The sequence below is a fragment of the Vigna umbellata genome, chromosome 1 (genome assembly GCF_029865625.1).
Source record: "Vigna umbellata cultivar VRB3 chromosome 1, Vumbellata_1.0, whole genome shotgun sequence".
NCBI lineage: Eukaryota > Viridiplantae > Streptophyta > Magnoliopsida > Fabales > Fabaceae > Vigna > Vigna umbellata.
This window is the reverse complement of record NC_142165.1, coordinates 64,550,709-64,616,058: the sequence shown is the minus strand read 5'-3', so window position 1 is coordinate 64,616,058 and position 65,350 is coordinate 64,550,709. Positions and strand designations below refer to the sequence as shown.

The 65,350-nt window shown below is 40.6% G+C and overlaps 1 long non-coding RNA gene and 1 pseudogene across 1 annotated transcript; both read left to right on the top strand.

Moving 5' to 3' along the window:
- Window positions 1-8,444: 8,444 nt before the first annotated feature.
- Window positions 8,445-44,165, top strand: LOC148206059 (uncharacterized). Its single transcript, XR_015783428.1, has 3 exons — window positions 8,445-8,835; window positions 19,489-19,868; window positions 44,030-44,165. It is a non-coding gene; the product is annotated as an uncharacterized LOC148206059 (long non-coding RNA).
- Window positions 44,166-44,472: 307 nt separating this feature from the next.
- LOC124820180 (uncharacterized) lies at window positions 44,473-50,302 on the top strand (annotated as a pseudogene).
- Window positions 50,303-65,350: the final 15,048 nt, after the last annotated feature.

Genomic DNA, 65,350 nt, shown 5'->3' with positions numbered 1-65,350 from the left:
TCTTTTGACCGTGGGCCATTGCCTCAAACAGCCATCGTCTTCATCCCTTACCTTCTTCATTTTCAAGACCTCACCATCAACAGCTACTGCCAGGTCCACTTCGATCACCATTCTGTCTGGATTCAAGTGGAAGAAGAAAGGGACCCTGATTTTTGAACGTTAATGGCAAAAATGAAAAGATTCATTTGAACCTCTAATGGGTTTCTGAACAAAAAAAAAGGGGCTTTGGGCCTAGCGTCTACTGCCTCCTTTCTGTCTGTTAAGGTGCAATTCCATTTCACACCCACTTTAATTTGGGGCTTAAGCCTCTGCAAACAAAAAAAACAAAGAGAAATAAAAGAGAAAAAAGAAATGGGCCTCGGTATTGGGCCAACATTCACCAGCGGCACCCCAAATTCCATCCTCACACCTGGACAGATACAAAATTTTTAAGAAAAATTATGTTGACCCAAACTAAGGAGCCTCAAGTTTATTCTGCACTTCGTTGGGTTTGTTTCTCTTGCGTTTATTTTTATTTTTTTATTTTTTTTATTTTTTTTATTATTATGCTTTGTTTCTTTATTTTTATTTGTTTGGTTATTAACTTTTATTATGTAACCCATTTGTATGATAGCCCCCACCCCTCCTTTGTTTTCTTTGTATCTATTGGATTTTTTTTGTTTTGTTTTACATAAAAAAAATAAAAAATATATATAAAAAAATAAACAAAACAAAGTCGTGTGAGTGCTTGTGCGATCGTACGCATGAGCCTAGTGCTCATTACGCAAACAATAAGAAAAAAGTCGTGTGAGTACTCGTGCGATCGTACGCATAAGCCTAGTGCTCATTACGCAAAAATCTAAATATTTTATAAAAATACCAAAAATATTTTAAAGGTTAAGCACATGTGTGATCGCATGCATCGTCCTTGTGCGAAAAACCTTTTCTGTTTATTATATAAAAATACCAAAAAAATATAAAATCTTCAAAAAACCAAAAACAGCAACACTTTCAAGCAAACAAACAATCTTTCTGGCCAGAACTACATGATCCTTGATTCTCCATCAAAAGTGGAGGTACGTAGGAGCAAGGCTAGTCCTTGTCAGGTTCACTCTCCCAAAAATCCAAATTTATCCATAATCAAAATTCTCAAACAATTCCTTAAACAAACTTTTCAAACAATTTCCAAAGAGAACTACGTAACCCTGATTTCTCATTCTGAATGAGAATACGTAGGAACGAGGTCAATCCTTGTCGGGCCCAAAAAACTAAAAAATACATTTTGTTTCTTTAGAATTTTATTTTAGGGGAAAGTTAAACATTTTGAAAACCACATCATATTCGCGTATTTAGTTAAAGGTACTGCCTTAGGGCAGATGTTGTAGGGTGCTAATACCTTCCCTACACGTAACCGACTCCCGAACCAATAATCTCAGTTTCGCAGACCATGCCTTATCATTTTATGGTTTTTTCGTAGTTTTCCAGAATAAACTATGGTGGCGACTCCAAATCTCTTTTTCAAAACCGTTTTATTTTTGGATCGTCGTCCCGTCGCGATTCCGGTTGCGACAGATGGCGACTCCGCTGGGGACGCTAGAGAGTCAGGCCATTTAATTAGATATGCGAATTCGATGTGGTTTTTCATTATGTTTTCCTTCCCTTTTTCTTTATCTATGTTTGATATTTGAAGTAATTACGTGTGGATTATGTTAATTGTTTTATATTGAACCCTAGGATAGACAAACATGTTTATATCTGCTTGGATTTTTTCTGGTTTGTATTGCGGGTGAGGGTTTGGGTTTTGCATTATAATCTCCCTCCACACACTTTATGCATATCATGAGTGGGGCCCTATACCCGGGTCTGAGCGCAACTTAGAATTAGAGGGGTTGTGTAGCAGTGTCACTCTGGGATGTACTTCCTGTTTGGCTATCGTGAGAACCCCAACTAGAGTCTGTTCTCTTCATTTGTGTCTCCGCATCTAGTTGATTACTCTGACTGTTGTGGAGAGACGGTGAAAAGAGCCATAGCTCTGGTGGCCTTGATTTAAGCATTCGGGAGCTATCCTTGTGAGTGCATATATTTGGCCTTAGAACTTTAGTCATTCAACCTCTGATAAGGCACGAAAGGGAGACTACTTTGTTTTAGTTTATCTGTCATTTCTTATTTTACAATAAATGTGTCATGTTTCTTCTGATAAAAAAATATATATATATAAAAAAAAATTAATTTTGTTCTCGGAATCATTCTAAGAAAAATTTAGAATTTCTTAAAAATATTTTTGGGACATGAAAAATCTTTGAAAAAAATTATTTAAATTGTACATATTTTGGGGCAATATAGATCATTGTTTCGAATTTCTGAACATTATTTTTCATACAAATTGTTGTTATCTTTCAAAAAACAAAAAAATTTGCTTTGAACGTGTAATATTTTCCTCTCAAATAAGAATTAATTAATTTTTCTCACATGTATATAAATTTATTTTTCTTAAATTTAAAAATAAAAAAAATTAAAATAAAAAAAACTTAAATCATTTTTTTAAGCTTTGAGAATAGTTATTGGGTCCGTTAGACTCAATTGACGTGCACGTTGTAACATCCCAAAATATAGTAATTACCATAGATCAGAATTAATTACAATTAACAGTACAGTAAACAGTCTTTAGAATTAAACAGAGATCAAGGGTTCAAAGCCGAACGGCTGCAGTACAAAATAACGAGCGTTTCAGAGTAACTGGAAATAAATCAGAACGAACGGTTTTACAACATAACTAACCGAACGTCCCAAAAACTATACAGATAAACCAAAGACTAAAACTTAACGAGTGCGCTAAGGCTCGGCTTTAACCTCTACTTCTAACAGGTTGGCGTCCTCCAAATTTTCTTCTTCTAGCACATCTTCAAGAGGTGCCTCTCCATCTGCTCACATCCACAACGGATGATCATCGCATTGACAAGACGGACGTACATATACAGTAGACAACACAAGGAATTGCAAGGGTAAGCTTAGGTAATTTAATTCAATACAATCAATATCATTTTAAAACATAGTAAATCAATCATACCATTCATACATCGTTAAATACATATATCCACACATACAGTAACTCATGCAAATTCTCATAATTAAAGACTGTCCGGACTGTATGATCCATGTAACCGCAGGCGTTCGTGCACCCGGGTGACGTAATAGCTGGAATTCGCATCAGCTGCCACCCGAGGTTAACCCTTATCAGCCCAAAGTACTATGTAGGACTAGTGTCTCCTGCCATTCCCACGCATGAACTACTCTCCTCTACATGAGGATGAGCAATCACGGAATATCAGGATGAACAGCCATCAGCGATTTTACCATGGTCATACTACACTACCTCTCATATTCACATCATGGAGACGTTCCTCCTTGGAACGCTCATTCACAATCCAGTCCAATAAATCCATTCACACTATCATTCGCACATTGTTAAACATTCCTCTTATTCAGATTTCCATTCTATGTTCCACTCTCTTAATTTAAACCAAGTTTATCGTTTAATAGATCCAGACGAATGTATTACAATACACTGATATCACGTTTCTGAACAAAAGAAACGAACCATTACCCATTTACGGACGTTAATACAAAGGAGTAATGTAACTGAGATTGAGTCTAAAATATCAGAATAATACTTAGGAAAATTCTAAGTATAAGGACTTGAGGTTAAATGAAAAGGACCATCACAGTTTAAATGAATCCAAATAAATAACTAGAGTATTAATAAATTCGGAAACAAGCACTGCCAGTCAAAGACCGAACGTTAATTAATAAATTGAACGAACGCTGTTGAAGTTCGCTCACGAAGCAATTATAAGGACGAGCGTTCAGTAGAAACCGAACCCTCCTTAGGACGAACGCCAGGTCAATGACCGAGCACCAAATAGAACGAACGCACATTTGAACGAACGTTCAGTATCAGACCGAACGCTAACTAGGACGAACGCTCAATCTAAGATCGAGAGTTCATTTGGACGAACGCTTAATATAATACTAAGCGCTGCTTATGACGAACGCTGGTAAACAAGACGCTGCTTATGACGAACGCTGGTAAACAAGACCAAGCGTCCTAACTACACTTCACTTTATTTTCAATTGTTGGACACGTTAGGCTAAGCCGAACGCTCACCTAACTCTTGACACCAATAACGCTCGTTCTTAATCAGAGTTCTTTCCAAATGAAAGAATCCTTATTCTAAGTGATGTTCCAGGGAAACCGAACGGTATAAGACCGTTCGATGACGAGCGTACATGATCGATCAGAGAAGATAAAAATTTCCAGATTTTTCAACTCGATAACTTCACAGATTTTCATATGATTCATAACTTTAAAGTTTCATTTCCATCATAAATTTCATACATTACAGAATTCATATTATTCCATCATCAATAATGAATTTTCCAGTTCCAAACAAATCATTCCAAATCATACAGAAATTCAATCATATTCCAAACCATACATCACACTTTCTGCATAAGATTCAACAATATTCATCATCTCATCAACCCGAATTATCCATTTTCAAGTGCAGACATACCAGCATCAACATACAGTTTCAAACATTATCATTCATATACAGCCAGTGCAACAAGCTCTTTCATACATAATCAAACATCAAATATTTCATGTATTTCAGACATCCAGTACACTTCATTACTGTCATGAACATCAAACCAGTATTAAATTAAATTACTAAAGCTTCCCTTACCTGGTTCAGCAGTGAACTTCCAAATGCTAGGGTTTCACTCTTGCTCTCACAGCTTTCTATCCAGAAGTTTACTCAACAACTTCCACTTAATCAGTCACAGAATTCTAACTTGTTCGGTTCAAATGAAAGCTTACAACACCGTGAATGATCCTACGGTTTCTGAAATGGAAGCAAAGATGCTGGTGGTAAGTGATCTTAGAGAGAAGATGAAAAGAGTTTAGAGAGAAGTTGGAGGAGATGAAAGGGTGAATTCGGAGGAAGAAGATGAGTGAGTGCAGGTGAAAGGGTTTTTCTGAAACTTAAGTTTTGTTAATTTCTTGTTCGTTTGAACGAACGTGTCTCAAGCCGACACCTGCACACCAACCTCTGATCAGGAAGCTTCTTCCGCAACACGTGGCGTGCTTGCATGCAAGGATTTGTGCCTTTTTAATGCACTGAGTGCGTGTGACGTGGAGCGGTTTCAGAGAATTATGGGGCTTGGTTTCAGTGCACTGCAGAGGGGTTTATCAGCTTTTGAAAGTGGGTTTTTAATGAGAATAAGCGTTGATTGTGGTGCGGATTAATTATGATGACAGGGAATTACTACTACTAATTATTTAGGGTTTCACATTCCCCCTAACTACAAAAATTTTCGTCCTCGAAAATTTAGAACTTACCCGTGAACAAGTGTGGATACAAGTCCTTCATTGTACCCTCAACTTCCCACGTTGAATCACCAGTTCTAGCATCCCACACTACCTTCACCCAACGAATGTCCTTTCCTTTGTGCAGCCTGGTGCGAACGTCTTCAATACGTACTGGTTGCAATTCTAATGTTCAGTCTGGGCGCAATTGGATGTCCTCCAACTCCAACACGTGAGAAGGATTAGCTACGTACTTTCTGAGTTGGGAAACGTGGAAAACAGGATGGAGGTTTGAGAGTTGAGGAGGCAAAGCAAGTTCATAAGCTACTGGTCCATTCTTCTTCAGAATTTTATACGGCCCTATGAACTTGGGAGACAGCTTCTTTGGACGAACGGTTTGGCCTACTTCAGTGATCAGGTTGAGTCTAAGAAAATACATGATCTCTTGAGCTCATCCAGTTAGCACATTCTCTCCTTCCTGGAACCAACAAAGTGGTGTACGGCACTTACGTCCTCGAAAATTTAAGGGATACTAAAGGGTATACGGAGTTACTTTGTCTTTGCTTGTAAATCTTCAACTTCTCTCGTAGTGTTGTCATCCTTCTCGCTCCATACCACTCTCACCCATCTGATGGATTTTCTCTTGAAACACTTGGTTGGGGTATCTCCTATGCGTACTGGTTGGATCTATACAATTCGGTATCCCTAAATATGAACATCTTCTAGTTCTAGCACATTAGACGAGTCTCCATTATACTTCCAGATTGGTGATGCGTGAAAGCTAGACGATGACTCGCTAATTGAGGAGGCAATGATATCTTCATACTCAACTCGCCAGATTCTATTTAAGATTTGATAATACTAATGAATTTGAGAAACAGCTTTTAAGGCAAACGGCTCTACCTACTCTCGCGCATCCTTAGTGAATATTCAAGGCTGACTGGTTCCAACTATACCGAACGGAAAATTTGGGTAAGGCTGAATGGTTATGGAAAGAGAGTGAGCTACAGAAGAACTCTGAAGTAAGTAAACGGTTGATAACATTTGAATAAGGAAGTAATGGCTTTGATAGGTTGATCGATCGGTAACCTAAATACCGAACGAGAAAAATCACTATTAAGAAAAATCACAAGTCTTTCAAGAGGAAAAATAATTAATATGGGAGTTGGTTTCTATTGTAGTCGAGTGTGAAACAATGAAACAGAAGAAACAGCAAGACAGAGAAGAGAAACATCGAAAGAAAAATATGAATATCGTGGAATAGAATTATTAATGAAAAACAAGACAAGGTGAACTATATATATTTGTATACTTAATCCAAATAAAGGACATAAATAACGAGTGTTAAAGAAAACGAACGAAACCGAGCAGCCAAAAGACCTGAACGTTCGTCCATGACCGAACGCTTAGAAGAAGGAGAACGTTTGTCAGATGAAAAACCAAACGATTAATCACAAGAAACGCAATGAATAAAATATAAGACTGATTCTAAATGACAGTTACTGTTTGAAGAAGGGAATATAAGGAATTCCCGAGTAGTTTAAAGGAAGTATCAAACATTTTAGATTTAGGCAGAGAATGGATTTTCTTGGTTATTGGAGAAAAATAGACTTCACCTCTGACCCCAATTCGAAAAAAAAAACGAGCATAATTTCAGGTCTTCATGTTTTTGGGTTGTCCTATCCGCCTGGCCGTTCGTCTGAAGTAATAAGTTGAACGAATCCTAAACTGGTCACCCAACTTACTCTTAGATGATTGCACAGATCCAAGAGATGAAATGAAAATCCCCACCTGGATTGCTACTAAATTGTATTCTAAACACTCCAACCACTTCCCGGCTGTCCTGTGAAATCAATCCTTATCATTAACTTCTCAGACTGATAACTATAAAACGAAAATTCTTGTTCAATCTACTCTTAGTAAATCTAATAGTATCTTAGATGTATTACCGATCGGTTCTACCGAACGTTTCATTCTCTACTAACGTTCGTATCCTTACTTATAATATTACTTCCTGAAATTCTCAACGAGACCCAAATTTCGGTTTATCACTGCTTGCACCCGTCTTAGTGTTTGCACATTGTTTATCCAGTAATTCCTACTTCGAACAATTCTACACACGAATCTTCTTATCCTTAACACTCCTAGCACTGCTCTCAAATGTTTCATTTTGATTCATCCTTCTTGTATTCTAGTAAAACGTGCGTACTACATAACTAAACGTTCCACTCACTTAATTGATCCTTGGGTTTCATCCACTCTGCAAAAGCTACTTTGTAAAAAGTTACTGATGTTAATCTAACACCTAGCATAATTGGGAAAGAGACTCAAATTTCCGCTGAGTAGATGGCCGTGAAGCCGCTTCAGGAAGACTCACCAGTCCAATCATTTATCACTGTTCAGTTACCTTATTGCTACTGACCGTCTAATTTAAAAGAAACCGAACGTTGGTACACCATTCTCGTGAAGAATTCTCCTAAGTTAGTCAATTCTAGAAATTTACACTCTCACTAAATACGCATCTATCTCACAGTCGGATATTAAAACTAATCCAATTGTTGGGGTATACACTATCAGACCAAACTGCTCCCTCATCACAATAACTAAACAGCGTACAGCAAGACATTTCATACCGCAAGAAAGTGCAGGTGATAAGCATACCTGAACTTGTTGCTTCAGTGTACGTTAAGACATAGACTCATCCCTCTTATGCTCGGCCACCTCTTCCTGGTTGATCTCTTCCAGCATTTGGTGGCCCAAACTCTGCTCGTCCTCCCTTGCTGCACTCGTTCTTGACATGTCCGCTTCCCCCACATTGAAGGCAGCATTTTGCTTCCACCAGTTGGGGACACGACGATCGGAAATGTGGTCCTCCACACTTAAAACACTTCACTGCCCTTTGCTGTCCAGACCGGTTGACAGCAACTAACGATTGTGCTCGAGACCCATTAGGAGTAGATAGTAATCCAGTACGAGCGTAAGGCGTCCTCCTTGTCCTCCTTGAATTAGTAATATTCCTTGAAGATTTGGGTCCTCTCATTACTTGCTGTTGTTGCTTCATATGTTGTTCCACTTCTGTCACGTTCTTCTCTAATATATTAACTTTCTCCACCTCTGTAAGACCCGTAACTTTTATGGTGGGGGACATAGTGGGGCATGGTGGTCACCCACCTTTGACTATCATAAGGCAATTATTGTTGGTGCATTATTACGGGAAGCTTTGCACAAAGTGGGGGAGGCATTTTTGGCATGATAGGGAGAGAGAGTGTGAGCAGCTCACGGGGAAGGAACCCATTCTTTCTCTCTTTAAAAACTTCATCCCAAAATTCTCTCGCTTCTCTCTAAGATTCCAGCACCTTGTAGGAATTTTATCCTGATGCTACCATGGTCTCCGCAAAGTAGAGGACTTCATTTCAACCGAACGTTTTCGTCCTTCCGATCGGGGCAGAATTCTTGGCCGAAGGATGGTTGTGCTTGGAGAAAACCAGGTAAGGGGAAGCTAGATCTGTGTATGTAAATTGTAGGAATAATAGGTTTGATATCATATTATGATTATTTGATGAAAAAGGGTTATGTTTAGAGTATCATTCCTTGCTACTAATCTGTATGAGTATGGTAGAATTATACTGTTGCAAATCTGGGAAAGAGGGGTGGAACAATGGAGTTTTCTGGGTTTTCTGGACTCTGGCGCGATTCTGCAGAATTTCTGCAGAATGCGCGTTCGTCCAATTTTGGGAGTCAAAATTGGACGTTCGTCCCAACAGTGCTCGACCAAAGAGTGGTCGGCCAACTTCAGAACGTTCGTCTCAATTGCTGAGCGTTCGGTTCTGAACGAACGTCGGCGTTCGTTCGTCATAATATATGGGACGCTCGTCCAAGTGGTATTTAAACAGTGAATTATGAGCGTTCGTCCTCAACTTAGTATCTTCGTGGAGTAATCTTGAACGTTCGGCCTTGGTCTCTAGACGAACGTCCGTAGGTTATAAAGAGCTTCGGTCTTTGAGGATGTTTGATCTTATGCGCTCGTCCAAAGCGTCCAATGATTTAGCGTTCGGCCTAAGTGATGGATCTTAGCGTTCGGCTCAGTAACTGAGCGTTCGGCCTTGTGATAATTATGAGCGTTCGGCTTTTGGGGTATAACGAGCGTTCGGTTTTTGAGTATAAGTGAACGTTCGGTTTTTGGATATAAGGGAGCGTTCGGTTTTAAGTGTTCGGTGTGGATCTTGGACGTTCGTCCTTGGTTTCAGTGAGCGTTCGTCCTTGGTTTCAGTGAGCGTTCGTCCTTGGTTTCAGTGAGCGTTCGTCCTTGGTTTCAGTGAGCGTTCGTCCTTGGTTTCAGTGAGCGTTCGTCCTTGGTGTCAGTGAGCGTTCGTCCTTGGTTTCAGTGAGCGTTCGTCCTTGGTTTTTGGGAGCGTTCGTCCTTGGTTTTGGGAGCGTTCGTCCGTGACGTTGGTCCTTTAATTTGTGAACGTTCGTTCTTTAATTGGTGAACGTTAGTCCTTGAATTTGTGAACGTTCGTCCTTTGTGAACGTTCGTCCTTGGAGCTCGGTTAGGTTTGGTGTTTATCGGCAGCGTTCGGCCTTTTATGAGGATTGATTTCAGAACGTTCGTTCAGACAGCATCAGAGTAGGAAATAGCATTCGGTAATAATGCATGAATCCGTGGGAGTATTTTGAAGCAACTATTGAGAATTGTTGGTTATTTTCCTTGATCCAATATTGGTTTAGTTATACATATTATTGAGAATATGTATGACTTCGTGATTGAGCACGTTTATTCTAGTTATACATATTATTGAGAATATGTATGACTTCGTGATTGAGCACGTTTATTCGGTTGGAGGTGGTACATACACTATGTTATTTACTTGTAACTTCGTCGGTCTTTTTAGCATTTTTGCTAGTCTCACGCGTGAGACGGAGATTCGAGTGTCACCTTCTTCTGCGCGAGGAGGTGAATGTCTCGCCCACTGACTTCGGCTTGTGTTGAGTATAGTGCATCGTTACGCGTAGTATCGATGTTTTTACTCGTTAGTCCTTGAGGAGTCGGGGAGATAGGTCTGAAGTCGCGATGGATGACGGCTCGGGTCGCCTGTTATTGAGAGCAGGTTATGACGACGAATTACAAGTAAACGACATCAGTTTATGAAAGACTAGTCTGCAGAGTCATGTGAGTCGATTTATCATGGGGATTGTTATAGTATATGTAGTGGGTTTATATTGTGATAATTCTGGTTATTCATCTTGCATGTTGTGGCTGTGGTTTCTAACCGTGATGGTCGTACGGATACGGGAGAGATGGTAGTGCAGATAAAGTTAGATTTGGAATACTTCTTCGAGAGAGACGGGGAGTAAAACTTGTTGGGTCTATAGGTAGTAACGAGCATTCTTACTAGTGACGTTCGGTCTTGGTGTTATTTATTTTTAGGTAGCGAACGTTATTAGGTAACAGTTGATCTTGATGTTAGTGGATCTGAGGTAGCTAGCGTCCGATCTTAATTTGGTAACCTGAGGTTTAGTTTGATTACGTTCGGTCAGTACTGAGGTGTTCAGCAGAGTACTCTAGGCGTTTAAACCAGACTCAAGTGTTCCTTATTATAGTGTTTTGTCTCGTAGTGATGGTTCTTAGGGAATGATCTTTATTGGTGAGGTTGCTCTGAGGTTGTAATCATTTACGGGGAGTGACCGGCCTTGATATTCGTTGAGGTAACGATCGATTAAGAAGTAGTGATTAGTCGTGATGATGCATGATTCAGGAAGTGATCATTCTCAGGTAGTGTTAGGGGCGGATGATGCTTGTTTCAGATAAGGATTGTTAACAATTAGCGGTTGTACATAGGGAACATCCGGTCTCGATGTGGTTACCCTCAGATAGTGTTAAATCCAGTAAAGTGATCAATTAAGTGTTCGCCCAAATGGTACTTAATCTGTGGTGCGCGAGATTTGATCTTTGAGCAATCGTTCGAATAGTGTTTGAAATAATAGTAATTGTTCTAGTAGAGTGCACTGTCTTAACGTGAAGTCTAAGTACTTGATCTTAATCAGCGTTTGATCTTTTGGTATTCGACCTAATGGTATTCGGTATAATAGCGGTTGATGTTTAGTTTTGAGCTTAATTGATCAATCTTAATGTTCGTGTAAACAGTATCTGATGTAATATAAGTTCGTTGTTTTATCGTTTGATTCAGTAATGATATGATATCTGGGTATGTATTGAGGTTGAGGGTACTGTAGTAGGATGTCTTGATCTGTGGTTGATTGTGGACATATTGAGGGGACTAAGAATGAAATTACAAGTGGGGCACTTTCCATTGATTTGCTCATCAACGTATCGTCCGGACGAGAGTTTATTGTGTACTGGGTTAATTATTAGGTACTATGGAATGAGTGTCCAACAGGAATTGTGGTACGTTGGTTTGAGGATGTTTGACTTAATTATTATATGATATTTGTATCGAAATAACTATGCAAGTTTTATAAATGATGTGTTTCAGGTTAGCTCACCCTTACTTTGCTTGTTTGTGCATGTGAATGCGATGATCGTATAATGTGTGATGTTATACGGGAGCAGTTGAAGGATTGTCACGTGATCCTGTGCAAATGAAGGAAGAGATGGAAGATCGAATTAGAAGGATTCAATGTTATCTTTGCAGTTGCGTCTGAGCTTAAAACTGATGTATAGATTTTAGTTGTTGTTCGGGATGTTATGTATTATTACAACATTTAAGTTTTGAAAATATTTTTTTAATTTTGGGTGAATTTTTGGGATGTTACAACCTCCCCAGGGAGACACTCCTCATTGAACTTAGATGGATGATGTTGAAGGAAACTCTCCAAGCTCCACTCGGTCCTTTTATTCCCAGAGGAAATGGATGCTCCTGAAATATTCTCAGTGATTTCTAGGATCTTCACCAGCTGTTCTTGGATCGCTTCAGAATTGGCACGTACGGCTTCCAAACTTTGTAAAACGTTGGTAATCTGCTGCACTAATGCAGCGTTCTGTTGTTGAAGTACTCCTATTACTGATTTCAATAGCCTATTGTGGGCAGATGCATCACGTTCGGTTGGTTGAGGTTGGGAAGGAGGTATTGGTGCCATTAGTTCTCTAAGAAGCAGAGAAAACAATTATTAGCAAATTTTAAGAAGTTTGAATCATTCATCAAACGGACGTTGAGCACACAGCAAAAACATAGTATGCTCATAACCTACAGTATTCCTTTAAGGAACAAAACTGCTCTGATACCACTAATTGTAACATCCCAAAATATAGTAATTACCATAGATCAGAATTAATTACAATTAACAGTACAGTAAACAGTCTTTAGAATTAAACAGAGATCAAGGGTTCAAAGCCGAACGGCTGCAGTACAAAATAACGAGCGTTTCAGAGTAACTGGAAATAAATCAGAACGAACGGTTTTACAACATAACTAACCGAACGTCCCAAAAACTATACAGATAAACCAAAGACTAAAACTTAACGAGTGCGCTAAGGCTCGGCTTTAACCTCTACTTCTAACAGGTTGGCGTCCTCCAAATTTTCTTCTTCTAGCACATCTTCAAGAGGTGCCTCTCCATCTGCTCACATCCACAACGGATGATCATCGCATTGACAAGACGGACGTACATATACAGTAGACAACACAAGGAATTGCAAGGGTAAGCTTAGGTAATTTAATTCAATACAATCAATATCATTTTAAAACATAGTAAATCAATCATACCATTCATACATCGTTAAATACATATATCCACACATACAGTAACTCATGCAAATTCTCATAATTAAAGACTGTCCGGACTGTATGATCCATGTAACTGCAGGCGTTCGTGCACCCGGGTGACGTAATAGCTGGAATTCGCATCAGCTGCCACCCGAGGTTAACCCTTATCAGCCCAAAGTACTATGTAGGACTAGTGTCTCCTGCCATTCCCACGCATGAACTACTCTCCTCTACATGAGGATGAGCAATCACGGAATATCAGGATGAACAGCCATCAGCGATTTTACCATGGTCATACTACACTACCTCTCATATTCACATCATGGAGACGTTCCTCCTTGGAACGCTCATTCACAATCCAGTCCAATAAATCCATTCACACTATCATTCGCACATTGTTAAACATTCCTCTTATTCAGATTTCCATTCTATGTTCCACTCTCTTAATTTAAACCAAGTTTATCGTTTAATAGATCCAGACGAATGTATTACAATACACTGATATCACGTTTCTGAACAAAAGAAACGAACCATTACCCATTTACGGACGTTAATACAAAGGAGTAATGTAACTGAGATTGAGTCTAAAATATCAGAATAATACTTAGGAAAATTCTAAGTATAAGGACTTGAGGTTAAATGAAAAGGACCATCACAGTTTAAATGAATCCAAATAAATAACTAGAGTATTAATAAATTCGGAAACAAGCACTGCCAGTCAAAGACCGAACGTTAATTAATAAATTGAACGAACGCTGTTGAAGTTCGCTCACGAAGCAATTATAAGGACGAGCGTTCAGTAGAAACCGAACCCTCCTTAGGACGAACGCCAGGTCAATGACCGAGCACCAAATAGAACGAACGCACATTTGAACGAACGTTCAGTATCAGACCGAACGCTAACTAGGACGAACGCTCAATCTAAGATCGAGAGTTCATTTGGACGAACGCTTAATATAATACTAAGCGCTGCTTATGACGAACGCTGGTAAACAAGACCAAGCGTCCTAACTACACTTCACTTTATTTTCAATTGTTGGACACGTTAGGCTAAGCCGAACGCTCACCTAACTCTTGACACCAATAACGCTCGTTCTTAATCAGAGTTCTTTCCAAATGAAAGAATCCTTATTCTAAGTGATGTTCCAGGGAAACCGAACGGTATAAGACCGTTCGATGACGAGCGTACATGATCGATCAGAGAAGATAAAAATTTCCAGATTTTTCAACTCGATAACTTCACAGATTTTCATATGATTCATAACTTTAAAGTTTCATTTCCATCATAAATTTCATACATTACAGAATTCATATTATTCCATCATCAATAATGAATTTTCCAGTTCCAAACAAATCATTCCAAATCATACAGAAATTCAATCATATTCCAAACCATACATCACACTTTCTGCATAAGATTCAACAATATTCATCATCTCATCAACCCGAATTATCCATTTTCAAGTGCAGACATACCAGCATCAACATATAGTTTCAAACATTATCATTCATATACAGCCAGTGCAACAAGCTCTTTCATACATAATCAAACATCAAATATTTCATGTATTTCAGACATCCAGTACACTTCATTACTGTCATGAACATCAAACCAGTATTAAATTAAATTACTAAAGCTTCCCTTACCTGGTTCAGCAGTGAACTTCCAAATGCTAGGGTTTCACTCTTGCTCTCACAGCTTTCTATCCAGAAGTTTACTCAACAACTTCCACTTAATCAGTCACAGAATTCTAACTTGTTCGGTTCAAATGAAAGCTTACAACACCGTGAATGATCCTACGGTTTCTGAAATGGAAGCAAAGATGCTGGTGGTAAGTGATCTTAGAGAGAAGATGAAAAGAGTTTAGAGAGAAGTTGGAGGAGATGAAAGGGTGAATTCGGAGGAAGAAGATGAGTGAGTGCAGGTGAAAGGGTTTTTCTGAAACTTAAGTTTTGTTAATTTCTTGTTCGTTTGAACGAACGTGTCTCAAGCCGACACCTGCACACCAACCTCTGATCAGGAAGCTTCTTCCGCAACACGTGGCGTGCTTGCATGCAAGGATTTGTGCGTTTTTAATGCACTGAGTGCGTGTGACGTGGAGCGGTTTCAGAGAATTATGGGGCTTGGTTTCAGTGCACTGCAGAGGGGTTTATCAGCTTTTGAAAGTGGGTTTTTAATGAGAATAAGCGTTGATTGTGGTGCGGATTAATTATGATGACAGGGAATTACTACTACTAATTATTTAGGGTTTCACACACGTTTTTGCTTGAGTCGGATTTCATAAAACCAAATAAAAATCATAAACAAAAAGAAATTCGAATTCATATTGTTCAATATTGTTTTTCATAGCTCATGTTTTCGTTGGTCCTCATTTCCACCATAGGCTTACCTTGAGCCCATTTTTTAATATAAATAATCCATTGAAACTTTTTCACTTCAGATCTCATTTTTTATTTCGAACATACATTATTTTCTTGGTTTAATCCTTTTCGACATCCCTATTTATGTACGAATGTCTCAATTGGGTCCTCGTTTTTTAAAGTGTATCAAAATGGTCCCTAATTTTGAAAATTGATATCAATTGAGTCCTTTCCGTTAAGTTGGCTGGACGGCGTTAAAAAAATTGATGAGTGGATGCTGAGATAACGAACGAACGCTCGTCCACCAGCGAACGAACGCTCGTCCACCAGAGAACGAACGCTCGTCGACCTCTTACTGCTGGACGACCGTTCGTTCCACACTGGACGATCGTTCGTTCGGTGGTCGACGAGCGTTCGTTCGGTGGTCGACGAGCGTTCGTTCGCTGATGGACGAGCGTTCGTTCGCTGATGGACGAGCGTTCGTTCGTTGGTGGACGAGCGTTCGTTCGTCATCTCACTATCCACTCATCAATTTTTTTAACGCCGTCCAGCCAACTTAACGGAAAGGACTCAATTGATATCAATTTTCAAAATTAGGGACCATTTTGATACACTTTAAAAAACAAGGACCCAATTGAGACATTCGTACATAAATAGGGATGTTGAAAAGGATTAAACCTATTTTCTTTTAAGCCCATTGCTTCATTTGTTTCATACGAACAATTATTAAAAATGTAAGACTTTGGAAATTTAACATTGTAACCTACCTGTCAAATCACAATTAATGCGATAAAACCCTGCTCAGACCATTAAAAATCCACTCACTAACTCTGACGCGCAACTGCCAAGTGTCAAATTGGAACATTCTGAAATCAGTAATGGAAGACAGGTGTCCGTATGAGAGAGTGTGTCCGTTTGACATTGGGAAGAAAATTGATTTTTCTGAAACACTTCTTCCTACTCTCTGCATGCACCCTTCTTCTTCCTAAAAACTGACTTCTCATTTCTCTCCACCTTCTCTCTAGAAAGCCTCCATCTTCTCTCTACTGTAACTCATTTTTCTTTCCTCCGATCACGTTTCAGAAACCGTAGAACCGTTCCCGGTGTCTTAAGCTTCGTTTTGAACCGACCACTTCAACGATCTGATACTCGTAAGTCCTCTATTTTTTTAACCGTTCATTCTGTGTAAGGACCACATTTTCTTGGTGGTGGGGACACGGTGGTCACCCACCTTTTGCATTATTGGAGTGCAATAATGAGGGAAGGAGAGAAAAGGAGAGGGGGGGGGGGGCATTTTACGGGGGAGGCTTGGCAAAAAGAAGCTCTGTTTATTGGCATGTGAGAGGGAGAGAGGGAGAGCAGCAGAGGGAGGGAACCCTTCTCCCGTTTCCAGCCGTCCAAAGGGCAACCATGGGAAGCTGTACAAACTCTGAAGGGCAGAGAGGAGGAGCTGGGTTGGGCATCTGGTGAGAGGGGAGTTCTTGCAGCCAGATCTGGAGAGAAAGGGGAGAGGTACTGAATTTGCTAGGAGATCTGGAGCTGTATGACTGGAGGAGATGGATCACAAATTTTACAAAGGAAGTCTTCAAAGAGGTAAGGGGAGTTTGATTTATTTCCTTAATTTTTGAGATATGTTGTGGTTGCTGTAAATCTGGGTAAAAATTGGGAAGGAGATGAAGGGGGGAGGTTTTCTGGATTTCTGGACTCTGGTGCGTTTCTGCAGAATTTCTGCAGAACGCGCGTACGTCCAATTTTGTGAATCAAAATTGGACGTTCGTCCCAACAGTGCTCGACCAATTTTCAGCGTTCGGTCTTGTGAGCGTTAACGTTCGTCCTGCTCTAGTAATACTAGCGTTCGGTCTTGATCATGTATAAGTGATAACAGCGTTCGGTGCTGGTGTAATAGTGGTTATAAACGTTCGTACTCAATTGGTATTCTTGGATAGTAATCTGGAGCGTTCGGCAATCAGCGTTCGTTCTTGGTAGTAGTGTTCAGTCTTAATCATGCTTTGGCTTAGGCATTTAGCGTTCGTCCTTTTTTGTAATTTAGACGTTCGTCCATAAATGTTATAGTGAGCGTTCGTCCATAAGTGTTATAGTGAGCGTTCGTCCATAAGTGATATAGTGAGCGTTCGTCCGTAAATGTTATTTGAACGTTCGTCCATAAGTGTTATTTGACCGTTCGTCCTTAAATGTTATAGTGAGCGTTCGTCCATAAATGTTATAGTGAGCGTTCGTCCTTTAGTGTTATAATGAGCGTTCGTCCTTAAGTGTTATAATGAGCGTTCGTCCTTAAGTGTTATAGTGAGCGTTCGTCCTTAAGTGTTATTGTGAGCGTTCGTCCTTACGTGTTATAGTGAGCGTTCGTCCTTAAGTGTTATTGTGAGCTTACGTCCATAAGTGTTACATTAGGCGTTCGTCCATAAGGGTTATATGGGGCGTTAATCCATAATTGTTATTTGGAACGTTCGATTTCGTATGAGGCGAGCGTTAGCATTAGTCCTTCATTTTAGTGTAACGTTCGACCTTGGTTTAATTGTGTTAGTGAGCGTTCATCCTTAAGCTGGTATTCTTAGGTTTGAATCTTGGACGTTCGGTTTTGATGGATTAAATAGCGTTCGGTCATAAGTTGCTTATTCTTAAGTTTGGATCATGAGCGTTCGTTCTTGGATATTAGAGAGTGTGAGCGTTCGTTTAACTTAGTATCCTCTGCTAGCATTGTTTAGCGTTCGGTCTATGTACTCGATTATAGCGTTCGGCTGAATAGTGTTTGATCAAGTGAGACGTTCGGTTGTATCGTTCGGCCGATAATGTTCGATCAGATGGCGTTCGTTTAAATAGTGATCAATATAGAACGTTCGGCCGGATTGGGTTAGGTCTCATAGCGTTCGTCCAAGTGGTGTCGGCCTTATATTGTTGAATAACGTTCGTCCTTTAGCGTTCGTCCAATACGGTTCGTATAATATTCAACCAAATAGCGTTCGGTCAGTTAGCGTCCGGTCAGATGGTGTTCGTTCAAATAGTGTTCGTTCAAATAGTGTTCGTTCAAATAGTGTTCGTTCAAATAGTGTTCGTTCAAATAGTGTTCGTTCAAATAGTGTTCGTTCAAATAGTGTTCGTTCAAATAGTGTTCGTTCAAATAGTGTTCGTTCAAATAGTGTTCGTTCAAATAGTGTTCGTTCAAATAGTGTTCGTTCAAATAGTTTTCGTTCAAATAGTGTTCGTCCAAATAGTGTTCGTCCAAATAGTGTTCGTCCAAATAGTGCTCGGTAAACAGGGTTCGGTTCCATGGTTATTTCTGCTCTTATTTTAAGTGTGCAATGTGTTTTGTATATATATATATATATATATATATATATATATATATATATATATATATATATATATATACCCTAAGGTAAATTCATGTGAAACGAAAATATGTGAATGCATGAGATGTGATAAAATTACTGTGATAAATGTATTTTATTATGTTGATATGAAATTGTGCATTTGATCACGAAATGATTATTATGGGGAGATTTTTTGTAGAGGTGTAATGTGAGTTGAGGAATATGAGTATGGTATGAATCTCATGGAGAGATTCTATAAAAATTATGGTATTAGTGTGTATGTTGATGTTGAGGGTCCCGTAGTTGGAGGTTATCCTGATACTCTAATAATCATCCAGTCTCATGTAGAGAAGGATGAATTATGTGGTGAGAGGAGCAGGAGGTCCTGGTCTATGTGCCGGTTTTGGACATAGTGAGGGGACTAACCTTGTGAGTGGTATGAATTATTTTGGAAGTGTATTTGTAAGAAAAAGTAGAAGTCATCACAAGTGCATAACCTCCCGTGACCGCTCATCAACGTATCATCCGGATGAGTGTCGAGTAGGAACTGTGGTATGATGGTATGAGGATGTCTGACATAAATTTTATATGATGTTTATATCAAAGCATTTATGCATGTTTTATAATTGCGGTGTTGCATGTTAGCTCACCCTTACTTGTTTGTTTGTGCCGGAAAATTATATTTTTGCGATGATCGTATAACGTATTTGTTATACGGGAGCAGAGGAAGGATTGTCGCATGATCTGGTGTAGATGAAGGAAGATTTGGAAGAACAGATTAGAGGGACTCAATGATATCTTTGCAGTCAACTATGAGCTTAAAACTTATGTATAGATTTAAGTTTGAGGTTACATGGTGTTAATGTAATTGTATTATTACAATATTTTAAATTTTGAATTTTAAAGGGAGAATTTTTGGGATGTTACATTCTGGCCAGCATGCAAACCAAGTTCTGGTTTCATGAGTCCTTAGTTTAATTCTGAATCACTGTTGAACTGTTATTTGATTTGGTTCGTAGAGTAGTTGAGCTGTTAAGGGTAGAAGGAAACCTTAGTTCTTTGGCAAACCAACTTCAGTCAGTAGGACGTCCGTCTACACTAGAGGTAAGGGAAGCTTATTAATTTAATTTATATGACTATGTGTTGCATGAGCGTTCATTGAATTGATTGGATATGAAAATTTATGATGCATGAAATGTATGAGATTTCTGTGATTTGATGATATAAGATATGATTATTTGAATATGGTATGATTGTAGATGGGTGAGACTATATGTTAAAATTGAAATTTGATAATATTGACTATAATAAGAAATTTCCCTTATGATTGTGTACGTACGTTACTGGACGGTCTTTGACCGTTCGGTTTTTCCAGTGAAAATGATTTGGTAAGGGATTCTTTCATTCGGAAAGAATCCTAGTTGTCGCAACCGGAAATTGAGACGGGACGACGATCCATAAAAAATAATCATCTTTTGAAAAGAGATTTGGAGTCGCCACCATAGTTTATTCTGGAAAACTACGGAAAAACCATAAAATGATAAGGCAAGGTCAAATAGAACCAGATTCTTGGTTCAGGAGTCGGTTACGTGTAGGGAAGATATTAGCACCCTACAACGCCTGCCCTAAGGCAGTACCTTTAACTAAATGCGCGAATGTGGATGTGGTTTTCAAAGTGTTTAACTTTCCCTTAAAATAAAACTCTAAAGAAACAAACAATATTTTTTAGTTTTTTGGGCCCGACAAGGATTGACCTTGCTCCTACGTATTCTCATGTGAGAAATCAGGGTTACGTAGTTCTTTTGAAAACTGCTTGAGAAAATTGTGTCTTAAAAATTGTTTGAGAATTTGTTTGGAAAATGATTTGGATTTTTGGGAGAGTGAACCTGACAAGGTCTGGCCTTGCTCCTACGTATCTCCATTTTTGGTGGAGAATCAAGGATCACGTAGTTATGGCAAGGCGATATTGTTTGTAATTTGAAAAGTAGATGTTTTTTTAGTTTTTGATGATTTTATATATTTTTGGTATTTTTGAAGAAAGAGAAAAGGTTTTTGGCACAAGGACGATGCGTGCGATCACACATGCGCCTAAACCTTTAAAACGTATTACTTAAGATTGAAACTGTAAAATAATTCTAGAGGGCTTGATTGATCCCTCTCACAATCTTCTATTTATAAGAATAAATTGATACACAAGTACATGATAAATAGGGTAACCCTAGACACAATATAATCATGATAAATAGGGTAATCCTAGACATAATATAATCATGATAAATAGGGTAACCCTTGACACACTATAATGATGATAAAATAGGATAAATATCCTAACACTCCCCCTCAAGCTAGAGCATACAAATTGTATGTACCAAGCTTGGAACAAATAAACTCAATCCGAGGACCCCTTAATGACTTGGTCAATACATCTGCGAGTTGATCGTTTGACCCAATAAACTCAGTACATATTTCTTTGGTCAACAACTTTTCACGAACAAAATGACAATCAATTTCTATATGTTTAGTCCTCTCGTGAAACACTGGATTTGATGCAATGTGGAGAGCAGCTTGATTGTCGCAATACATCTTCATAGTATGGATGTCACAAAATTTAACCTCTTGAAGGAATTGTTTCACCCATATAAGTTCACATGTTAGTGATGCCATTGCCCTATACTCGGCTTCCGCGGTTGATCGAGCTACTACATTCTGTTTCTTACTTTTCCATGAAATAATGTTTCCTCCCAGAAAAACACAATATCCTGTTGTAGACCGTCTATCAATAGGTGAACCTGCCCAATCTGCATCACAATACCCAGAGACATGAATGCTTCCTTTATCTTCATATAACAATCCTTGCCTGGGAGCCTTCTTTGCATACCTTAGAATGCGAATGAGAGCATTCCAATGGTCAATACATGGAGCCTGCATGAACTGACTAACCACTTCAACTGCAAAGGATAGATCTGGCCTTGTAATAGTGAGATAAATCAGTTTGCCAACCAGCCTCCTATACCTCTCTGGATCGGAGAATAATTCACCTTCTTCTGTCCTTAATTTCTGGTTTGGGTCCATGGGACTGTCTACCGGTCTACAATCAATCATGCCTGTTTCTTGTAATATATCAAGAGCATACTTCCTTTGGGAGATTACAAGTCCATCTTTTGATTGCGCTACTTCAATGCCTAAGAAATATTTGAGACTTCCAAGATCCTTGGTTTGAAAATGTCTACACAAGTACTCTTTTAGTTGAGATATTCCAACAGCATCATTTCCTGTAATGACAATATCATCAACATATACTATTAAGTAAACACATTTCCCGAGAGAAGAATGACAATAAAAAACTGAATGGTCTGCTTCACTGCGTTTTAGCCCAAATTTTTGAACAATGGAGCTAAACTTTCCAAACCAAGCACGTGGGGATTGCTTGAGGCCATATAGAGATCGATGCAATTTGCATACCATACCAGACTCCCCCTGAGCAACAAACCCTGGAGGTTGCTCCATATAAACTTCTTCCTCAAGATCACCATGTAGGAAGGCATTCTTGATATCCAATTGATGAAGTGGCCAGTGACGAATGGCTGCCATGGCAAAGAAGAGACGAATAGTAGTCATCTTGGCTACAGGAGAGAAAGTGTCACAATAATCAAGACCATAAACCTGAGTGTAACCTTTTGCAACAAGCCGAGCTTTGAGCCGATCAATTTCGCCATCAGGGCCAACTTTAACTGCATACACCCATCGACAACCAACCGCCTTTTTTCCTGGGGGAAGGGGCACCAACTCCCAAGTATTACTGTGGTCAAGAGCTTGCATTTCTGCAATCATAGCTTGTCGCCATCCAGGATGATCAAGTGCTTCTTTCACATTCTTGGGTATAACAACAGAGGACACTGAGGATAAAAGAGAAAAATAGGAGGGCGACAATCGATGATAGCTTAGAAAATTATAAATGGGATGAGGGTTCCGAGTGGAACGAGTACCTTTTCTGAGGGCAATAGGCCATGCTGAATCATTTGCACCAGGAGGCGTGGGAGGAGGTGATGAGGGAGAAGAATCTGAAGTAGGAGATTCACCATTGTCTTGGGGAGGTGGACTATCCATTGGGGCCCTATGTGGGATGATCTCAGTATGTGGAGAAACAGGTGTAGAAGGATTGTGATCATGACTGGGAATGACAGAGACAGTGGAGCTATTTGACTCAGCCATTGGAATAGGAAGGACCTGCTGGAGGATAGAAACATCCTGAACAGATGGAGAGAAGTAAGGAGTCTGTTCAAAGAATGTGACATTGGAAGACATGTAATACTTCTTAGTTTCAGGAGAGTAACACCGATATCCTTTTTGAAGTCGAGAATAGCCTAAGAAGACACATTTGAGAGTGTGAGCGGAGAGTTTGTCTAGACCTGGAGACATGTCATGAACAAAACATACACAGCCAAACACTCGGGGAGATGTATGAAAGAGAGGATCATTAGGAAACAAAATGGAGAAAGGGACTTTATTATCAAGAGAGGAGGAGGGCATCCTATTAATAAGATAACATGCAGTTAAGATGGCATCCCCCCAGTGATGGACAGGAATATGGGCACCAAGTAAAAGGGTACGAGCAGTTTCAACCAAGTGTCTATTTTTTCGTTCTGCTATACCATTTTGCTGTGGTGTATGAGGACAAGTAGACTGATGTAAGATACCATGGGAACTCAAGATGGCAGAAAAGGAGGATGAGAAATACTCTTTTGCATTATCACTTCTTAATATTTTGATTACTTGACCAAATTGATTCTTGATTTCATTCAAAAAGGATGTAAAGATAGCTAACAATTCAGAACGATTTTTCATAAGATAAACCCAAGTACATCTTGAATATTCATCAATAAAGGTAACAAAATATCTAAAACCAAAGGAGGAGATACGACTAGGTCCCCATATATCAGAATGGATGATGGAAAAACTAGAATTACATATTGATTGAGACCTTTTAGGAAAGGAAGATCTAACATGTTTTCCTAATTGACATGACTCACATTCTAAGGTTTGGAGACCACTAAGTTCAGGACACATCTTTTTTAATTTGGACAAATGAGGATGGCCAAGTCGATCATGTAGCACTTTAGGATTAGGAGCAGCAACACAAGACACCCTTGGACGAGATCCAAAATGGTATAATCCGCCAGCTTCATATCCTTCTCCAATCTGTCTCCCCGAACCACGCTCCTGTATAACAAAAGATTTATGATCAAAGGTTATTGAACAATTTAACATTTTAGTCAACTGGCTTAAGGAAATTAAATTAAAAGGACAATTAGGGACAAAAAGGACTGAGTTGAGATTGAGGGAGGGAGACAAAGAAACATGACCAACTCCTTTGGAAGAAGTTTTAGATCCATTTGCAAGGGTTATGAAATGAGGTTTTTCTCGAAAGGAAATAGATGAGAACAAAGAGGTATTACCAGAAATGTGATCAGAAGCACCTGAGTCAATTACCCATGAATTTTGACATTCCATAGATTGAGAAACGCAGGCTGTTGATGTATTGGGAGATTGAGATGGTTGTGCCAAGCTGTTAGACTTTAACCTTAAATACTCTTGATATTCATCCTCAGAAAACATAGAAGTGGAGGTTTCAGTTTTCGAAGTGGAAGTTTCAGTCTTCGAAATATTGGCGGTTTTGGAAGGGAAACCATGTAAGGAGTAGCAATTCTCTTGAGTATGACCCATCCTTTTACAATATGTGCATTGAGTACGTCCCCGACCTCCTCGTCCTCCTCCTCTAGTGCCACGTCCTCCTCTTCCTCGTGTGGCAACCATGACAGATGGTTCCACTAGTTCATGCGCTTCTTGAGTTTGAGATACCGGGACACGCAGAAGGCGAGTGGTCAATGTTTCCATAGAGGGGACCTCATGACTAGTTAGAAGTTGATCTCTGAGATGATCAAAATCGGGATGTAGGGCACGAAGTATCAACACCATGTAGAATTTGTCTAGTTTCTTTTTTATATCCTCTAATGGATCTACTTCCAAAAACATCCTAAGTTCTTCGACAGCAGATTGGGCTTCAGCCATGAAGGACACCATATCATGGTCTGCCATTTTAAGAGATGCAAGTTTATTCGTAGTGTCATAGAGACGTTGAATATCGTTGGCATAAATGCTTTGGGCTTTCTTCCAAAACGAGTGACAAGTTTTGAAAGCCCTCAAAGATACAAAAAGTTTGGGTTCCACTGATTGCCATAACAGGGCACACAACTGGAAATCTGCTTGTTTCCACTGATCAGCTTTTTCAGTAGGCACATAGCTTCCATCTCGCTCAAGGTGGTCATAATGCCCTTGGCCAAGGAACCACATTTCAACGGCAGCAGACCATGATAGATAATTTTTTCCATTTAGCTTCTCGGAGGTAATTGATGGACTTCCAGAGAAGGAAAGAGTACTGCCAGACGCCATTTCTGAAGAAGACGAATAATACTAACGAAGAACAAGAAAACCCTAAGGGTTTAGACGAAGGAAACTGTGACAGTGATGGACGACGGTGGCCGGCAACGGCGGGCGGTGGCCGGCGACGGTGGCCGGACGGTGGCCGGCGACGGACGACGGTGGCCGACGGTTGACGGTGGCCGGCGGCGGGCAGCAGCGGGCAGCGGCGGGCGACAAAGAACTATGGCGCCGGACAGATATATATTACGAGACAGAAACCAGAGCGGGATCGACCCGCTCTGATACCAACTTAAGATTGAAACTGTAAAATAATTCTAGAGGGCTTGATTGATCCCTCTCACAATCTTCTATTTATAAGAATAAATTGATACACAAGTACATGATAAATAGGGTAACCCTAGACACAATATAATCATGATAAATAGGGTAATCCTAGACATAATATAATCATGATAAATAGGGTAACCCTTGACACACTATAATGATGATAAAATAGGATAAATATCCTAACAGTATTTTTTGGCATTTTTGAAGAAAGAAAAGGTTTTTGGCACAAGGACGATGCGTGCGATCACACATGTGCCTAAACCTTTAAAACGTATTTATTTTTGTATTTTTGAAGAAAGAGAAAAGGTTTTTGGCACAAGGACGATGCGCGCGATCACACATGCGCCTAAACCTTTAAAACGTATTTTTTAGCATTTTTGAAGAAATAGAAAAGGTTTTTGGCACAAGGACGATGCGTGCGATCACACATGCGCCTAAACCTTTAAAACGTATTTTTGTAATTTTGAAGAAAGAGAAAAGGTTTTTGGCACAAGGACGATGCGTGCGATCACACATGTGCCTAAACCTTTAAAACGTATTTTTTGGCATTTTTGAAGAAAGAGAAAAGGTTTTTGGCACAAGGACGATGCGTGCGATCACACATGCGCCTAAACCTTTAAAACGTATTTTTTGTAATTTTGAAGAAAGGGAAAAGGTTTTTAGCACAAGGATGATGCGTGCGATCACACATGTGCCTAAACCTTTTAAAACATATTTTTTGTGATTTTGTCAAATTCATTATTATTATTATTTTATTTACTTATTTTTTTGATTTTTGTTCATTATAAAAAAGTGAGTGTGTGCAGTGTTTGACAAATAAACAAGACAAATACAGTACAAAGGGATGGGGTTATCTTACAAGGGGATTACACAATAAAAATTAGGTTTAATCCTTTTCGACATCCCTATTTATGTACGAATGTCTCAATTGGGTCCTCGTTTTTTAAAGTGTATCAAAATGGTCCCTAATTTTGAAAATTGATATCAATTGAGTCCTTTCCGTTAAGTTGGCTGGACGGCGTTAAAAAAATTGATGAGTGGATGTTGAGATGACGAACGAACGCTCGTCCACCAGCGAACGAACGCTCGTCCACCAGCGAGCGAACGCTCGTCCACCAGAGAACGAACGCTCGTCGACCTCTTACTGCTGGACGACCGTTCGTTCCACACTGGACGACCGTTCGTTCGGTGGTCGACGAGCGTTCGTTCGCTGATGGACGAGCGTTCGTTCGCTGATGGACGAGCGTTCGTTCGTTGGTGGACGAGCGTTCGTTCGTTATCTCAGTATCCACTCATCAATTTTTTTAACGCCGTCCAGCCAACTTAACGGAAAGGACTCAATTGATATCAATTTTCAAAATTAGGGACCATTTTGATACACTTTAAAAAACGAGGACCCAATTGAGACATTCGTACATAAATAGGGATGTCGAAAAGGATTAAACCTAAAAATTAATGACCAAACAAATAATAATAAAATTAAGAAACTAAAGCGTAAAAGTAAAATAAGAGAAACAGCCCAACAAGAGTAGGGGTGCAGAGATAAAACCAAGAGGTGTGGAGAGGTATGGAGAAAAATTGGGCTCTTTTGCATCTGCCAGGGGTGTAAAGATGAAATTTGGAGGTGCGTCCCGGTGTTTGCTTGTCAGACCCGAGGTACCTTTCTTGTTATTTGTGGGAGTGTGAATAGGAGTTACGCCTCAACAGCAAGAAAGGAGCAGCCCACGTCGAGCCTTTCATTTCATCATTCAGAGATCTCTTCTTCTTCAGCATGGGACCAAAGGAGGCTGGGGTTTCTTCATCATCCACGGCGGCTCCATAGCCAGCGCCGCCGCACAGCTCTTTGACCAGCCGGGAAGGTTGTCGGCGACGTCGCCTGTGCTGAAAGCACCACCACTCATCGTGGCGTCCTTCCCTGGGTGCGCGTAAACTCCGCCACCGCGAAGTATAGACAACGACACCGCTGCTCGCACCTCCACCATTCTCTGCTGCCAAGGTCATCGCCGGTCGCGCGCCAGCTGCTGCTGTCACCGAGTCAGGGTCCTCGCTCTCCGTCGAGCTCTCTCCACCATCATCGCAGGGCCGCCACTGTCGAACTTGTGTTTGGGTGCTGGAAACTGGTTTCTGTTAAGTTCAATGGGGTGAGGATGATCAAGGGTTCTTTCGGTGGAGGCAAGATGACGGTGCTTTTGGGTGGTAGGTTTGGTAAGAGATGAATGATGGATGTCCTCGGTATAAGGTGTTGGATGTAAAACAATGGAAATAAAGTTGGGATGGTTACGGGTGAGGGTGATGGCCGCGAGATGTGTTGGAGATGAAGGTGATGATGTTGGCTGTGTGTGAATATGGAGGATGGGTGCTTGACCGTGTCAAGATGGCTGTGGTAGTGGGTGAATATGGAGGATGGGTAGTTACTAGTAACAGTGGGCGTAGGGATGAAGAGATGGATATTGGAGGAGGTGAGGAATTGGGAGTGAAAGGGAAGTGTGGTTAGGTGGTTGCGAACAAGAGTAGTAGAGGGAACCAGCGTCCCTAGGCCATGATCATGAGGTGTTGGCCGTGTGTAAATGATAAAGGTCGAAGTATCTGGGGAGGTGCCGCAGGGGATGGATAATGATGGGTGTTGGCTGCCCGTGATGTATTGGTAGTGGTTATGAGCATTGGGGCTCAAGAGTTGGGGCTAGGCCGTGGGGAATGAAGATTAATGGAAAGGTGTTCCTAATAACCGTGGGCCGTGATATCAAGTATTGGAGGTGGTATAAGGATAGAGGTATGGAAATTCCAGTGAATACAAGTGAGTAGTGTGAGGGGTGGAGAATTGAATTTTCAGAGAAGCTTGGAAGTGAGGGGAGTGTGGTTGGGTCACGATGGAGGCAGGATGATGACGGGAAATATGGTGGAGCAGAGGTTTATGAAGAGGAAAGGGATGAAGATCATGAGTTGTTTGGAGATTTTGGTTCAGAGATGAATATGAAGAGGTGATGATGCTGGAGGTTGACCCTGGTTTGGTGTGGTTCACGGTGATCAGCGGAGTGGAGAATCTGAGCGGTTGATGGTGGCTAAAGAAAGTAGGGGGAAGTTTGCTTCTTAATCTAGCGTTGCATTGGGTGAGGGAATGGAAGAAACTCTTGAAGTCGAAAAAAAATGAGTGGATGGTTTATTCATTGCAGGTGTCGAACATGGTGGAGACAATAAAATGACCGTGATACATACATACGCGGTTTGGAATATTCAAGCAACAAATCACACACAAGCAGAACATAGCACACACAAGAAGAGCAAGTTATTTCAACAGTGATTGTAAATTGGAAAATTCGACGTTACTTACCTCTTGGAGCTCCAAACGAAATTCTTCTTCTTCTTCTTTTCTTGGATTGATCTTTCTTGTTCCTAAAAAAAACGATCCTCCTCGTCCCAGGATGAAGATAATGATATTGATGTGTGTACTGATAGGTCCTCCCAGCATAGACCGAGCGAACGGTTAACAATGCCGCCCTCCAAGATGGCAATTAGGACGAACGTCCAAGAAACCGAACATCCTCCCTTAGATGGGGCGTACGCCCAAAGCCCAAAATGGCAATCAGGACCAAGGCTGCTCGAGCGCCACAAGGCCGAGCGTTCACCCTTGTTAAGCACCAAAGTCGAGCGACCACCCAGGACGACTCGCATAACACAAGAACCGGACGCCTACCCAAAGTAGAACGTCCGCCCGAGATTGGACGTCCGCTCAAGGTGGAACGTCCGCACAAGAATCTGGACCGAACGTCCACCGAGCGGCCAATCATTTAGGAAGCGGACGTCCGCCAAAGGTTGGCACGTCCGCCCAATAGTCTGGACCGAGCGTCCAGCCAATCCAGAAGCAGGCGTCCGCCCAAGGTGGCACGTCCGCCCAAGAATCAGGGACAGGTTTCCCATCATTCATGAACCGGACGCCCGCCTAACCGTCCCTTACTTTGTTGATTACACGGTTAAATGCTAATGACACATTAAAGTCCTTAATGAAGATTAAGGTATTATTGGGCCGTTTCCAGGCCCCCAAAAGGTAAAAGCCCATTACAATCAGTATAAATAAAGGTCTCAGGTATGATTTCTGGATAGATTGCTTAGAACGCAACACATGCATGCATTATAGAACGCTCTGTCATATTACTGACTTGAGCGTCGGAGTGCCTTTAGCAGGTACCCGGCCCCTCCCCAACTGGGAGTGTGGAGCAGCGCCAGGAGAGGGAGGACGCCCGTCCAACTTGGAGTGTGGAGTAGCGCCAGGAGAAGGAGGACGTCCGCCCGGCTTGGAGCACAGAGCGAGCGTCTGGAGTAGGAGGATGTCCGCCCGCCATGGAGCATGGAGTTCGCTCGTCCGCCGTTACCGTCTGCGACCGCCCGCCCGTCTTCGACAAGTAAGCTTGTGTGTTTTTACAGGGTCCCCACCGATCCAGTCGAAACATGTATAAGGGTTATAGGTTCAGTGGTGGAACAATGTTGGAGATGAAAGTGATGGCCGAAGGGTAGGGATGAATATGGCGGGCTGAAAATGGGTCTCCGGCAGTGTGTGTTGGTGATTGAAAAAAATGAAGATTAGGTGAAGTCAGTTTCCCCAGGTGATGGAGATGATTGAAGAAGGGTCAGGAATGTAAGCCCTTTTTTTTTTCTTCTCCTTCCCCCGCGCTCTTCAATGCCTCTGCTTAAATTGGCAGGCTTCCATTGGAGGATGGTGGGAAGTGGGGATCGTGGAAGTGGGGAATCATTAGTGGATTTGAAGTGGGAATTAGTGGGATGGTGGAAGTTGTTACGGTGGTGATGAGTGGAGCACTTAGTGAAGTGGGAGGTTGGTGATGGTGAGTGGAGCACTCATTGTGGGAGGTTGATGATGGTGAGAGGGACGAACCGGACGAGCGGCAGAAGATGGAGTATGATCAGGACGAGCGGTCGATGAACAACGAGTGCTCAGGACGAGCGGTAAAGAGGGAGCAATCGGGACGAGCGGTAGAATAAGGGAAACGAACAGGACGAGCGGTAGTTTGAAAAAAAACCGAACGTCTGTGATATTCGGTCTTTGCAATGAAAGGAACGAATGCCTCAGACTGTTGGACGAACGCTAAGAGATCATGCGAGGCCGAACGTTAAAACCGAATCAACTGGATCCAACGTTATTGGGCCGAACATTGTCATCAAACCGAAACTAGACCGAACGCCCAAAACCGACCGCGAAACATCAATCATACACCAAGAACGAACGCCCAAAACCGAACACTAATCATCAGTCATACACCAAGACCGAACGTTCAAATGAGAATAAATAATTTCAAAACCGAACGTTCACTAATATGACCGAACGCTATTTGCTGAACACTATTTGCGGATCAAACCTTATTGGGCCGAACGTTCAAAATCGAACGTTGGATGAAAATACACAATCAGTACGAACGCTGAAGAATAACATCATGGTGAAGTGACCGAACGTTCATTAAAGAAAAATGACCGAGCATTAAACGAACGGTAAACTTGAGAAGCCGAACGGTCCAATGGAGCAGTGTAGTAGCCGAACGTCAATGAGAATGGCCGGGTACTGATGGACAAATTTATGAGCACCAAAATATGATGTCACAAACTTGTTTTTCAATCGGCAAGTATGACCGAATCGTTCAAGTAATAAACTTGGTAAGACCAAGTATCGTTCTTCCCAAAGGACTCACGGCCTAGTTTAGTTATGTGATTTCTTGATTAGCTAAGACTTAAAGACGAAATATTTGGAGTTTAATATGCAAGACAGAAAATAAACATGTATGCATGAAGTTTTGATCAATGGCAAAAAGCAAAAGATAAACACTTTCAATGGAATTTATGTATGAATATGTTGTTGGGGGTCAATTTCATCTTATCCACTCTCATATATTTTAGGAATTCAACATTCAAATCATCATTGTTAATGCCACTCTCTAAAGTACCTTTCTAGAAGGCTTCTCCCTAATCACGAGTTCATACAATTCCTAGCATTCCTAATGATCAGTTCATAAGTGCAGGAGCTTAAGACAACCAATATCATATTGGGAGAAATTCCCCGGATCTAGACTTCCCCGTACGTTCCCGTATCGACAAAACCAATAATCATGCATCGAATGAGTTAAACAATGCAAGCATTAAGCAAAGAGGAAAAACCCTAACTAATGATGAAAGAAAGCATAAATCTTAATTAAAAGATGTAAAAACAGATTCCATATATGAGAGCTTCATAAGATTACATTGATTCCCCAACAAACATACAGAGTTTAGTTCACCATATTCATGGTGAACCTAGATGAACAATAATGAAAGAATGAAAGAGATAGAAAAACCCGAGAAATAGAAGAGGAGAGCCGTCACCATCTCCCAATCTACCCCCAAGGGGTGAAAAGTGTGTTTCTACTTCCTCCCAGCCAAAGATACAAACCCTAGGACGTGCAAGTCCTTAAATAGGGCATAAAAATAACATAAAACAAGTCCAAGCCCATAAAAACAAAAGAAAACCGGTCCAAGCCCACTTAGAATGGCGCTCAGCGGTATTTTACCGCTGAGCGGTAATACCGCATGATCCATTTTGCCCCCAGCTGCTGTTTTTGCCCCTCAGCGGTGATTTTTGCACCTGAAAAGTGCCGCTCAGCGGTATTTTACCGCTCAGCGCCACTCGGTCACACGTTTTCTGCGTTCTGGTTGGTTTTTCAGCATTCTGGTTGACTGGTTGACTTTTCTGGTTGACTGGTTGACTTTTCTGGTTGACTGGTTGACTTTTCTGGTTTCTGGTTGACTTTTCAGCACTCCAATCATTCGGTATTTCAATTCTTCTTTCAAATCATTCAATTAGCCTACAAAATCAAGGGAATCTTGCATAAAACAATTAAATTCACTTTCAACTCTCTTATTCTCAAAACTAAAGCAAAAATATGATTTCAAGCTAGTTTTTAAGTCTTAAAGGTTGCTTTTGGTATCAAATTTAAGCATAAAAATAACGGTTTTTCAACCGTTATCACAACCCCAAACTTAAAACTTTGCTTGTCCTCAAGCAAACAAGATGTAACTCAATCTTCCATCAATCCATATAATGGTTCACCACATTCAAAAATCCTTCTTTCAAGACAAGTAAATACTCAATTTAGCTCATCATCAAGACTTCAATCAAGATGTGCACATGCTTTTAGTGATCACTCAAACACATACTATCCAACAAATGCTATTTTCATGAATGATCAATTAACTAAGAAAAGATGTTCTTATGTGTTCATGGAATGTATCCTCACTAGATAAAGTGTTTCACTCAAACACACAAGTGTATAGGAGATATTCACTCATTCACTCTACTATTACAATATCACATGAATCAACTTTGCCTTTCATTTAACCACAATCAAAAACACTTATAAGCAAGCATCATCACAAGGACTTTTCTATGGCTTATAACGTGGCTGGGCTAACAAGAAAATTGGTTTTTCTAGATCACAAAACCCTTGAGTTAAGAGAAACATATAAACACAATCATTCTTATTTATTCCCAACTTTCTTTTGCATTGAGCTTTGCTTTTTCTTTTCTTTTCTTTCTCTTTTTCTTTTTCTTTTCACATACTTAATTCTTAGCTCTTAGCTCAATGCTTTCAATTTCCCTTTCTATTTTCCAACAACCCCAAACTTGAACATTTGTTAATACCACAAAATATTTTCTACTTAACTCAAGGTAAAGCTTTTCAACAAGGGTTTTCAAATCATGTTCAAGGCTAGAGGTTCAAAGGATATAACACATAGTGTTCTCTTTTAGTGGGCTCAATTTATGAATTTGGCTAATAGAAGGGTTATCAACAAATGGCCTTGATCATATGATGCAAACAAGCAAGTAATTCAATCATAGAAAACCTGGGCAAAGTCATTCATGCTTTCACAGTAATAGTATTCAACAATAATTACTCTGGAGCTCAAAACCTCACATATAAGCTCATTCACATTCCACATATAACATCCTGCTTAGAATCATAATCACAATCATAAACCCTTGCATTTGTTCACAATGCTTGTGAACCACCTGTATAAGCATATAATGTGCACATTCTCAACATCAATCAATATCAAAGCATCATCAGGCATTACTTATCAAACAACAATCATAAGCAAACCATCATAACAGACAAAATTTCCAATTGAGTACATCAAACCCTATTCTACAAACATAAGTGATTGATAAAACAAATCCTACTCTAGTTCTTTGAAAAACTCAGCCCCATCAATGATGCTCTCTCCCAACCCCAAACTTAGATGGAAAACTAGTGAGCAAGTGAGTGAAAGGAAGATTTTCTCAATAGGGGTGAGGAAAAAGTTGTAGAAAACCTTGGAAAAGTATGTAGGAGTGTGTGCATAGAAGAATCTAAAAAGAGAGGCCAAGGCGCAGCTTAGGGTATAAAAATACCCCAAATGGGCTCAGGTTCCGCTGAGGGGCAACCCAAGCCCCTTCTGCGATACTACCGCTCAGCGGTAGTTTGCCGCTCAGCGGCACTTGCGGGAAGTGCTCTCCTTCTTAGCTTGACCTAGATGCATCCTAAACATACCCCTTATTGGCTCCCTGCAATAAAATTCTCAAATCACTCATGCACAACCCTATTATGCAACTAAAGCAGGATCAAAACAAAAATTATACAGAAAAATTAATCAACTAGGTTGCCTCCCAGGTAGCGCTTGTTTAACGTCACGAGCCTGACCCAAAATCCTCCAGCACCCTTCAGTAGATGCAAATCTTTCTTACCAACACCCATCAGTAGGTGTATACAAACATAGTATCCTTCAGTAGATACTCTTCCGCCTAACATCCATCAGTAGATGTAAACTCTGCAACACACTTATAACAAAAACAAAAATACCCAAAAGTTCAAAATTACATCACCAAACCAAAAATTAAAAGTTCTTAAATCACTGGGTTGCCTCCCAGCAAGCGCTCTTTTAACGTCACTAGCTTGACCCAATAAAGCTCATGTTCCATCTTCTTTTTCTTCTTTCTACTGAACTTCTTCAGAAATTTGATCAAACCAGGAACCTGTTGTAGTGTCTCAATCATAGGAACTTTAATCTCCAATTTCTTGAAGATTTCCATGAAGCACTTAAATTTCTTTTCCTTCCTATGATACTTCTTTGGATGAGGAAGAGGTTTTTCATATGATTCTTTCTTTTTTTCTCTCGTCCTCTTTTTCTTTTCTCTCACTTTCTTTTTTTCTTTTCTTTTTCTACTCACCTTCTCAATCTTCACACAAATTTTCTCTTCTTCTTTCTCTTCTCTCTCTTTTCTCTCTTCTTTTTCCAACTCAACTTTTTCAACATTTACACTCACTAGCTCTTGACACTCTTCCCTGGGGTTAACCTCAGTATTAGCCCCAAAATCCGTGTCAGGCCTTTCTTCCAACTGCTTGGTAATCTGCCCCATTTGAATCGTCAAGTTCTTAATAGCAGCTTCAGTGCTCTTTTGAGAAGATTCAGTTTTCTGCATAAATTGATTAAGAGTTTCTTCCATCTTTACGAACCTTTCATTAAATGCAGAAAACTGTTGCCATAAAGTTGGTTGTTGCTGTTGCTTGTTGAATTGCCCATTTTGTCCAGCCTGCCCATTCTGCCCTTGACCAATGCTTGGGTGTGGTTTCAACCCTTGATTGAAGTTCCCTTGTCGGTACGGAAACTGGTTGGCCATGAAGTTCATATCTTCCAAAGCTTCTGCTGGAAAGGCACACTGACCATTTATATGGTCACCTCCACACAATTCACACAACTGTGATTGAACCTGTGCAATAGTCTTTAACTCTTTTGGCAGTTGTTCAAGTATCTTTGTGAGATTCTCCAATTGTTGAGTTATTAACTTGTTCTGAGCTATCAAGGCATAATTGGATTGCAACTGTAGAACTCCTTTTTGTTGAATAGGAGCTCCTCTTTCACTGTTCCACTTATTGTCATTAGTAGTCATGTTTTCAATTATTTCTGTGGCTTCCTCTGGAGTCTTCCATTTGATATTGCCTCCAGCTGAGGCGTTAAGCATCATCATGGTTTGTGAACCAAGACCTCCAAGGAAGATTAGGACTACTTCTCCTTCGTTAAATCCATGCGTGGGAGTCTTTCGTAATAGGCTTTTGTACCTGTCCCATGCGTGACCTAGTGTTTCCTCCATGCCTTGTCTAAATGAAGAGATCTCTTGCTTCCCTTTGTTGATTTTAAAGCTTTGTTGCTGCCATTGTTGTTGTGGTTGGTTCTCAAATTGTCCGGCAGCTTGCCAAAATTGGCTTTGATCCATGCTTGAGTGAGGTTCCCACCATTGGTTGAGATTACTTTGGTAGAATTGAGTGCCCATATAGTTAAATTCTTGACCAAATTGCATCCTGCAAACATTAGGCACAAAACTCTAGAAAATATTTGTTAGCACAAAAAGATAGAGAAAAAATCAAAGGATATAATTGAAAAGATAAGAAGATAGGAAACAGAAAATAAAATAAAATAAAATAAAATAAAATAAAAACAGAAAAATAAAATAAAATAAAAACAGAAAAATAAAATAAAATAAAAATAGAAAAATAAAATAAAATAAAATAAAATAAAATAAAATAAAATAAAATAAAATAAAATAAAAACAGAAAAAATAAAAACAGAAATTCAAATTTAAAGTCAAGGATAATCAATAATCACACAAATTAACTAGTTAAACCACGAGTCCCCGGCAACGGCGCCAAAAACTTGATGGACAAATTTATGAGCACCAAAATATGATGTCACAAACTTGTTTTTCAATCGGCAAGTATGACCGAATCGTTCAAGTAATAAACTTGGTAAGACCAAGTATCGTTCTTCCCAAAGGACTCACGGCCTAGTTTAGTTATGTGATTTCTTGATTAGCTAAGACTTAAAGACGAAATATTTGGAGTTTAATATGCAAGACAGAAAATAAACATGTATGCATGAAGTTTTGATCAATGGCAAAAAGCAAAAGATAAACACTTTCAATGGAATTTATGTATGAATATGTTGTTGGGGGTCAATTTCATCTTATCCACTCTCATATATTTTAGGAATTCAACATTCAAATCATCATTGTTAATGCCACTCTCTAAAGTACCTTTCTAGAAGGCTTCTCCCTAATCACGAGTTCATACAATTCCTAGCATTCCTAATGATCAGTTCATAAGTGCAGGAGCTTAAGACAACCAATATCATATTGGGAGAAATTCCCCGGATCTAGACTTCCCCGTACGTTCCCGTATCGACAAAACCAATAATCATGCATCGAATGAGTTAAACAATGCAAGCATTAAGCAAAGAGGAAAAACCCTAACTAATGATGAAAGAAAGCATAAATCTTAATTAAAAGATGTAAAAACAGATTCCATATATGAGAGCTTCATAAGATTACATTGATTCCCCAACAAACATACAGAGTTTAGTTCACCATATTCATGGTGAACCTAGATGAACAATAATGAAAGAATGAAAGAGATAGAAAAACCCGAGAAATAGAAGAGGAGAGCCGTCACCATCTCCCAATCTACCCCCAAGGGGTGAAAAGTGTGTTTCTACTTCCTCCCAGCCAAAGATACAAACCCTAGGACGTGCAAGTCCTTAAATAGGGCATAAAAATAACATAAAACAAGTCCAAGCCCATAAAAACAAAAGAAAACCGGTCCAAGCCCACTTAGAATGGCGCTCAGCGGTATTTTACCGCTGAGCGGTAATACCGCATGATCCATTTTGCCCCCAGCTGCTGTTTTTGCCCCTCAGCGGTGATTTTTGCACCTGAAAAGTGCCGCTCAGCGGTATTTTACCGCTCAGCGCCACTCGGTCACACGTTTTCTGCGTTCTGGTTGGTTTTTCAGCATTCTGGTTGACTGGTTGACTTTTCTGGTTGACTGGTTGACTTTTCTGGTTTCTGGTTGACTTTTCAGCACTCCAATCATTCGGTATTTCAATTCTTCTTTCAAATCATTCAATTAGCCTACAAAATCAAGGGAATCTTGCATAAAACCATTAAATTCACTTTCAACTCTCTTATTCTCAAAACTAAAGCAAAAATATGATTTCAAGCTAGTTTCTAAGTCTTAAAGGTTGCTTTTGGTATCAAATTTAAGCATAAAAATAACGGTTTTTCAACCGTTATCAGGTACCTGCTAAAGGCACTCCAACGCTCAAGTCAGTAATATGACAGAGCATTATATAATGCATGCATGTGTTGCGTTCTAAGCAATCTGTCTAGAAATCATACCTGAGACCTTTATTTATACTGATTGTAATGGGCTTTTACCTTTTGGGGGCCTGGAAACGGCCCAATAATACCTTAATCTTCATTAAGGACTTTAATGTGTCATTAGCATTTAACCGTGTAATCAACAAAGTGAGGGTCGGTTGGGCGGTCGTCCGGTTCATGAATGATGGGAAACCCGTCCCTGATTCTTGGGCGGACGTGCCACCTTGGGCGGACGCCTGCTTCTGGATTGGCTGGACGCTCGGTCCAGACTATTGGACAGACGTGCCAACCTTTGGCGGACGTCCGCTTTCCTAAATGATTGGCCGCTCGGTGGACGTTCGGTCCAGATTCTTGTGCGGACGTTCCACCTTGAGCGGACGTCCAATCTCGGGCGGACGTTCTACTTTGGGTAGGCGTCCGGTTCTGAATGGTTGGACGCTCGGTCCAGATTATTGAGCGGACGTTCTACCTTGAGCGGATGTCCAATCTCGGGCGGACGTTCTACTTTGGGTAGGCGTCCGATTCTGAATGGTTGGACGCTCGGTCCAGATTATTGGGCAGACGTGCCAACCTTGGGCGGACGTCCGCTTCCTAAATGATTGGCCGCTCGTTGGACACTTGGTCCAGATTCTGGGGTGGACGTTCCACCTTGGGCGGACGTCCACTATGTTGGGAGGACCTATCAGTACATAAGCCCCCCAAGCCCGAGCATAATTTTATTGTGCGAAGGGGTTGTCCACGCCTGGATGGGCGACATTGGAATACCGCTGGATCCATGAAAGCTTGGACAACCGTTCTTTTCGGACGTTCGGTCCTGGCGCTTGACATGGGTGGACGTTCTACTTGATTGCCATTTTAGGCGGACGTCCATCTTTGGGGGGACGTTCGGTTTCCTGAATGCCATCTTGGGCGGACGTCCCATCTTGAATGGCTGGACGCTCGTCCTGATTGCCATTTTGGACGCTCGCCATCTTAGACGGACGTGCCATCTTCGGCGGACGTTCACTTACCGAATGGCTGGGCGCTTAGCCTATGCCGGGCGGACCTGTGAGTACATAAGCCCCCCAAGCCAGAGCATGATTTTATTTTGCGAAGGGATTTTTTTGATGGCCCCCGAATTGCTGGGTCCACGTGGAGGTCGACTTGGCATACCTTGGAGGACAAATGGCCGGACGGTTGATTGTGCATGCCATATTTGGCTAAATTATAACGAGGCCATGGACGGTCGGTCGGTCGATTACTGAATGCCACATTTAGCTAAGTTATGGACGGCCGGCGATTGATGATGAATGCCAGATTTGGCTAAGTTATGGACGGCCGGTTGGTCGATTACTGAATGCCAGATTTGGGTAAGTTACGGACGGCCGGCGATTGATGATAAATGCTAGATTTGGCTAAGTTATGGACGGCCGGTCGATTGATGATAAATGCCAGATTCGGCTAAGTTATGGACGGCCGGTCGATTGATGATAAATGCCAGATTCGGCTAAGTTATGGACGGCCGGTCGATTGATTACTGAATGCCAGATTTGGCTATGTTACGGGCGGCCGGCGATTGATGATAAATGCCAGATTTGGCTAAGTTATGGACGGCCGGTCGATTGATGATAAATGCCAGATTCGGCTAAGTTATGGACGGCCGGTCGATTGATGATAAATGCCATATTCGGCTAAGTTATGGACGGCCGGTCGATTGATTACTGAATGCCAGATTTGGCTATGTTATGGGCGGCCGGTTGATTGATTACTGAATGCCAGATTTGGCTAAGTTATGGATGGCCGATCCTTTGCTTCATGGCCCACCCAAGCTGGGAGTTGTTCTCGGAAGAACACTCCGTTCGCGGAGGAACACTTTTTCGCCAACTTGGTCTTAATGGCGCGGACGGTCCTTTGCTTCATGGCCCAACCAAGCTGGGAGTTGTTCTCGGAAGAACACTCCGTTCCCGGAGGAACACATTTTCGCCAACTTGGTCTTAATGGGGCGGACGGTCCTTTGCTTCATGGCCCAACCAAGCTGGGAGTTGTTCTCAGAAGAACACTCCGTTCGCGGAGGAACACTTTTTCGCCAACTTGGTCTTAATGGGGCGGACGGTCGTGGTTCTCGGTGGAAATCTCCGTTCATCAACTTGGACTTTTTCTATGTTTGATGCGGGATGATTGAAGAGAGCCCCTTTTGCAAACATGCACTCGTGCCATTGTTGCGGGTTACCTGCATTATGAAGGGAATATGGCGAATTTCAAGTTTAAAGAAAGTATGTGTCCATACCTTGTAAGGTGGACTGGTGGGTTGAACATGCTCGGATGAGAATGGTTGTTCCCAAAGAACACTTATGAGAATAATGGTTGAATAAATGGGAGGTCGAACGGCCCAATTAATGGGAGGTCGCACGTTGAGGCCAGACGACCGAAAGTTGAGGCCTGATGGCCGGGAGCCTGATGAGGTGGGATGGACGAGCGCTATTGGAAGATGGCCGAGCGCTCATTGAGGCCGAACGGACGAGCGCTCTCCAAGGCCGGATGGACGAGCGCTCATTGTAGCGACGGACGCGCGCTAGCGTTCTTTGACATCCAGGAGTGGAGTTGGTGGACGGACGTCCTGGTCCTTCTGGGCGAACGATTGAAAGTTCGAGGCCGGATGGCGGACAGGGGAGGCCGTACGGCCGAGTTTGAGGTCGAACGATTGAGTAATAAATTTGGCCGGACGGCCGGGCATTTTTTGGATGAACGACCTGGCGGCTGGGGCCGGATGGGAGGGACTTGGGGCCGATCCCCCATATCTGAGGCTAACTGGCCGAGAGTTGAGGCCGGACGGCCGGGAGACATTTGTTGAGATGATGGAGTCGAGTGCCAAGTGCTGAACCGAGGATGTTGACGCTCTTTGGAGGTGCCCCTTACTGGTTCCTTGTGTTTACGATGGGGAATATGCACTCGGCCCCACGGTGGGCGCCAAATGTTTCGACTGGATCGGTGGGGACCCTGTAAAAACACACAAGCTTACTTGTCGAAGACGGGCGGGCGGTCGCAGACGGTAGAGGCGGACGAGCGAACTCCATGCTCCATGGCGGGCGGACGTACTTCTACTCCAGACGCTCACTCTCTGCTCCAAGCCGGGCGGACGTCCTCCTACTCCAGACGCTCGCTCTCTGCTCCAAGCCGGGCGGACGTCCTCCTACTCCAGACGCTCGCTCTCTGCTCCAAGCCGGGCGGACGTCCTCTTACTCCAGACGCTCGCTCTGTGCTCCAAGCCGGGCGGACGTCCTCCTACTCCAGACGCTCGCTCTCTGCTCCAAGCTGGGCGGACGTCCTCCTACTCCAGACGCTCGCTCTTTGCTCCAAGCCGGGCGGACGTCCTCCTACTCCAGACGCTCGCTCTCTGCTCCAAGCCGGGCGGACGTCCTCTTACTCCAGACGCTCGCTCTGTGCTCCAAGCCGAGGGGCCGGGTACCTGCTAAAGGCACTCCCACGCTCAAGTCAGTAATATGACAGAGCATTATATAATGCATGCATGTGTTGCGTTCTAAGCAATCTGTCTAGAAATCATACCTGAGACCTTTATTTATACTGATTGTAATGGGCTTTTACCTTTTGGGGGCCTGGAAACGGCCCAATAATACCTTAATCTTCATTAAGGACTTTAATGTGTCATTAGCATTTAACCGTGTAATCAACAAAGTGAGGGTCGGTTGGGCGGTCGTCCGGTTCATGAATGATGGGAAACCCGTCCCTGATTCTTGGGCGGACGTGCCACCTTGGGCGGATGCCTGCTTCTGGATTGGCTGGATGCTCGGTCCAGACTATTGGACGGACGTGCCAACCTTTGGCGGACGTCCGCTTTCCTAAATGATTGGCCGCTCGGTGGACGTTCGGTCCAGATTCTTGTGCGGACGTTCCACCTTGAGCGGACGTCCAATCTCGGGCGGACGTTCTACTTTGGGTAGGCGTCCGGTTCTGAATGGTTGGACGCTCGGTCCAGATTATTGAGCGGACGTTCTACCTTGAGTGGACATCCAATCTCGGGCGGACGTTCTACTTTGGGTAGGCATCCGGTTCTGAATGGTTGGACGCTCGGTCCAGATTATTGGGCGGACGTGCCAACCTTGGGCGGACGTCCGCTTCCTAAATGATTGGCCGCTCGTTGGACACTTGGTCCAGATTCTGGGGTGGACGTTCCACCTTGGGCGGACGTCCACTATGTTGGGAGGACCTATCAGTATAGTTTTAAATCTTGAACGTTCGTTGTTAAATTGGTAACTATAGCGTTCGACATAATTTAGTATTATCAGGCTTGAATCTTGAACGTCCGCTATGGCTAATTAGTGATTGTAGCGTTCGGTCCTAATTCAATAAATCTTAAGTTTGGAATTCTTGAGCGTTCGGTCTTATTAGCGTTTTGTTGGCGTTCGTGTCCAGCCTGTTGTTTGGCGTTCGTCCAGTAGCGTTCGTCCTTAGGTAAAGTTAGAAATATGTTGGACGTTCGTCCAAACTGTATACAGCGAATTAGTAAATTTAGGCGTTCGTCCTTAATTAAGTATTTTCATGAAGAAATCTGTAGCGTTCGGTCTAGATGTTCCTTGTCCTCAGATAGCGAACGTCCGTAGGTTTTAGAGAGCGTTCGGTCTTGATGTTCCTTGTTCTCAGATAGCGAACGTCCTTTAGTAGTAGCGAGCGTCAGTCTTGATGATAGTTTTTCTCAGGTAGCTAGTGTTCGATCTAAATTCGGTAACTTGAGGTTTAGTTTGAATACGTTCGGTCAGTACTTTAGGTGTTTGGCAAAGTACGTTAGATGTTCAAATAAGACTCAAAACGTTCGTCCTAATAGTGTTCGGTGAGATTTGGTGTTTGAACGTTCGTTCCGATAGGGTTGATCTGGCATTCGGTTTTGAACGTTCGGCCTAGTGTTTGATCATAGCGTTCGTTCTAAGAGTGTTCGGTCAATACGGAGTTGTCTTTTAGCGTTCGACCGATGCAGCATGAATTCCTAGCGTTCGTCCAAATAGTGATCAGTCAAATGGTGTTCAGAAAATACGTTCGGCAGATAGCGTTCGGTCGATAGCGTTCGTCCAAACAGTAGTCGTCCAAATAATGTTAGGCTATTAGCGTTCGATCTTTAACGTTCGGTCAGAGTTCTTAGTGTTTGGTTCCAATTTCAGTTACTGTTGTGTTGATGTGGAATTAAGTGTACTATGCATAGTATGACATGAATTATGTGGAAATTATGTGAATGCATGATATATGATCAAATTACTGTAATGAATGTATTTTATGATGTTGACATCAAATTATGCATCTGATCATGATATGTGTATTATGGAGAGATTTTGTAATGGTATAATATGATTTGAGGAATATGAGTGTATATGTTGATGTTGAGGGTCCCGTAGTTGGAGGTTATCCTGATACTCTAATAATCGTCCAGTCTCAAGTAGAGAAGGATGAATTATGTGGTGAGAGGAGCAGGAGGTCCTGGTCTATGTGCCAGTTTTGGACATAGTGAGGGGACTAACCTTGTGAATGGTATGAAGTATTTTGGAAGTGTATTTGTAAGAAAGAGTAAAAGTCATCACAAGTGCATAACCTCCCGTGACCGCTCATCAACGTATCTTCCGGATGAATGTTTAGTAGGAATTGTGGTATGATGGTATACGAGGATGTCTGACATAAATTTTATATGATGTTTATATCAAAGTATTTATGCATGTTTTATAATTCTTGTGTTGCATGTTAGCTCACCCTTACTTATTTGTGCATGTATCGGAAAAATCTTATTTTTGTGATGATCGTATAACGTATTTGTTATACGGGAGCAGATGAAGGATTGTCGCGTGATCCTGTGCAAATGAAGGAAGAGATGGAAGACCAAATTAGAATGATTCAATGTTATCTTTGCAGTTAACTCTCAGCTTAAAATTCATGTATAGATTTAAGTATGAGATTACGGGGTGTTACCGTAATTGTATTATTACAATATATCAAATTTTGAATTTTTAAAGGGTGAATTTTTGGGATGTTACAATTATTCCAGTTACTTCATCACCCGGGTGCAAGAACGCCTGTAGCTACACAGATTCATACAGTCCGGACGGTCTGTCTAGTAATATACTTCGTATGATGTTATATGTTAAACTATATGTTTGTGTGGATTGAAATGTTTATTTTATATGTTGATGTATGGATTAAATTACATAAGCTTACCCTTTCATTTTTCCTTGTGTTGTTTGTTGTCTTTGTACGTTCGTCCTGTCGTTGCAATGATCATCCGTGTGGATGTGAGCAGAAGGCGAGGCTACTTTGGAGGACGTTATTGAAGAAGAGAACCTAGTAGACGTGGAGGTTAAAGCTGAACCCTAGAGCATTCGTTCATTTTAGAGTTTAGTTGTTTTAGTTTTTGAACGTTCGGTTAGTTAATTTTGTAAAACCCTTCGTTCTGAATTTCTAGTAGTACTGAATTACTGTAATTAAGCCTTTTGGCTTTTGAACCTTGATTCTAGTGTAAGACTGCATTGTTTAACTGTTTAATGTAATTAATTCTATTATATGGTGATTACTGTATTTTGGGATGTTACATTAGTGGTATCAGAGCCGTTTTGTTCTTTTAAGGACACTGTAGGTTATGAGTGCACTATGTTTTTGCTGTGTGCTTAATGTGTGTTTAATGAGTTAATTTTCAACTCTTTGAACATGACTAACGCTCGTTTTTCTCTGTTTCCCAGAGAACAAATGGCACCTAGACTCCCTCCTCCACCACAGCCCAATGAACCTGATGCGCCCAACAACACTAGGTTGTTGGAAATAGTGATTGAGAGGCTACAACGACAGAACACTATACTAATGGAGCAGAACGCAGCTGCCCTACAGAGTTTGGAGGCCGCACGCGCCAACTCGGAAGCTACGCAAAGGCAGTTAATGGAGATCATTGCTGCTACCAGGAATACATCGGGAGCGTCCTCTTCTAACGCTACCCAACAGGCTGAGTGGAGCTTGGAAAGCTTCCTTCAACACCACCCAGCCAAGTTCAGTGGAAAGTGCCTCCCTGATGAGGCAGATCAGTGGTTGCGGGATATGGAGAGAATCTACAACGCCAAGAGATGACCGGACGAGAACAGGTTGGCGTTCACAGAATATCTACTGACCGGGGAAGCAAGCCACTGGTGGGCGAGCATGAGGGCTGTTTTGACGGACGCCCAAAATCCCATCACATGGGAAGTGTTCAGGAGCAAATTTTATGAAGAATACTTCCCGGATAGCGTCTGTTTTGCAAAAGAGGTGGAATTCCTTCAACTGATACAAGGTGGAATGTCTGTCTCGGAGCATACTAATAAGTTCAAACACCTTGTCCGTTTTAATACGATGGCCACCAGTGAGGAGTGGCAGTGCAGGAAATTTGAGAACGGGCTAAGAAGTGACCTGAAGGTACTGATTTCCAGTTTATGTATCCGATCGTTTCCTGCCATGGTGGAGAGAGCCAAAGTATTAGAGAAGAATATGGCAGAAGTAGAACGACAGAAGAAGCAACAACAGGTGGTTAGGGGACCGACCGTGACCAGGAATAATGTTAATCTGAGAAGGACACCTTACACACGTCCAAATCAACCATCAAATGCAAGTGGGTCTCAAGCACTGGTTCCTGTTGGACAAGTTGGGCAAGGAAACGTGACTTGTTTCCAATGTGGAGGACCACACTATCGTTCGTCCTGTCCTCAACTGATGGGAGGAAAATTTTGCGTTCGTTGTAGAAGAAATGGGCACTTGGAGAATGAGTGCAACATGGGTGGACGCGCTGTGATGAGACCCCCGAACGCTGGGAGAAATCAACCAAGAGGAGGTGGACGAGCCCAAGCTGTTGGGCGTGTATATGCTCTGACTGGTGCGGAGGCAGAAAGCTCAGGTAATCTCATATTCGGTGATTGCTTGCTGTTTGGTAAACATTGCTATGTGTTGTATGATTCGGGGGCGACCCACTCCTTCATCTCGAAGGCGTGTGTTGAAAAACTGGACTTAGAAGTGAGAGAGATGCAGTTCGACCTGGTGGTGTCAACCCCAGCGGCTGGCGAGGTTAGGACGTCCACTATGTGCGTCAGATGTCCCATAGAAGTGGAAGGGCGTAAGTTTAAAGTCAATCTCATCTGCTTACCTCTTCAAGGTTTGGAGGTGATTTTAGGAATGGATTGGCTGACTACCAATCGCATTCTCTTAGACTGTGGCGCTAAGAGATTGGTCTTTCCCGAAGAAGATGAAGAAGAATTTTCTGTGGCGCTCGGTCAGTTGAAGGAAGACATCATGGAAGGTGCCAGCTGTTTCTTAATTATGACGCATGAAGATCAGGAGTTCGGAAGTTCGATGCAAGAACGATCGTCCACTAGCAACAATAATGGACGATCGGTTGTGGATGAGTTTCCGGACGTATTTTTGAAAGAAATACCTGGAATACCTCCTGCTCGCGAGGTGGAGTTCACGATTGATTTGGTGACAACGACGGCACCCATCTCTGTTCAACCTTACCGTATGTCGCCTGCGGAGTTAGCTAAGCTCAAGAAGCAGATTGAGGAGTTGATGGACAAGCAGTTCATCAGGCCGAGCGTATCACCATGGGGAGCGCCTGTTCTCCTAGTGAAGAAGAAAGATGGCAGCTCTAGACTTTGCATTGACTACAGGCAATTAAACAAGCTGACCATCAAGAATAAGTACCCATTGCCAAGGATAGATGATTTGTTGGATCAACTGCATGGGGCTACAGTGTTCTCTAAGATTGATTTGCGATCTGGATATCACCAAATTAGAGTTAAGGAGGAAGACATCCAGAAGACTGCTTTCAGATCTCGTTACGGACACTACGAGTATGTAGTGATGCCGTTCGGTGTGACTAACGCACCAGCAATCTTCATGGATTATATGAATCGGATATTCAGACCTTACTTGGACAAATTTGTGGTCGTTTTTATAGATGATATTCTCATCTACTCCAAGACCCAGGACGAACATGAAGAGCATTTGAGAATTGTATTTGGTGATGACTTGATATTTTCTCCACTGCACTTAGTTTATTGCACTGGAGTTAATCAAGAAAGTGTGCTCAAATATGTAGTATTTTCCCATTTTTCTGTACTGTGTTTAATTTGACCAGAAATTCTTATTTGAATTAATTTGAATTATCTGAGTCTAATTATTTGCATTTTTAATTGTAGGGAAATTGTTGGATAAAAATTTAGAGATTAATTTCTTTTGGAGGTGCACACATCAGCTAATTTTCACTGCCCATGAATTAGGAAGTGTCACGTTTTTTTTAGTTTGCTACATCACATTGAGAAAAGGCATAGTAAGCTTTAGCAACAAAAACATATGCTCAGAACAAAGTCTTCCAGAAAGCTTACAACACGTGGATATTATGTGAATCATTTGTTTTTTTTGTCGACACAAAAAACAACAATTGACATAGCTAAATCCAAGAACAAACTCATCCCGTGAAACACCAATTGGAGAGCTAAATCCAAGCACAGGGGATTGATTGAAGAAAAAATGAAAAAGGCTAGCTACTAGGTGGATGATCAGCCGCTACTCTATGGGCACAAAGAGACAACACACATGCTAATTTTGGAGGTCTCTTAACTCCTTCTTCTCGGCAGTTTTTGGATCTATCATTCACTCTCATTTTTCATTCTTGTTTCTTCGGAAAAAAAAAACACACATACCAACATGGAGTAGGAGGAGATACAGAACCTATAGAGGAAGACCTCTAGTATGAACTGAGCTTGGAGATGAGGAGGAGAAGCTGCTGTCATGGTGAAGATGGAAGCATAAGTGATGGACTTTAGATGAATTGTGCAAGGTGATTTGCTTGGAGAAAACTCTTGAAGAAGTAGATGAATATGAGGTGTGATTCTCGGTCACAAGAACCAGATTTGCGTGATTCCTTCTTGCAATTTGGAGAAGTGAAGCCTTGGTCCACCACCACATGAAATTCTCGGCAAAAATGGTCCATGTAGTAGTATAGTGTATGAAGTTTTTAATGCTTTCAATTCCTTTGGTTTGCTTGCACGGTGGTATGCTTTAAATTTCAGAACTTGTAGTTTAATTTTTGCTTAAAGAAAGTTGGACGGTGCCACTAGAAGAATTGCATGTTTTCACCTTCCAATCAATATTGCTTGTCTTTCTTTTATATAATGTTCATGGGTCCAGCAACATCATTATTTTACACATTTCTACTTTGTTTAATGAATAGAAACGTGAAGTGAATGTGCAGCTACGTTTTTTTTTATTCTTTGGCAACAACAAAAGCTTTCAAAAGTTGTATTCTTATGTGAAAACCTCTTAGGTTTACGTGAATGAAGAAAGTGGTAGGTCCTCCTTGTTTTCTTGCCAAAATGCTTTGTTATCTTTACCTTTCTTTTATGAAATACCGTGTTGTTGTTGTGTCCAGTGGCAGCCCCTCCCTTTAATATCTTTGCACCTTGTTTTGTCTTTTCATTGAAGGAATTAAATGAATGGATGGATAGGAGAGCAAAGTTTTCAGAATTCTAAACCCCTTTTTAATTACGTGAAGAAGACTTGGCCTATGGTCCTTTATTATATTTTTTTATTACTTTGAGACTTGTTGACTAAGATGGAGTAGTAGATAGCTTTTATTTTTAATTTGTTTTCAATTCCTTTTGCAAGTGAATGTACATGTGTGTAGAAGATGAATTTCACGTATGGAAAGAAAGAGGCAACCAATTTGTTTTGATATTTCTTCTTTGCTTGCCAAGTATGTCACGGCCAAGGAGTGGTTTTAAAGCATTTGAAATTTTCAATTTCTTTGGGTAGATGAATTGGTCACATTAATAGTAAGGAAGTTTTACAGTTTTTTTTTTTTTTTATTTTCTTTGCTTTAAAATGTTGTATATTGTATGTTGACTTGCTTTTCAGTATTTGAGTTGTTGCGAATTGTTTTTGATATTTGAATTGGCTGTGATTTCATTTTAATGTACCAATTTAATTTTTACTGTCTAAATTTTGTTTTACTGTTGTGAATTTTATTTAAACGCAATTTTAATTTTATCGCAACCAAAAACACTACAAAAAAAAAAACCCCATTACGTGTTGACAAAAGACTGAACCACATTTGGTCCTTGAGAGACGACCTAGGAGTCAATTCCTAGCACTGTACTGCATTCTTACTTGTAGATCAAATTTGACGGGTCGCGACGCCCGTATCACTTGGCGTACTGAGGGAGAAAGAGTTATACGCCAAGTTATCAAAATGTGAGTTCTGGATGAAGGAAGTTCAGTTCTTGGGGCACGTGGTATCGGCTGGAGGTATCTCGGTAGATCCAGCTAAGGTACGAGCGGTATTGGAATGGGAGAGCCCCCGTTCGGTCACTGAGGTTCGTAGTTTCGTGGGACTTGCGGGCTACTACAGACGTTTTATTGAAGGATTTTCTAAGATAGTGGCTCCGCTAACTCAGTTGACCAGGAAAGATCAACCGTTCGCCTGGACCGATCGTTGTGAGGAACGTTTTCAAGAGCTGAAGCACAAGTTGACGAGCGCTCCAATTCTGATTATTCCAGACACAGCCAAACCGTTCGAGGTGTACTGCGACGGTTCTCACCAAGGTTTGGGTTGTGTGCTAATGCAAGAGAAGCGAGCGGTAGCGTACGCGTCTCGTCAGTTGAAGATTCACGAGAGGAACTATCCTACGCATGACCTGGAGTTGACAGCGGTCGTCTTCGCACTGAAGATTTGGAGGCATTACTTGTACGGATCCACATTCCAAGTCTTCAATGATCACAAGAGTCTCAAGTACCTTTTTGATCAAAAGGAGTTGAACATGAGGCAAAGGAGGTGGCTTGAGTTCTTGAAAGATTATGGGTTTGAACTGCTGTATCATCCCGGGAAGGCTAATGTGGTGGCGGACGCTTTAAGCAGAAAAGCAGTTCGGGTCTCGGCAATGATGGTCAAAGAGCTGAGTTTGGTGGAAAGCTTTAGGGACCTAAGGTTGCAGTTTGACTTAGGACCGAACGTTATTAAATGCTGTAACCTTAGAATCTCCAGTAATGTGTTCGACCGAATCAAGATGAAGCAACGAGAGGACGAAGACCCGATGGAGATTTTGAATAAGCTCGGTTCAGATCAAGCTAAAGGATTCAACACTGGAACGGACGGTCTATTACGTTATATGGGTAGGACGTGCGTTCCAAACGATGGAGATCTGAAGAGGATTATTCTGGAGGAAGGACATCACAGTCGTCTTAGCATACACCCTGGTATGACTAAGATGTATCAAGACCTCCGATAGTCTTTCTGGTGGCCTGGAATGAAGAGTGATGTCGTTCGTTTTGTAGCGTCATGCTTAACTTGTCAACGTGCGAAGGCAGAGCACCAGAGACCGGGTGGTTTACTTCAATAGTTGGAAATTCCTGAATGGAAGTGGGACAGTGTTTCCATGGATTTCGTAACCCATCTACCACGCACGGTCAGAAATCATGATTCAATTTGGGTGATCGTAGATCGGCTAACAAAGAGCGCTCACTTCCTGGCAGTCAGCTTGAAGATGTCGATGACCAACTTGGCTAAGCTATATATCAGAGAGATCGTTCGTCTGGATGGAGTACCTTCGAGCATCATTTCTGACCGAGACACGAGATTCACATCTCGGTTTTGGCAATCTTTGCAAGGTGAATTGGGAAGCAAGTTGCAGATGAGTTCAGCTTATCACCCTCAGACGGACGACCAATCTGAGAGGACAATCCAAACGCTCGAAGATTTACTGAGGACGTGCGTCCTAGATCACTTAGGCGCTTGGGATGAAGTCTTGCCGCTAGTGGAATTCACTTACAATAACAGCTTTCAGTTTAGCATTGGAATGGCACCGTTTGAAGCTCTCTATGGTAGGAAGTGCCGAACGCCACTTTGTTGGTTTCAAGAAGGAGAGAACGTGTTAACTGGACCCGAACTTATCCAGCAAACGACCGAGAAGGTGAAGTTAATACAAGAGAGGTTGAAGACGTCCTTAAGCAGGCAGAAGTCCTATGCAGATAAGAGAAGAAGACCTTTGGAGTTCGCTGCAGGAGATCATGTCTTTCTTAGACTCAATCTGATCACTGAAGTAGGCAGAGCCGTTCGTCCAAAGAAGCTATCCCCCAAGTTTGTCAGACCTTACCAAATTCTGAGAAAGATCGGACCAGTGGCGTATGAGCTGGCCTTACCACCTCAACTGTCGAACCTTCACCCAGTCTTCCACGTTTCCCAACTCTAGAAGTACATAGCCAACCCTTCTCATATATTGGAGTTGGAGGACGTTCAACTTCGCCAAGACCGAACGCTGGAGTTGCAACCAGTTCGTGTGGAAGACAGCCGCACCAAGTACTACAAAGGAAAATACGTTCGTCTAGTGAAGATGGTGTGGGACGCAAAGACTGGCGACTCAACGTGGGAAGTCGAGAATGCTATGAAGGACTTGTATCCCCACTTATTTTCGGGTAAGTCTTAATTTTCGAGGACGAAAATTTTTGTAGTTAGGGGGAATGTAAGACCTTGGAAATTTAACACTGTAACCCACCTGTCAAATCACAATTAATGTGATAAAACCCTGCTCAGACCATTAAAAATCCACTCACTAACTCTGACGCGCAACTGCGAAGTGTCAAATTGGAACATTCTGAAATCAGTAATGGAAGACAGGTGTCCGTATGAGAGAGTGTGTCCGTTTGACATTGGGAAGAAAATTGATTTTTCTGAAACACTTCTTCCTACTCTCTGCATGAACCCTTCTTCTTCCTAAAAACTGACTTCTCATTTCTCTCCACCTTCTCTCTAGAAAGCCTCCATCTTCTCTCTACTGTAACTCATTTTTCTTTCCTCCGATCACGTTTCAGTAGAACCGTTCCCGATGTCTTAAGCTTCGTTTTGAACCGACCACTTCAACGATCTGATACTCGTAAGTCCTCTATTTTTTTAACCGTTCGTTCTGGCCAGCATGCAAACCAAGTTCTGGTTTCATGAGTCCTTAGTTTAATTCTGAATCACTGTTGAACTGTTATTTGATTTGGTTCGTAGAGTAGTTGAGCTGTTAAGGGTAGAACGAAACCTTAGTTCTTTGGCAAACCAACTTCAGTCAGTAGGACGTCCGTCTACACTAGAGGTAAGGGAAGCTTATTAATTTAATTTATATGACTATGTGTTGCATGAGCGTTCGTTGAATTGATTGGATATGAAAATTTATGATGCTATGTTATGATGCATGAAATGTATGAGATTTCTGTGATTTGATGATATAAGATATGATTATTTGAATATGGTATGATTGTAGATGGGTGAGACTATATGTTAAAATTGAAATTTGATAATATTGACTATAATAAGAAATTTCCCTTATGATTGTGTACGTACGTTACTGGACGGTCTTTGACCATTCGGTTTTTCCAATGAAAATGATTTGGTAAGGGATTCTTTCATTCGGAAAGAATCCTAGTTAAGGACGAACGCCCTCTTGTATTAGTGCTACGTTTGAGCGTTCGGCCGAACGTAGATGCCCCGATTGTTATGTGAGGAGTTGAAAAGCTTATAACTATACCCTTGGACACTTAGTCATTTCTAAATTCTATCTTCACCATCTCGTATTACCTTTATTTCTATTTCTATTATGAGTACAAATCTGCGATGGGTCTCGACCCAAAGCGTTTGTTATGAGTGGCGCTCGGTCTTGTACCGAACGCTCGTCCTAGTATTAAACTACCAAATGGGTGGAAAATAACGTTCGTCCAAATTTCAGTAAATCCTTGTACCGCGTTCGGTCATTGACTGGCAGTCGGTTTTTATAATTAAATTATTCTCGGTATGGTCATCTAAATGTCTTGAGGGTTTTTATCTATTTTGGATTCGGTCAAGAGCCTTCCTACTTAACTTATTCTTTGAATAATGATTTGATCTTCCTAGAGTCAGTTCATTCAACTGGTTCGAGTAGAAAATGACGTTTGGAAAATCTGATGTGTCGGTTTTATTCGGTTCTGAAACGAGAATCTCTCGGTCTAGTTTTTCACGTTCGTCCTCGTTATGAAGAGGGATGAACGTTCGTTATTTTATGTAACTGTAATGAAAGACGAAAATGAGGTTAAAGTGAAGAATGATAATGAACGAACAGTATATGAGATGAAATAATTGTTGTGGAATTTGAACGAGCGTTCCAGGGAGGAACGACTCATGTATGGATGAATATGGAATTTTGTAAAGTATGACTGTGGGCATGCTAATGGTGGCTGTTCATCCTGATGTTCCGTGAGTACTCGTCCTCACGTAGAGGAGGGTAAGTCATGTGTGGGAACGGCAGGAGGTCCTAGTCCTTAGGGGTACTTTGGATAGGGCTAACCTCGGGTGGCAGCTGATGTGATTATTCCAGTTACTTCATCACCCGGGTGCAAGAACGCCTGTAGCTACACAGATTCATACAGTCCGGACGGTCTGTCTAGTAATATACTTCGTATGATGTTATATGTTGAACTATATGTTTGTGTGGATTGAAATGTTTATTTTATATGTTGATGTATGGATTAAATTACATAAGCTTACCCTTTCGTTTTTCCTTGTGTTGTCTGTTGTCTTTGTACGTTTGTCCTGTCGTTGCAATGATCATCCGTGTGGATGTGAGCAGAAGGCGAGGCTACTTTGGAGGACGTTATTGAAGAAGAGAACCTAGTAGACGTGGAGGTTAAAGCTGAACCCTAGAGCGTTCGTTCATTTTTGAACGTTCTGTAATTAAGCCTTTTGGCTTTTGAACCTTGATTCTAGTGTAAGACTGCATTGTTTAACTGTTTAATGTAATTAATTCTATTATATGGTGATTACTGTATTTTGGGATGTTACAAAAAACATCAAAAAAACAACAAAAATAATAAAAAACATAAAAAAAAATTCAATCAAAATTTCAGAATAAAAAATATGAAAAATGTTCAAACAATTTTTGAGCCCATCTGGCCCAGTTCGTGCATAATTTTCATTCTATTTCTAAAAAATGAAAACAAATTTTTTTAACATGTTTAATATTTTTCACATTTTGTAGATAAATAAAAAATGAATGAAAAAAAAACATTTTTAAACGTTTTTATAAATCAAGCTTTCTCATATCAATTTTTGCATTGCTCCCCCAAGCCTAGTTTTCTATATTGGCACCCAAGCCCCGTTTCCACACTGGCCCGCAAAGCCCAGTTTCCTCACTGGCCCGCAAAGCCCAATTTTCACACTGGCCCGCAAAGCCCAATTTCCACTAGCCCGCAAAACCCAGTTTCCACACTGGCCCCCAAAGCCCATTTTCCTTACTAGCCCGCAAAGCCCAGTTTCCACACTGGCCCGCAAAGCCTAGTTTCTATACTGGCCCACAAAGCCCAGTTTCCACACTGGCCCGCAAAGCCCAGTTTCCACACTTGCTCCCCCAAGCCCAGTTTCCATACCCGCACCCAAAGCCCAGTTTCCTTACTGGTCCGCAAAGCCCAAATTCCACACTGGCCCGCAAAGCCCAGTTTTCATACTGGCCCGCAAAGCCCAATTTTCATACTGGCCCGCAAAGCCCAGTTTTCACACTGGCACGCAAAGCCCAGTTTTCACACTAGCGACCAAACCCAATTTTCTCTAAAAATTTGCAAAAAATAAAAAATAATAAAAAAATAAAAAAAATAATAAAAAAAAATCTTTTTTTTAGCTAGTATCATCATTTTACTTCATATTACATTTCTTCATTCATAAAACCCAAAAAAAATATGCATATCGTATTAAATGTTGAGTCAATTATTTTCGATGCAAATCATCCACTTTATGACATTTCATAAAAAATGTAATGGATGTCATAATCTCCTATAGTCAAATGATTAAATCACATATTCTTAAGAAATATTTGTGTGTACATTGCTTGGAAACATCATCCTGGAGCCTTCACTAAATCAAAGATTGACCCCAATCATGTTCTTTAGTCTAAATAAACGCAAACTTTTACACTGGGGCAGATTTTCCATGTTAAGATTACTTTCATTGGCTTTCATTCGGAAGATCCTTAAATCCGTTAGTTCAAAAAAATGAAGAAAAAAAAAACAAAAAAATGACTCTTGTTGGGATCATTTAGTTTTGTCTTCTAATTAATCTTGTGAAAATAAAACAACCAAATTTGAAATGATGTGTGGCCATCTTTCTTCATCCAAAAATAAAAAAAGAATATATCCATTGATACCAAATTTGAGCCAATAAGAAATTTCTTTTCAAAGTTTACCTAAACAAGGGTTACCATCACATTAGAAGTCAACTCAAATTGCAAAAAAAAAAAAACACACTTAGTGATCAAATGAAGAGAATTCCTCAAAAGTGAAGCAAAAATAGGAAGAATCACAAAGTGATGACAAACAAAGAATGAAATTTGAGAAATGGCAAAATAGTCAAAACAAATTTGACGAATAGTTGATACAAGGTGTAGATGGTAACTCTTGTTTCAAATAACCCACAAACATTTATTAGGGCCTTCATATCTTTTCTTTCAATACCCTTCAGCCCAAGCCGCATTACAAGCTCAATAAAAGTCCACACAGATCGAATTATGGTTGCTTACATTTTCATAAAGTTTAATTTTGAGACAAGACAAAATGACTAACAATACAGTTGTAAAAAATGATGAAAAAAAATGTCCTCGGAAGAAAGGAAACTCCCTATTGATCAGAATTATAGGAAGGAAAATCAAGCCAATTGGGGCAATCTTTTCAAGCTAATCATTTCCATATCCATCACACATTTTTGAACACATTCATATCCCATTCGAACTCCTTCCCCGATTCCTAAAGTAGGGGGGCAACTTTGTAGGTTTTACATAACCTTTTCGCCCGTTCTCCAAAACTAGGGCAACTTTGTTGAGTTTTATGTTTTGGCCCATTCAAAATATTAAGCAACTCTGTTAATCTCAAATTTTTCATCTGTATATTCAAAGCTTATACCAAGATTGGGGCATCCCTTGTTGGGCCTCGCATGATCTTGGTTCGCCCTAAATTTCAAAAAAATCTACCACCACCAAAATTGGGGCTATTTTGTAAATCTCACATGATATTCTCACTCCCTGATTCATAACTTATCCCCTCACATTCCTTTTCCCAGACACCAAACCAAAGTAACCTTTGGGTATATCATATTTCACATTGACATTCATATATTGCATCTTCATTGATGATTGTATGAGCAATGATGTGCGCAAAAAGCCATTTCAATCTCCTCTAAATCCTTCCAAACATCTCTTACCATTTTAACCAACCTCTCATATCAAGCATGTACACACTAGTATTTCATCAAGAAATGTCTAGCACACAAGCTTCATTTTGAACATTTGACTTTAGAATTTGACATCCATGATAAAAAAAAGAAAATGAAAGTCTAAATCTTCATAGATTTGATGATTTCAAAGAAAACAAATTGACTTAGTAAAAAAAAAGTGTCATAGTTTCATAATCTTCCATCACAGATCAAAAGTCAACATCATGTACACATTTTCATGAATGTTGATCAAATCTTCTTCCTTCAAAAAGACAAAAAAAAAAAATCAACATGCATCAAAGTTTTCTCTTCCAATTTTAAAATTACATATTTTCATCAAATCTTCTTCCTTCAAAAAAGACAAAACAATCAAAATGCATCAAAGTTTTCTCCTCCAATTTCAAAATTACATATTTTCACCAAATCTTCTTCTTTCAAAAAGACAAAAAAAATCAACATGCATCAAAGTTTTCTCCTCTAATTTCAAAATTTACAACAATCATGTTTCTCTTGCATATCGAAGCTTCAAAATCCTAATCCTTGTACAAAATTGCAACACCTTGTTTTTTAGTTTCAACCTTATTCAAAAAAAGGATACTCATTCCTATCTAAAAAAAAATCAAAATCAAAGAAAATTCGACATCTCAAAATTTCAAAACAAATTCAAAGTTTCCAATTCAAAACCATCACACAATTTTTCTATCATTGGTATTCCAGCCCTCTGTAAGACAATGGTCGGACCCAATTTTACTTTCTATCATTGGTATCTTGACCCTCTGCAAGGCAATGGTCAAGTCCAGATTGTCTAACGGCCCTTTGCATGGCAATGGTCGAATTTAAATTTTCCTCTGCGATCTTGGCCCTCTACAAGGCAATGGTCAAGTCCAGATTGTCAAACGACCCTCTGCATGGCAATGGTCGAATTTAAGTTTTCTTCTGCGATCTTGGCCCTCTACAAGGCAATGGTCAAGTCGAGATTGTCTAACGGCCCTCTGCATGGCAATGGTTGAATTTAAGTTTTCTTCTGCGATATTGACCCTTTGCAAGGCAATGGTCAAATCCAGGTTGTTGTTCTGCGATCTCGACCCTCTACATGGCAATGGTCAAGTCCAGATTTATCTCGACCCTCTGCAAGGCAATGGTTGAGCCCAATTTTACTTTCTGTCATTGGTATCTCGGCCCTCTGCAAGGCAATGGTCGAGCCCAATTTTACTTTCTGCTATTGGTATCTCGGCCCTCTGCAAGGCAATGGTCGAGCCCAATTTTACTTTCTGTCATTGGTATCTCGACCCTCTGCAAGGCAATGGCCGCGCCCAATTTTACTTTCTGCTATTGGTATCTCGGCCCTCTGCAAGACAATGGTCGAGCCCAATTTTACTTTTTGCCATTGGTATCTCGGCCCTCTGCATGGCAATGGTCGAACCCAATAAAAAAAAAACAAACAAAAAACAAAATCATTCACTTCCATAGGGTTGGTACACCCTCCACGAGGTTTTTTACACCTCATCAACTTCATCCATAGGGTTGGTACACCCTCCATGAGGTTGTTACACCTCATCAACTTCATCCATAGGGTTGGTACACCCTCCACGAGGTTTGTACACCTCATTCACTTCCATAGGGTTGGTACACCCTCCACGAGGTTTTTACACCTCATCAACTTCATCCATAGGGTTGGTACACCCTCCACGAGGTTATTACACCTTATTCACTTCCATAGGATTGGTACACCCTCCACGAGATTTTTACACCTCATCAACTTCATCCATAGGGTTGTTACACCCTCCACGAGCTCTACACACCTCAATTCTCTTAACCTAATTCTAAAAAAAAAAAAATCTCGTTGTTCCTTGTTCATTTTGAAATACGGACGAAATTAGTGTTTCTTTCTTTACTTAGCTTTTACTCCGATAATACAAAAATCTCAAATTTTCATATTATCCAGTAATATCTAAGTAAAGAGGGGCAGCTGTCAACACTCAATTTCGTCCGATTGACTAATAGATTTATTTTATTGGTTTAATCCTTTTTGACGTCCCTATTTGTGTAGGAATGTCTCAGATAGGTCCTCGTTTTCTAAAGTGTAACAAAATGGTCCTTAATTTTGAAAATTGAGATCAATTGAGTCCTTCCCGTTAAGTTGGGTGGACGGCGTTAAAAAAATTGATGAATGGGATGCTGAGATGGCGAAATGTTACTGACGTGGCATTGACCTGGCTTAATGGTGAGTTTTTCAGATTTAAAAAAGTGAAATTTGTAAATCAAAACGCAACGTTTTGATTTTTAACATAAACAACGAATGTTTTATGAGAAGGAGGAATCCCTAAATTGAAGAAATCCCCAAATTGGTTGACGAGAGCGAGGTTGGTGTTGGAGGTTGTTGACGCAGGTGGGTGGGTTTAAGAACGTAGTTGTTCGAAGACGATGTCGAAGGAGCATTCTTGTTGTTCGTCGATATGCACTGTGTGGCGGAAGGAGAACCGTAATTTGTGTTCACCGATTTGCCACTATGGACTCAGATGTGCGATGAGAACTGCTAAAACTGTGAAGAATCGTGGCAAGAAATTTTGGGGATGCTCGATGTATAAGGTATGATTTATTTGACGTTTGTATTATGTGGAAGTGTTTTTGAGAATGGATTGTTGTTTATACAGAGTGGTGCTGAAGAGGGTGGTTGCAACTACTTCAAATGGTTCAATGATGTTGTGGAAGAGGAAAGGGGCAAATGCTTGAAGTGTGAAGGAAAGAAAGAAAGTTCGGTGCACAGTGAAGAAATGGATAATAATAGGAAAATTTTAGTTAAGTTTGAGAAATCTTTGTTGGTTGTTCAGAACTGGATGAAGGTGTTGATATTTTTGGTTTTTCTTTTATGTGTAATAAATACAATTTGCGTATCAATGTTGATGAGAATGGGCTGATGGGTTGTAACCGTGTTCTACTTTTCTTCCATTTCAATGAAAGTCAGACTTCTTATTAGTGAAAACTTTATTTTTGTTATGAAATGTGATGAGTTAATAATGTTATTATGTTAAAGTTGTAATGTTTTTATGAGTCTAAAAAAATCTGCATATCTGAGGTGTTTTTATGAGTCTCCTATCATACACCTGCGTCATGCATATCTGAGGCGTTTTTATGAGTCTAAAAAAATCTACATTGCTTAGGGTCACTTTTTTTCGAGCGTCCTATTCTCGCTGGCCGACCGTGCACTGAGCGTTCTCTGTGGACGAGCGTCCTCTTTTCGCTGAGGGAGCGTTCTCTAGTGCGTCCACATCTTTCTGAGCGAGCGTCCAATGTGCGTCCAGACTCAGCGAGCGTCCTCTTGTCGTTGGGCCAGCGTCCTCTCGTGCGTCCACAGGGCGAGTGTCCTGTTCTCGCTGGACGAGCGTCCTCTCGTGCGTCCACAAGGCGAGTGTCGTGTTCTAACTGGACGAGCGTCCTGTCGTGCGTGCACTGGGCGAGTGTCATGTTCTTGCTGGACGAGCGTCCTCTCTTGCGTCCACACTGGACGAGCGTTCGTTCGGTGGTAATACAATTATTTAGAAAACAAGAAAAAAAAGAGGATTTAAAATAAAAATTAGCATTATCAGCTGTGTAATAGAAAAAGATTACCAAAGTACTGTCTAATACAAAAAGAGCACCAAGTTGCTGTCTAATACAAAGAGACATAAAAAAAAACATTAAATTTGTTCAACTCCAGGGAATTTCTTTCTAAAATTAGCGTATAACTGCCTAACACAGAAACGTGTTGGAACAATCGGTACCGTTATAGAATTTTGCACAGCGGAATAACTTATAAAGCGGAAAACGTGTTTAGTCAAACTCTTAATAAGATGGTCAGTTTTAGAAATTTAATTTACTTAGAGACAAATTTCCAAACAGTTGATGTGTATAAAACAGTAAAGAGTATAGAGAGCAAGAAAATTCAACACAGAATTTTTATCCTGGTTCGATTCAAAAGAATCTACGTCCAGTTGTTAATCACTATAAAAAGTGATTAACGTTTTCACTAAAAATAGTTTCACAAGTTTACAATAGAGTGAATGAAACAGAAAACAGATAAAACCTTCCTTCGAACGAACGAACCGGAAGAACAGAAACTTTGCCAACTTGAAGAGAACCGCTCCGACCTTTGACCCACAAAGCGCGAGCTTCTCCTTTTCACAAGACCAGGCAATGCAATGAACAAACTTTTGGAACTTCCTCAGATCACACTGTATTCTCAAAAGCTTTTTGTTCAACTCTATGTTCTAATTTCTCCAAAACAAAATATATAGCCAAGTACACTGAATGCCAAAGGTCAACTCTCAACTGCCATGAATAATCGATTATTGTAAGTGATAATCGATTATTCAAGTCCGTTATAGGTTTTCGAAAATGTGATAATCGATTATATGAAGTGATAATCGATTTATTTAAGTATGACTTGTGATAATCGATTATTGCTTCATCATAATCGATTATTGTAGTTAAAAATGTAAGTTTACAAGTTTTACAAGAATTTCCTACTACATTTAATTTCTACAAATTTGCTTTTAACTAATTCTAATATCTTCTGCAACTAAAACTTCTTGTAGCATCATCAAAACAAATTTCTTCAAGATTTACCAATACTCCTTATTGGTAACAATCTCCCCCTTTTTGATGATGATCAAAAAATTTAATTTTAAAAGCAAGTTTGGCTTACCTGCAAAACATACAAGCTAACAAACAACAACAAGGTTAGCAATATCTGTAATAATTTATACTTCTCCCCTTGTATTATTCTTCTCCCCCTTTTTGATCAGAAGCAAAAAAAATCAGATGGTAAAGGCTCCCCCTAAATATGATCTCCTCCTCAATTAATCAAAGGATGCATATAATCAAGAGATCATTTTATTTATGAAAATAAAGATTACATTGTAAGAAGACACATAACAAACAGAATTATAACATAGATGAAATGGCAAGTAAACAACAAAACAGTCTAACAGAGAACCTATATCTAAAACTCAGGACTAGGAGATCTCGCGGGAGGTTGAATGTTGAGATGATTCTCGATGTTAGATAGGCGAACGTCAAGATCAAGAAATTGATCAACCATGTGCTCATCAACAGATCGTTGCCAATCATAAATCGCCTCAAAGTGAGTCTTTTGTGCAAGACTCATATCCTCCAATTGTTTAGATAACCTTGCAAAATGTTCTTCCATAGAAATTGAGGAAGAGGAGGGTATGTTGGATGGTCCAGCATCAGACGGAGCAGCGGCACTTACTGGGTCAGCCATAGGAGTGTCCATGTCATCATCTTCATCTACATCAGGAGGATCATCATCTTTGTGAATAAGGACTCTGCCTCTAGTAATGAATCCCATCTGACGAAAGGTAGTATCGCCAATTTCCGAGCCAACAACTTGAGTGGCTTGGACAAGTTCTCCGTCAACATTGACACCTTTGTACTCCAAGATTCGAGAAATAAGAAGAGCATAAGGAAGGTGATAAGAATGGGATTTCTTAGCTTTTACCATAGTATCAGCAATGAGAGCAGGCCAATCGATGTGTATGTGATTTAGGATCCCATACAGAAGAAGTAGATCCTGTTCAGAGCATTGAGCATGATTGGTTGCTCTAGGACATAAGATCCAGACAAGTAAGTAGTGAATCATCCTTTCTTCAACCTTGAAACCTCCAACAAGCAATTGCCTTCGATTAGTCTGTTGTTCAGGGTGACGTAGGAAGGACTGAAAAGTCAATAATCGATCGAAATCTTGGAGTCCGAGATGAACTTTGACAGCATCATCCCAGATGGGTAGTTGGGCAACGTTAGTCCACACATCATCATCTAAAATTATGCGGACACCCTTGACTTTAGTGGAAATAATCCCATCTCGATATCTCATGTTGAAATAGAACACTCTGATGAGATCGGGATAAATGCAACCTTTTTGCTCCACCAGATTTGAGAGTCCTTGATCATTAAAAAGCTCTGGAAATTGAAATCCATAGAAACGGAAAAAATCAAGGCGAATATACTTTACCGCCATGATTCTTCTCTCTTGCTAGGAAGTAACATAGTCCGCATGTTTCTCGTGATCTGAAATCCATCCATCAATAGTTGCCGGACGTGGTTGAGAGGAAGAGGATGCTCCAACAGTTCTGCGGCGATGTCTCCTTGAATCTGCCATGGAGAAAGGTTGAGGGAGTGATGTTTGAGAGATTGAGTAAAATTGGAGAGATTTGAAGCTCAAGATTTTGATTTCAGCAGTTTCTGGGAGCAAAGAGATGGCCAATAATCGATTAGAGGGGCCTATTTATAAGAAGAAGGAAAAAACTAGCCGTTTATAGCCGTTTGGAGCCGTTATGGGAGGCTCCAACGGCTTTATTTTCGAAACTGTTTGCGTGATAATCGATTATCGTAAGTGATAATCGATTATCTGCTCATTGGTCACTTTCCAGAAATTGTGCGATAATCGATTATGTATGAAGATAATCGATTATTTGCTCATGATTTTCCAGGGATGAGTTTGAAGATTCATAATCGAGTATGGGGTAAGATAATCGATTATCTTAGTGTAGAGGATGTATCCCAGGTTTGTAATAATCGATTATGACCGGATGATAAGCGATTATTAACGCTGATATTTCGAAAATTTGCAAAGAACCATAAATGTGGAGTCTAAGACATGTCTAATACCCCTAACTCTCTTCTAAGCTCATAGAATCTATCTTTAGGCAGGGCTTTAGTAAAGATATCAGCTAATTGATGTATCGTGTCAATGTATTCAATTTGGCAATCTCCCTTTTGAATGTGATCTCTCAAGAAATGATGTCTAATTTCAATGTGCTTAGTTCTTGAGTGCATTATGGGGTTCTTAGTTAGGTTGATAGCACTAGTATTATCACATTTCAAAGGAATGTGATCAAGGAAGATATCAAAATCCTCCAGTTGCTGTTTCATCCATAAGATTTGGGCACAACAATTGCCAGCAGCAATGTATTCAGCTTCAGTAGTAGATAAAGCTACACAAGCCTGTTTCTTTGAATGCCAAGACACTAAAGAACAACCCAGAAAATGACAAGTGCCACTAGTACTTTTCCTATCAATTTTACAGCCACCATAGTCTGCATCAGAATAGCCTATTAAACTAAGTGAAGCATCAGATGGATACCAGAGTCCAAAAGAAGTGGTTCCTTTAAGGTATTTCAAAATCCTTTTGACAGCAATTAGATGAGATTCTTTAGGATTAGCTTGGTACCTAGCACACACACATACACTTTGCATAATGTCTGGTCTACTAGCAGTGAGATACAGTAAGGATCCTATCATTCCTCTAAACATGGTTTCATTTACCCCTTCACCAGATTCATCCTTATCTAAATAGCAAGACGTTGCCATAGGTGTGTTGGCTTCTCTACAAGTATCCATACCAAACTTCTTAAGTACTTCTCTACAATATTTAGTTTGAGAGACAAAAGTCCCCCCATCTATTTGCTTTATTTGCAGCCCTAAGAAGAAGGTAAGCTCACCCATCATAGACATCTCAAATTCACCTTGCATTATTTGTGCAAATCCTTCACATAATGAATTATTTGTAGACCCAAAAATAATATCATCTACGTATACTTGAACAATCAAGATATGTTTTCCTACTTTCTTAATAAATAGGGTGGAATCAACCTTTCCTCTAGAGAAATCATTTTCAATCAAGAAGGTACTAAGTCTTTCATACCAAGACCTAGGTGCCTGTTTAAGACCATACAAGGCCTTTTTTAACTTATAAACATGATTGGGATATTTAAAATCCTCAAAACCAGGAGGTTGACTAACATATACCTCTTCTTTAATAAAACCATTCAAAAATGCGCTTTTCACATCCATTTGGTACAATTTAAACTTCATCAAAGAGGCATAAGCAAGTAATAATCTAATTGCTTCTAACCTGGCTACTGGAGCGTAAGTTTCATCATAGTCGATACCTTCCTCTTGACAGTAGCCCTTTGCAACTAACCTGGCTTTGTTCTTTGTGATGTTTCCATCTTCATCAAGCTTGTTTCTAAACACCCACTTTGTTCCAATGATTTGAAAATCATCCTGTCTAGGAATGAGTTCCCAAACATCATTCCTTTCAAATTGATTAAGTTCTTCTTGCATAGCAACACACCATTTATCATCTTGAAGAGCTTCCTTTATGTTCTTAGGTTCTACCTGAGACACAAAAGCTACTGTTAAGCAGAAATTATTAAGATTGTGTCTAGGAGTTACCCCTTTTAATATATCTCCGATGATGTTGTCCAGAGAAAGTCCTCTTGGTTGTTGATAGCTTTTAGGATCAACTACTTGATGTTCATTTTGAGTTTCTGGTGGATAGTTTTCATTTAGATACATCTCTTCAAGAGCTTCCCTCAAATAATCCTCATCACCTGCAATTGGTTTATTTGACTCAAGAGGGTTCACCTCAAGGTCCACAATTTCATCAAAGACAACATGCATTGATTCTTCAATTGTCAAGGTTCTTCTATTAAACACCCTATATGCTTTGCTAGTTAAAGAATATCCTAAGAAGATTGCCTCATCAGATTTAGCATCAAATTTGCCTAGATTATCTTTACCATTATTCAAAACAAAACATTTACATCCAAAGATTTTCAAATGAGATACATTTGGTTTTCTACCGTTAAACAGTTCATAGGGAGTTAGCTTAAGAATAGGCCTAATTAGCATTCGGTTCAACACGCAACAAGCAGTACTAACTGCATCAGCCCAAAAGTATTTTGGCACATTTGATTCATTTAAAAGAGTCCTAGCTAGTTCTTCTAATGACCTATTTTTCCTTTCAACAACACCATTTTGTTGGGGAGTTCTTGGAGCAGAAAAATTATGAGCAATTCCATGTTTTTCACAAAACTTTTCAAAAGATTCATTTTCAAACTCACCACCGTGATCACTTCTCAAGGTTTTGATTTTCAATTCCTTTTCATTTTGAACACGTTTTGCAAACGATTTAAATGCTTTAAAAGCTTCATTTTTAAGGGTTAAGAAGAATGTCCAAGTAAATCTAGTGTAATCATCAACAATCACAAGAGCATAGTAGTTTCCACCAAAACTTTTAATTCTAGATGGACCAAACAAGTCCATATGCAGAAGTTCTAAAGGTTTTGATGTTGAAATCATGGTTTTAGATGAGAATGAGGATTTGGTTTGCTTTCCCTTTTGACATGCAGAGCAAAGTTTATTTTTCTCAAATTTTAAATTTGGCAAACCAATCACAAGATTTTTTGAAATCAATTTATTCAAATGTTGCATATGTATATGTGCAGCTCTTTTATGCCATAGCCAAGGGTTTTCCTCTTTAGCAACTAAACATGTTATATT